A 72,089-nucleotide genomic window follows, 5' to 3' on the forward strand; every position below is an offset into this window, starting at 1 on the left:
ACAAAGAAGTCATAAATATTTGGACCTTTGGGATATCCCAATCAACATACCCACTAGAATGTTTGTATTGATTATATAGGGGATAGGGACTAGCAGTCGTGAGGGCCAACTTTGTTAACATGTACCCGCTACATAGGATATTGCAGGACCTTTTTTTTTTTTTTTTTTTAGAAATGTAAAATGGACATTGAATTACATGCAACTAAGGTCTGAAGGTGTGACTCATCATACAACTCATTAAAATAGCACACATAGTAAAATGTGTCCAAAAAATGATTTTCTAAATATTCGACCAAAGTTCAATCTAAAAATCTCTAATAATTGAATTTTAAAATATCATTTGTTGTTACTAGTATAAATTGTATTACTATATGAAATGTAACATACATGCAACTTAAATAGACCAAATAGTTATTACTAATCATAAATATTTGTTATATATAACTTTTATATTAAATACAAGGACAAATACTTCAACACAAAAAAATAAAAAATAAAAATAAAAATTGTTGCTATAAAATTAACACATTATTATATAAAATACATCCTATATCCAACACAAAGGGATGAGTGGTTGAACATTAATTAATTTGACAATCTCACAAATTTATAAGAAAATATGAGACATTTATTAGTATTCACCTTTTATATTTGTGATGAGACACTCTTATTAATATAATTTTCTCTATGCATATACATTGTTATCCCAATAGTTGTATACATAAGAATAATATTTGTACACTAACATATGAATGTTTATTTGAGTGAACATCTTATTTTATTAAGTGAGCATATTACTTTATAAGTGACACACATATATTAGATAGTTATGATATTTTGTTTGAGACAAAAAGTTGTTCATTTCACTTATTAATGAATTCATTTATTTATTTTTTCTGTAACATTTATAGGTTTTCACGTATTCAACTATTGGTCTATTTTTTATCATCATTTAATTTTTCTAATTTACAAACAGATCAATTAATTACAATATATAGTAAAAATGTGTTACAAGATTTGATAATATATTCACAAGAGGGTGATCAACTATTGAACCCCACTCAATTATTGATTCATTTCTCATAGAAGTTGAATCTCCATTGAATTAGTCCAATGTAAATATTGATTGGACTTGTACGATGGACAATGTAAAGAAGCTTCAAGAATCAAAATAATAGTTTAAGACTCTTAATTATTAATACTCAAAATTTAATCAAAGCCTGAACTATTAATTTGAATTCTTATTAATAGTAAACTCCTGATAACATTGATAATGATAATGATAACATTTTTCAATTATTATATTTGAAAAATTCGCATGCAAACTCTTTTCAAGTCAAAGTTGTCCATGGTTACATCGGTAATGGCTTTCAACCCTTACATGCATAAGTGAAGACAATTATAAAGTAGTTGTCGGAAGTACATGACATTAGGCTAAATCTGATAAGAACATGAGTTTAGCATGTGGTGAGGATGAAAATTTAATAGCTACATCAAGAGTCAAGTCAAGTAAATGATATTGACTAGTTAAATAATAGTTGTGTGTCAAATGGAGGAAACGATACATTAAATAAGTCGAGCAGCAAGTCAAGTAAATGATATTGACACATTAAATAAAAGTTGAGTGATATTGATAAGAACGTGAGTTTAGCATGTGGTGAGGATGAAAATTTAATTGTTACATCAAGAGTCAAGTCAAGTAAATGATATTGACTAGTTAAACAATAGTTGTGTGTCAAGTGGAGGAAACGATACATTAAATAAGTCGAGCAGCAAGTCCAGTAAATGATATTGACACATTAAATAAAAGTTGAGTGATATTGATAAGAACGTGAGTTTAGCATGTGGTGAGGATGAAAATTTAATAGTTACATCAAGAGTCAAGTCAAGTAAATGATATTGACTAGTTAAATAATAGTTGTGTCTCAAGTGGAGGAAACGATACATTAAATAAGTCGAGCAACAAGTCAAGTAAATGATATTGACACATTAAATAAAAGTTGAGTGATATTGATAAGAACGTGAGTTTAGCATGTGGTGAGGATGAAAATTTAATAGTTACATCAAGAGTCAAGTCAAGTAAATGATATTGACTAGTTAAATAATAGTTGTGTGTCAAGTGGAGGAAACAATACATTAAATAAGTCGAGCAGCAAGTCAAGTAAATGATATTGACACATTAAATAAAAGTTGAGTGATATTGATAAGAATGTGAGTTTAGCATGTGGTGAGGATGAAAATTTAATAGTTACATCAAGAGTCAAGTCAAGTAAATGATATTGACTAGTTAAATAATAGTTGTGTGTCAAGTGAAGGAAACGATAGATTAAATAAGTTGAGCAGCAAGTCAAGTAAATGATATTGACACATTAAATAAAAGTTGAGTGATATTGACACATTAAATAAATGTTGAGTTGAGCAGCAAGTCAAGTAAATGATATTGACACATTAAATAAAAGTTGAGTGATATTGACACATTAAATAAAAGTTGAGTGTTTTGACATTCACGTAATTAAATATATTATAATGGTAAAAGCTATACTAAACAAATACTTGTTCTTGCATCCGTTAGTATTCCAAAGTTGCCAGACGGATCAATAGATCGATGTTACACCGTGACACCACTAGAAAGAGAGTTTGCCCTGGAAATGAAATCGTCTGTACCGCCAGTTGAATATGGAAGTTGTATTCTTAAAGAACTGCAGAGTGAACTAACATCCAAAGAAAACGGAGAGTCAAAGCCTGGCAGTGGAGCTTCTTCTTCAAGAATTTGGAGGACTTGTCTCATCATAAGCCAGCTATCGTCCTTCTAGAGAACTGGAAAAGGCTATCGTCCTTCTAGCTGAGGATAAGAACAGATCAAACCAAGTTTTGCGCAGGCTATCGTCCTTCTAGAGAACTGGAAAAGGCAGCAGCTGTGCTACGGCTGTTCCAAATAGGAGATCTCCACGTACTGCTCAATGCTGAACTAACCTCCAAATGAAACGATGCATCGAAATCTGGATTTGTCGCTTCTTCTTCAAGTGTTTGCAGAACTTGTCTCGTCCCTGGCCTGCCTTCTGCCTGAGGATTACAACATTGCAGCCCCAGTTTCAGTACTCTCTCCATCTCACCTTCAACATACTGCCCACCAAGATTTGGGTCGGCTGCCCCCATCAGACTGTCTCTGCCATGCATATTTTATGTTTGGTTGTATCAATTGAAAGGAATTGAAATAAGCTTTGTTTTAAATTTTTAATAATCAAATTTTTTTTTAAAAACAAGATTTTTTATTTATAAAAAATGATTTTTATTAATTTTTTTAAAGTTAAATTATTTTAATTAGCTTTTTTGTTTTTTTAAATTGATTTTAAAAGTAAAAGATATATTGTAACTAGGCAAGAGCGTATAATGCATTGGTAAATTGTGAATGTCTCATCAGAGAGGTTTTGGGTTTGAATCTACTCACGATTAACACATAATAATAATTAATTTAACAATAATAATAAAATGAAAAATAAATAATCTAGGCTTCGAGGACATTATATTGTAGATTATAAATTTAATTCTAAATTAATTCAAATTATTTTAACGAGTATGAGATCAAAACTAAAATCATTTTATTTTCAAATACATTAAGGAAAATAAAAAATACAAATAAGTCGAGATCATTAATATGATATTTAAATGATCTTTCATCGTAGTTCTAAGTATAAGACTAAACTCAAGATTTATTTGGAAAGATAATTTTATGAAAGTTTAGAAAAAAATATTAAATCTGATATTAGTCTTTTTTGTCATTTAAAAAAAAATACATATTAAACATTAAATAATGTTGACCTAGTTTATATCTTATGATGAACGTAGAAAATAGTTCAAAAATGCATTTGAATGGCAAAATACAATCAAACGGAAAAGTTACGAACCTGACAACCCATCAAATTGGGTTTATTAAAAACTGGAATAAGAATAAGTTATTCTTATTCCACCTTTTTTAAGGAATTTCAGTATGCTCATTTTGGGATCAAATTAGCATAGGCGAATTCTAATTCCAATTTTGTATTTTGCAAACAAATGCCAAATTGCTGATGCGTGTATTTAGATTTTCCTATTCCTGTTCAATTCCTACAACCAAACAAGACCTAAATGCTTAATTATTATATTCTTAAAATCAAAAGATCTTTTAAGTTGAAGACTTGAGAAGATTCATTATATTATTAAGAATCAAGATGGAGTCATTTCAAGTGAAAGAATTGAGTCAACAAGATTTATTATAATGGGGAGTAGGAGACATTAGGTAGAATCCAAAAAAGGAATTGATTTTAACATGTGGGGAGGAAGAGATTTTAGTTGTTTTGGATTAAGGTCAAGTGGAGTAAATAGTAGGTACATTTGAAACAAACTATTTAGAAATTGAAAAGAAACCAGTTCCAATTAAACAAGGATGCATTGCATCTAGTTCTAGCCAATAGTAATCTAGTTTTACTTTGTATCCAGGTAGAAGTAATATTAAATTAATGATTTGTTGTCCTCATAAGGAGGACAAATGTTGTCACTTGGAAATGACCATTATTAATTGTAAATGAAATTAGAATAATGTGTATCAAAACATAACATTAGAAAATAGTCAGGAAAAATGTGTATGAAATATATGTCTTATTTTACAAGTTTTGAGCTCATAGAATTTATAAATATATTTTTAATAACAAATATATTTGAAATTTTAAGAAAAATAGAGAATATGAAAATCTTTCAAATTGCATTACAATAGATGTATCCTTAACACATGTTAGAATAAACTTTTTGAGAAAGCTATTATGTGTTAAAATGTATCATGTGGGTGAATCTTATTATAAGAGGCCTATTCTATGAATTTTTTGCCTTCAAGAATGAACTTTGACATTGAAATGAAAGATTCATGTACTTTTATATTGAAAACTAACTCGACATACTCCATGTAATATATAACATTGATGCATATAATCATCTATAATCCCTATTTATAAGATACTCCTGATGGGAACACAACCCAACAACCAGAATAGACACAATAGAAAGGGGAAATTATATTAACTAAGAAAATAAGCTGGTACAAACAGTGCAGAGAAAATAAAATCAAAACATGCCCTGCGGGCTTACAATAGCATAAATCTGGAGAATATTTCTCCTTTTAGCACCTCCTCTCAAGCTCCAATCCGAACTGCCTTTTACAATGCCATAAACCTCCTTAAATAGACCCCGGAGGGTTAAGGACTAGGAGTACATTCTAGAAAGTGCTAGTGGGCATCCACCGACAAAATAGAAGGTTCCGGAAGCTGCGTTAGAAGTCGGTGCAATTCTAGAAGAATCCAGAAACGGTAGCCGAACTTCCGGGAGGCATAACTTTTGAACCGTAACTCCGATTGACGAACCGTTTACATTTTCGGAAAGCTCTCAAAGCGCTCTATAGCCCTATGGACAAGCTTCGCTCGTCCCCCATTTTTTGACCCTTTTCGAGGCCATTTAATGCCCCAAACTTGACTCTGAAGCATTCTTAGGGGGTCTCCAAAACCCAAAAAATTGCAATAACTTTCAAACCGTGGGGCCTTTTGACCTGATTCTTTTTCTGGAATGCTCTAAATCTTGATTACATTCATCTGGCCAAGTCACACCTTCTAGGTCACCAAAATGATGGTCAAATTGCATGCTCCTATTTTTTCGGGATTTTTAAATGCACTGATAGTTGAACTATGAGAGTTGGAACCTTTATTTGAGCCAAATGGGTATCCAAAAATGTAAAGACATAAAATAGAAACTAAGTCTAAGTACATTTTTTTGGGTGACACAGGATTGCCCTTATACCTCTGGATGCTCCTGCATCAGACACCCAGGGTAGATTGAAAAGTGACCCTGTCACTTTATGGATGGTAGAGGAAATCCCAAATGGGAAACCTCAGCTGCTGAAATCCAAGTTGAGTCTTCGATCGGTCGTCCTTTCCATTTGACCAAATACTCTTCATACTGCCTGTTTCTGGTACTCCTACCCACACGATGATCTAGAATGTCTTCTATCTCCTCCTTCTTAGAAGCAGGAATTGGGCATGGCTCTAAAACCAGCTCCTCATCTGCACCATCATCATGATACTCTGTCAAATCTGCAATGTTGAAAATGGGAGAAATGTGAATACCATCTGGCAGCTCCACCTCATATGCATTTCCTGAGTTATGTTTCTTCAAAATTTTGCAGGGGCCAAATTTCTTCATTTTCAGCTTGTTGTAGGTACCAACTGGAAATCTTTCTTTTCGTAAGTGCACCATGACAAGATCCCCTACTTGGAATTCCTTATCTCTTCTCCTTGCATCAGCCCTAGCTTTATACTCTTGATTCATCTTGATAATGTGTGCCTGAACCTCCTCATGTAGACGCTTGATGTGTTCAGCAAATTCCTCAGCTTCAGCACTTGTTCTCTCCCCTTGTTCTATCTTCCTCAATTCTGGTGCAGTCCTTGGGCTATTCCCATATACAATTTGAAATGGTGATTTTCCAGTACTCCTATTTACAGAGTTATTATAAGCAAACTCTGCCTGTGGTAGAATCAAATCCCATCCCTTGGGCTTATCTCCAACTAAACATCTCAGCAAATTGCCCAGACTTCTATTTACCACTTCTGTTTGGCCATCAGTCTGTGGGTGATGCGTGGAACTGAATTTCAAGTCTGTTCTCAACTTCTTCCACAATGTCCTCCAGAAATACCCCACAAATTTAGTATCTCGGTCAGAAACTATACTCCTTGGAAGACCATGTAGTCTCACCACCTCTTTGAAAAACAAGTCTGCAATATGGACAGCATCATGAGTTTTATGGCATGGAATGAAATGTGCCATTTTGGAGAACCTATCAACCACCACGAATACTGAGTCATTACCCCTTTGTGTCCTTGGCAATCCAAGAACAAAATCCATACTTATGTCCTCCCATGGCCTTGATGGAACAGGCAATGGCTGATATAGGCCAATATTTTGACTAAACCCCTTGGCAACTTGACAAACCTGGCAACTCTGTACAAACTTCTTCACATCCTGTGTAATTTGAGGCCAAAAATAATGTTCTCTAAGAATGGCAATGGTCTTATCCCGACCAAAATGTCCTGCCATCCCTCCACTGTGTTTCTCCTTAATCAGATTTTCCCTCATGGAACTCCTTGGAATGCACAATTGACTGCCTTTGAACAACATGCCATCCTGAATCAAATAGTCTAACCACTTGGTTCTATCTACAGCAACAGGTTCTTTACAAGCTTTCCATGCTTCAGCAAAATCAGGATCCTCAGGGTACAAATTCTTGAGTTCATCAAACCCAACTACTTCAACCTGCATTGTTGTCAGCAACAGTTGTCTCCTACTTAATGCATCTGCAACCCTGTTAGATTTTCCACTTCTATGCTTCAACACAAATGTATAACTCTGCAAGAATTCTACCCACTTCATATGCCTTTGATTCAATTTACCTTGGCTATTTAGGTACTATAATGCCTGATGATCAGTATACAAAACAAATTCCTTTGGCAATAAATAATGCCTCCATTTCTTTAAGGCCTGAACTATCGCATAGAACTCTTGATCATAAACAGAATACTTCTTCTTTGCATCATTCAATTTTTCACTAAAATATGCAATAGGCTTACCTTCTTGGCTTAATACAGCCCCAATAGCGCTACCACTAGCATCACAGTCCACCTGGAATACTTTTCTGAAATCTGGAAGTGCCAACACAGGCTGTTCAGTCACCTTCTTCTTCAGCAATTCAAAACTTCTCGCAGCTGCTGTAGTCCATTTGAACTCTTTTCTATCCCCTCTTATTGTATCAGTTAGGGGTGCACATATGCCACTAAAATTCTTAATAAACTTCCTGTAAAAACTAACCAGACCATGAAATGATCTTACCTCAGTAGCAGACCTTGGAGTAGGCCATTCCAAGATGGCTTTTACCTTTTCTGGATCCATTTTGAGACCTTCAGGTGATATAACAAATCCCAAATAGACTAACTCCCTTTTTGCAAAGACACACTTCTTTAGATTAATTAACAGTTTCTCTTCCCTTAGCCTTTCAAAGACACTACGAATATGCAGTAAATGTTCTTCCAAAGTCTTGCTGAAAATTAAAATATCATCCAAATAGACAATAACAAATTTTCCCAAGAACTTCTTAAGTACCTCATTCATGAGCCGCATGAAGGTGCTTGGGGCATTCGTCAATCCAAAAGGCATGACTAACCACTCATAAAGACCCTCCTTGGTCTTGAAGGCTGTTTTCCACTCATCTCCTTCACAAATCCGTATTTGATGATAGCCACTCTTTAGATCTATCTTTGTGAAGTACTGAGCTCCACTCAAGCAGTCCATAAGATCATCCATCCTTGGTAAAGGAAACCGGTACTTGATGGTTATCCTATTTATAGCTCGAGAATCTGTACACATCCGCCACTCTCCATCCTTCTTTGGTGCAAGTACTGCAGGTACTGCACATGGACTCAGGCTCTCTCGAATCAAGCCCTTCCTCAACAGCTCCTGAACCTGTCTATTTAGCTCCTCTGTTTCAGTAGGAGTCATCCTGTGAGCAGCCTTGTTAGGCAAACTAGCTCCTGGAATCAGATCTATTTGATGACTGATTTGCCTTACTGGTGGCAATCCATCTGGAACATTATCAGAGATAATATCTCCAAATTCTCCTAGTAAATCTGAAACTTCAAATGGTATTTCACTACTACCTTCTTTATCTTTCCTAGGAATCAAAGCATAGCACATGCGCTGATGTTTCATGCCATCTAAAAACTTCCTTCCATCCACAAGACAAATCCTAGCACTGCTACATACCTTTTCACCTTCCTTTTTCATGGGCTTCAATTTGTGGCGAACTCCATCCTTTGTCAGAGAGTATGTGTTCGCATGTCCATCATGTATTGCATGTCTATCAAACTGCCATGGTCTACCCAACAATAGATGGCAAACATCCATCGAAATAACATCACAGAGAACTTCATCATGGTAACTCCCAATTTTGAATTTTACTAAACATTGTTCACTTACCAGGACCTTATGATCATCTTTTACCCAAGAAATCCGATAGGGCTGGGGATGTTTCTCTCTCTTGAGCTTCAGCTTAGAGACCATCTCTTCTGATACCAGGTTATCAGTGCTACCACCATCAATGATCACATCACAACATTTATCCTCACACTTGCATCTGGTACGGAACAAGCTCCTCCGTTGTCCTGGTTCATTTTCACCACTTAGTAGGACTCTTTCATTTACCAAGGTCTCTCCTCTTTCTGCATCCTCTGAATGTGATGATTGTGCATCCTCGTCCACATGAGCAACCCTAGCTTGGCCCTCAGCTCTCCTATCTGTCCTTCCTTGTCGTTGAGGGCATTCAAAGGCACGATGACCTTCTTCATTGCAATGGAAACAGGTACCACGGAAGCCTCCTCTTCCTTGCCCACGTCCTCTACCTCTTCCTCTTTGATTTCCGAAGTCTTGATCACGGGAGCGGTTGAAACCCTCATTCCTCTGGTTCCTGCTAGTACCCTCATCTTCATTTTTCTTTTGAGTTTCACTGCGGCCTCCAGATGATCTACCGCTTCCCCTTCCTCCTTGACCGCGCCCTCTTTGTCTTCCTTCAAACCTTTTACTCAGCTTCTCTTCAACTCGTAGGGCAAACTGGTATGCTTCTTCAACGCTGGTCATTCTTACCAGACTTAATTCCTCTTGGATGCTAGGTCGTAACCCACTGATATAACGAGCAACCTTCTCCTTATTTGCTTCTGCATGCCCCGCTCTAATCAGGACTCGGTAAAACTCCTCTGTATATTCTTGGACTGATCTTCCTGCTTGCTTTAACCCATGCATCTTCTTAAATAGATCAAGCTCGTAGTCCACAGGAATGAACTGCTTCTTCAATTTGTCCACCATGCGATCCCATCTTGTGATCTTCTCCTTTCCTCTTCTAAGTCTTTCTAGTTGAATCTCTTGCCACCAGATTTTGGCATGGCCTTTTAGTTTGGCCTTTGCAAACTTAACCCTATCTGGGTCCCTTATATCCTCATACTCAAAGTATTCGTCCAGTTCATTGATCCAATCGATCAACTCATCTGGTTTCAAATTTCCCGAAAATATACCCACTTCAATTGTAGGTCTTTTCCCAAACCTAGAAATGGCCCTAAAAAGCCTTTCCTCTACAGGATTCAGAACTTCCCCGTCAACTTCCATTACTTCCTCTTCATTGTCATCCTCACTATTATCATCTGCGGCAATATTTGCTCCTCTACGAAGCTCTTCTTGCAATGCTTGTACCTGTCTCTGGAGGGCTCTAACCTCCTCAGGATCAACAACTCTGGCCCTTCCACCACGCTCTCTTCGTGGAGGCATCTTCTAACTCGAACCCACAACCACACAGTCCTGGTGCAAACTGCCTCACAGTCGGCGCTCTGTCTACACACTCAGGAAAACCCGCTCTGATACCACTTGATGGAAACACAACCCAACAACCAGAATAGACACAATAGAAAGGGGAAATTATATTAACTGAGAAAATAAGCTGGTACAAACAGTGCAGAGAAAATAAAATCAAAACATGCCCTGCGGGCTTACAATAGCATAAATCTGGAGAATATTTCTCCTTTTAGCACCTCCTCTCAAGCTCCAATCCGAACTGCCTTTTACAATGCCATAAACCTCCTTAAATAGACCCCGGAGGGTTAAGGACTAGGAGTACATTCTAGAAAGTGCTAGTGGGCATCCACCGACAAAATAGAAGGTTCCGGAAGCTGCGTTAGAAGTCGGTGCAATTCTAGAAGAATCCAGAAATGGTAGCCGAACTTCCGGGAGGCATAACTTTTGAACCGTAACTCCGATTGACGAACCGTTTACATTTTCGGAAAGCTCTCGAAGCGCTCTATAGCCCTATGGACAAGCTTCGCTCGTCCCCCATTTTTGACCCTTTTCGAGGCCATTTAATGCCCCAAACTTGACTCTGAAGCATTCTTAGGGGGTCTCCAAAACCCAAAAAATTGCAATAACTTTCAAACCGTGGGGCCTTTTGACCTGATTCTTTTTCTGGAATGCTCTAAATCTTGATTACATTCATCTGGCCAAGTCACACCTTCTAGGTCACCAAAATGATAGTTGAACTATGAGAGTTGGAACCTTTATTTGAGCCAAATGGGTATCCAAAAATGTAAAGACATAAAATAGAAACTAAGTCTAAGTACATTTTTTTGGGTGACACAGGATTGCCCTTATACCTCTGGATGCTCCTGCATCAACTCCCTTTACTATACATATAGGTTTCTCAAATACTAAGACTAAACCATTATGTAGTGCTACAAGAAAAATAATTCTTGTTGAAGAAGTTTGTACACCTCAGGTTAGTCTTAGCTCTCTACCTACACCTACGGTCCTCTGCATCAAGTATATAATGCTAGGAAATATTTGGCACTTTAGCCTAGCCAGCAGTCGGAGATGAGGATCCAAAAGATTAAGATAGTGCTTTGTCATTTCTTCTAAATGTTGCTTCCTTCAACACTTGTTCTGGCTAGGTTTTTCAGTATTGGATGAGGTTTGCTCCTCAGATAGATACACCTATTGATCTCCACTACTTCATTCATTCCAAATGTTAGCCCTCACCAATGCACAATAATCTGCCTGGTAAAGAGAGCATCCAGATCAAGCTTTCAAAAGGGAACCCCTTATATAGTATGATCTCACCAAATGCTTATGCACACAACTAGACAAAGAGTTCTTATTTTTTAGGCAAAATCAGAAAAATTGTAACAAGGACTTCTATGACCCTCCCATAGCCATTACTACAACACCTATTGATATAGAATATGTAATGGGTACCCCCACAAGATGGCAATAAACGGCTCTGATACCATTGTAATAGACACTCAGCGATTATACTTTGCAAGCAAGCTTTGATACCACTGTAATGGGCACCCTGCGAATGCCCAAAAATTGAACCAACTACTGAAATAGATTTTTTATGCTAACCGAGAATTGAACCAATGCTAAAATTATATTTTTTTCTCAAAATGATAAAAGAAAGTACATAGCAATGTATTCCAAAGGCCAAACCCCAAGGGAATGACATCTAGAATGTTACAAGAGAGGATGAACATCCTCTAATGCCAAGAATAGATATGTCAGTCACACATCCAAGTTCTTATCAAATGTCATTCACAAATATCCCATGCTAAACAATAAGACTCTTACCCCTATTTATCCTTTTCCTTCACCCTTCTAGAAGGAACTAAAACATTAATTAATTGCAAGTGCTAGAAGCTTCCCCCTTCCAATAATTAATGCACTCTCTAGAAACTCCTCCCTTGTAATACAATAATTAATTGTGCTTCTAGAAAATTAAATTACTAGAGGCTTCCACCTTTCCAATAATTAATAAACAATCTAGAAGCTTCTCTCTTGTAATACAATAATTAATTAAATTAATTAAATATAAAGTCACTTTTTTTTTTCTTTTTTTTTTAAAATTTATTTAATGAATTTATAAGAAATTAATTTAATTTTCTTCTTATGCTCCACTTAGTTTTCAGAGAACATGAAGCTAAAAGATGAGGTCATTATAGTCTGCCCTCTTTGAAATTGCTTGTCCTCAAGCAATCTAAGTCTCATTTACTAAAGCACCTGCTCACTCTCCTAAGTAGCATCTTCCTCTAGCAGATATCTCCATTTGACTAAATATTCTTTAATCAACCTACTTTGTAGAGTCCTTTCCCTAGTATCCAAAATAGCCTCAGGAATTAATATGAGCTTTCCCTCCTCATCTAATGGTGGTAATTCTACTGAAGCCACAACTCTTTGATTGATGGCTTTCTTAAGCCTTGACACATGAAACACATTATGCACTTGACTGCCCTTTGGAAGCTTAATGTCATAAGCAACCTTGAACACCTTGCAAATCACTATGTAGGGGCCATAAAACCTAGGCTTCAACTTCTCTGCTCTTCTTTTCTTGAGTGATGACTGTCTATATGGTTGTAGCCTTAGGTAAACCATATCCCCAACCTCAAAACTACACTCTATCTAGTGCTGGTTAACATACAATTTTTGCTGATTTTGGGCTTGCTGTATATTCTCCTTGAGCACCCTCAAAATATCTTGACTATCTTGCAAGAAGTTTTTTTCTTTGGGCACTCTACTATCCCCCAAAACTAGATCCATGAAACTAGGCGCTTCATAATTGTACAGTGCCATGAATGGAGTCATCTTGATGGACATATGATAAGTGGTGTTATAACAATACTCTTCCATATGTAGCCACTTGACCCAAGCCCTCTATTGTGCAGTCATATAATTCCTCAGATGCCCTTCCACCCATTTATTCACAATATTTGTCTACCCATCTATCTGTGAATAATAACTAGTGCTAGGTGTAAGATCTATACCACACAACCTAAATAGTTTCGGCCAAAAAGTACTCATGAATTTACTATCTTGATCATTGACAATGAAACTAGGTAACCCATGTAACCTGAATATCTCTTTGAAGAAAAGATCGGCCACCTATGATACTATGTAAGTGGATGGAATAGTAAAGAAGTGAGAAAACTTTGTCAGCAGGTCAACTATCACATGGATGCAATCTTTCCCCTGTACTCATGGTAACTTGATGATGAAGTCCATAGAAATACTTTCCCATTTCCTATCCGAAATGGGAAAAGGTTGTAACAACCCTGCAGGATATGTGTGCTCTCCCTTATTCTACTGGAAAATTGCAAACTCTCTAACATGCTTCTGAACATCATCCTTGAGCCCTTTCCATGTGAACCACTCACGAATCTTCCTGTAGGTCTTAAAGGCCCTTGGATATCCAGTTGTAGGTGCATCATGAAATGCCTTTAGTATTACCTCCCTAAACTATGATGAAGGAATCAAATATATCCTACCTTGAAACTTTATCAATCAATCCATCACCATGTAATGATCATCATGTATGGTGCCTACAATTACTCTAGAAGTCCAAGTGTCCCTTGCATACTCTTATGTGATCTTATTTCTCCAATCTCCTATAATCTTAGCTAGAGCACAAATATGAGGTCTCTTAGATAAAGCATCTGCCACCACATTCTTCTCACCTTTGAAAAACTCAATGTCAAAGTCACAGGCCTGTAACTTCATAATCCACTTATGTTGTTTATCATTAAAATCATGTTGGCTCATGAAGTATTTGATGTTGTTGTGATCAATTTTGATAACAAACTTTCCCCCAACTTGGTAGGACTGAAACTTATCAAATGCATGCATTATGGCTAACATCTCCCGATCATAGATGGAATAGCTCCTCTCCACTCCATGGAGCTTCCTACTCTAAAAAATAATGGGATACTTCTCCTTTACCAAGACTACCCCTATCTCATCTCCTGATGCATCACAATGAAGCTCAAATGGCTTTGTGAAATATAGTAGAGCTAGTACCAGACATGATGATATCACCTTCTTGAAATGATCAAAGCTTCTTTAATCTACCTCTATCCATGTGAAGGCCCCTTTCCTGGTAAGGTCTATCAAGGGTGCAATGATCTATGAAAATCTCTTAAGAAATCTCCTATACAATTCATAGAGACCAAGGAATCTCTTAAGTTGTGTAAGATTTGTAGGAGTAGGCCAATCAAAAATAGCCCTAATCTTTTTAGGATACACCTTAACTCCATTTGTGCTAATGATATGCCCAAGGTATAGTAGCACAGTCATCCCAAACTCAGACTTAGATTCCTTGGCATACAGTGACACTTTCTCCAAAGTGGATAGCACCATCTCAAGATGTTGTAAATGCTCCTCCCAAGTCTTACTAAAGACTAACATTTCATCAAAGAAAATCAAGACAAATCTCCTAAGCTGCTCCCTAAATACCTGTTTCATGCAACTCTGGAACATAGTAGGGGCATTGGTTAGCCCAAATGGCATAACCAAAAACTCGAACTGGCCATAGTGACACCAAAAAGTTGTCTTCTCAATGTCCTACTCCCTCATCCTAATCTGATGATACCCTGATCGTAGATCAATATTTGTAAAAAAAATACACCATGTAACTCATCAATCAACTCATCTATTCATGGGATGAGATATCTATTCTTAATGGTCTTCTTATTTAATGCCCTGTAATCGATGGACACGCACATCGTCCCATCCTTCTTCTTTACCAACACTACTGCTGAAGCAAAGAGGCTCTTACTAGGCCTAATATGCCCTATTTCCAACAACTCCTTAATTGCCTTCTCTATCTCATCATTATGTTTCTTAGGATGATGATAAGGAGTAATCATGACTAGTTTGGCTTCCTCGTCAAGCTCAATAACATGTTCTATCCCCCAGTTAGGAGGAACCTAATGTGGAATCTTACCAAATACCTTAGTGTGTCTGTCAAGTATTTCCTGGATATCTAGTGGATGACTCTTCACCTGTGGCTCTTGTGAAGTTGGCATAGTGAAACATTCTATTGCCCACTCTATGTTATTATGCCAAAAAAGTCTCTACATTCTCCCATCTAAAAGTCCTCTAAGTACAACAATTCTTCCCTCATGCTAAAACTTCATCTCCAATTTTTCTAGGTTAAGTGTGAACTCTACTAGCAAGGCCATCCATACCATACTGAAGATGACATCATAGTGTCCCATGTCTACCACATAGAACTCATCTTCCAACTGGGTGATCCCACAATAATGGGATCCACTTTTTGACCAATTTTAACACTCCAATCAATATTTTTGAAACAAACCTCACGTTCGAGTGACTATATGTTTGAAAATATGAATAATTTTAAGATGACATAAACTAGTAATTTGTAGTGCTCTGTTCCTACTTTATAACCATATTTTTTAATTTTAAAAAAAAGTTATTTATGTCAATTTTTTCTTCTCCTCCAAAAAGTGGTACATGTTAAAATTCAATATTTTTAAAGAGTGACAGTTGGTTTGATACACATAACTTTTCTTTTAGAAAAGATAATGAGGTAATTCTTTTGGCATTGGATTTATAACATCAATATCTAGAGGATGCATTTGGTTGAATATTGTATAGTTTATGAAGTGACACCAAACATTATTCAGACATACATTCATTTTGACATAGATTACTTGAACTCAATTTATAATAAATCTATTTTTTTTTCTTGAATAGAAACCTATCTCAATAACCTATTTCCTAGAATTTTCTCAAAAAAAATTGACCTAATTTACTAATTTTCTTGAAGTGTCAAAGTCAATTGATGTTCAGTCGGTAATGAACCTAGAATGAGTTAAACTCATATTTGAAAGTCTTAATGAATATAATATGTATTACAATTATAATAATTGGAAAGCTTCCTTCGAGTAGCACAAATTGAAATTTTTTATTTTATAGTAGGAGATCAATCATTTTCAATCTTGGATGTCAAAAGAGCCAATTTTATTTTATTTTTTAGAAAAGAGAGTCAAAAATTTGTAATTTGACATGTTCACTATGAACATGGTGTTCACAGCGAACATGTTTTATGAGTTTTCCTGAAATAGATGTTCACAATGAATGTACATATATAAGTTTTTTAGCTTCCTATACCTAATAAATATACAATATGTTCATTGTGAACATACCTAATAAATGTACAATATGTTCATAGTGAACACTGTTATAATACATGTTCACTGTGAACATGCTTAATATGTTAGCGTGAACAAATGATAAATGTGATTAGTGCATTCTGGAAAGTTTTTGGATTTTCTTTGTCCCACAAAAGTGGAACCCATTATTGTGGGTTCACCCAACTCATAGCCATCTCCAAACCTTATTTGAATATTAGATATCTTCCAAGTGCATAATAGTTTGTTACCATTAGCTTCCATAACTCTAAATTCGATGTGCTTCTTAGTCTATAGACCCCTCTTGGCTACCAAATATGCATCTATAAAATTATGTGTAGCCCTAGTTTCAATGAGTGAGATCACTTTTTGCCATTGGATAGTACCTCTGACCTTAAATGTGATTGCCTTTTGAGCCCCCATTAATCATGCTAATGACTTCTCATCCTTAGGAATGTTGCTATCCTCATCTAAATTAGAGCGCCAATCCTCCCTCTCTCACTATGACTCTTCTACTGAGAAATACTCCATTTGAATTTCCTTAGCCTTGAGAGGACACTTATGAGATAAATCCCAAGGCTCTTTGCACTGAAAAAACAATTTCTTCCTTCTTAAATCATTCAAGGTGTCATTATCCAACTTATATCTTTTTGGCTGAGCAACCTTGTGAAAAGCTTTTTTGTCCTTCTCCTTGTCCTTTTTCATATAAGAATCCCTATGCTAAAATCTACTCCTTAATGAAGAAGGTGCTAAGTCACAAGCCCTTTTAGTGGCCTCCTGCAATATAGTTGAGTCATGCCCCTTGACCCATCCTCTCAAGGGTTCTGAGAGTCCATCCATAAACAACACTACCAAACTCCTCTCCAAAATATCTATGACCAACATGGTTAACCTCTGAAATTGACTGATATATGTCTCAATCGATCCCCACTACTTGAGTTGTACTAACTCTTTAAATTGTAATTCAGGATCTCTAGTATCAAATCCCTCTATGAGCTTCTTAGTGAACTCCTTCTAATATGTGATCTGATTATGTCCCAAGGCTATCATGCCATGGTGCCAATACTCATGTGCTGGTCCATCCAAGTGAATAGCCGCATACTTTATATCTTCCTCTTTTGACATAAGATTCAACTACAGGTATGTATCCATCTTCTGCACCCAACCTCGTGCAGTCATCTTCCCTAAAGAATCATAATAAGGTAAAGAAAGTTTTCCAACTTTCTTTCTCAGCTCAAGGTTTTGACTTCTTCCTCCTGATATGGGCACGTGTCTCATCCTCAAGTCCAAGTAATCTCTAAGAGAAATGTTTTCCTAAATTTTTGGTCCACTAGCCTCCCAATCCCTCCTAAACTGATCCTATAACTCTGTAATCTATGGTTCATTAACTAGTTGAACTAGATCTCTAGGTGGAAACATGGGTACAAGAGGTCCCGAGCTTACTGTTTGAGCTGGACGTGCAACATGTCTAAAGTTATCAACCTCCTTCCCATTGTTGTCATGTCCATTATTACCATTAATGTTGCCTTGGCTTTCATTATCATTGCCTCTATTGTTGTTGTTTCCATTGTTGGCATCACTTGGGTTAATGTTGATGCCCATCTATCTAGCCATAACCTATAACATCATATCCATTTGCCTATTTTTCTCTTGTTGCATATGTTGCCCCTCCTGCAATGTATCCAATAACCTAAACATTACATTTTTTTGATCTGGACCGGTATTCCTATCATCTCGATCACCCATACTATTGTCTTGTTCAAAAAATATCTCCTCTGTGTTTGTATGACTAGATTGTATGTCCCTCTACACGGATGAACTACCTTGTTCATTTTGCATATCTAAACTCCTACTTTTTCTTGCTCTGGTATTGTGAAAATTATAAAACCCTTGTCACATGCTCAAACATAGATGTTGAAGATCTCCATAAGATGGCAGAACTTATAGCTCTGATACCACTATAATGGGCACCCCCATAGGATGGCAATAAATTGCTTTGATACCACTGTAATGGACACCCAACGGTTATACTTTGCAAGCAAGCTTAGATACCACTGTAATGGGAACCCTAGAAATGCCCAAAAACTAAACCAACTACTGAAATAGATTTTTTATGCAAACTGAAGCTTGAACCAATGCTGAAATTATATTACTTCTCAAAATGATAAAAGAAAGTACATAGCAATTTATTCCAAAGGCCAAACCCCAAGGGAATGACATCTAGAATGTTACAAAAGAGGATGAATGTCCTCTAATGCTAAGAAAAGATATGTGAGTTACACATCCAAGTTCTTATCAAATGTCATTCACAAAATTCTCATGCTAAACAATGAGACTCTCACCCCTATTTATCCTTTTCCTTCACCCTTCTAGAAGAAACTAAAACATTAATTAATTGCAAGTGCTAGAAGCTTCCCCCTTCCAATAATTAATGCACTCTCTAGAAATGTAGTGCCTACTCCTAGTTCGCATTTTGTTATCATTGCTGAACTCTTTTAGGGTTAGTTTTATGTGGATGGTTAGTGGTATTGTTTTGAGACTTTTAGATATTATGTTATGAATTCTATGTGATGAGATCACTTAGACTTTACATTTCATGTATGCACGATGATTATTCTCAGCGTTTGCAGTTATTAATGATGATTAGTAAGATGATTTATTATCATATATGTTTTCTTATGGATACTTACTCCAGACTTGCATGTGTATGGTGTGCATGTTTGCTCTTATGTATGGCGTGTCTGATGTGGTTAAGGAAGGGAGTCGTAGTCACCTGCTAGTCGGGATCTACACGATGCACCACTTCCTGCCATTGCCTGTTTAGTTTAGTATATATTGTGTTTATACATGCATGGATTTTATTCAGGTTGTAGGTACCGAGTATCGACTTCCCTGAATTGCCAGGATGAGCGTACCCTATCACATTATCTCAATGATAGGAGAGGGGAGATAAATTCTCAAGTGCAAATCCCAACCCTTTAAGCCATTTGTCCTAATTGAAAAATTAGGACAAGTATTTGAAGTCGAGTACCCTCTGAATACGTTGGATAAAGTAATTCTTGATATAAACCCTTGGTTTGATTTTGTATGTATTTTGGCTATGATGGGTTTTCGTATTTTTACCTTGTGAGTCTTTGGAGTATTTTCTATTAATTAGGCCTAATTAAAAGATTTAATTAATGGTTTAATTTAATGGAAAATTAATATGATATTTTAATATTTATTTTATTTAATTAATTAAAAAATTAATTAAATAAAATAATTAAATTTGAAAATAAAAGTTATAAGTTTAAATTTGGAATGTGACAATATTTATTTTAATAATAATATATATTGGAGTCCATTTTTAAATAAATGGCTAAATAATATTATTATTAAAGCTAATAAATATTTTAACAATTAAGTTTTAAAAATGAAATTTAAAAGAGGAAAATATATTAAAATTATTAAAAGATTCTAGATTTCATGTGATTAAAATATAAATATATTAAGATAAGAATAAGTGGAATTATTAAAGTTAGTGCATGAGATTTAATAAATAAATTAATTAAATTGGAAAGAGTAAAGTAAATATTATATTAATTATTGTTCATTATTTTAATATTTGCTCACATAGGAGTTTGCAAATTCTCAAGAGTTGTCATGTAGACAACACAGGAGTTTGCACTCTAAGAATGCACGAGTTGTGTACACTTAGGAGTTAGCATATTATTTGAGCACATGGTGTCTACAACCTTATGACTCATCTAGAAGGTTGGAGTAGACTCATGCTTAGTTGTCATGCTTATCTTCTAGTTGTCTCTAGACACATTCTAGATGCATCTTAGAGGCCTTTAAATAGAGGCTCTCCTAGTGTGTTTGGACAAGCTAAAATGGAAGCTTCAAAGCTTACATGCATTGAGAAGCTCATATGCTTCTACATGATCATATGTTTCTACATGCTCTTATACTTCTTCTAGCACCTCTAGTCTCTTGGAGGATTCGGTTGGCTTGGATCTTAGAGGAATTGCGAATGTTGGAGAAGGAAGGGATTTTCTATGGACTTATGAGGCATGGTGAATTAGCATCAGTGTCCAGGTGCACTCATGATATTCACATATTCTCTTTCCAATATTTCTCTTCCTATCTTCATCGTGTCTAAATACTCTCTGTGATTGAATCTACAACTTGAAATTGGAATTTAGATATGCTATTTGGTTGAGAAGAAAACAATAAAAAACCCTAGATCCAATTAAGGAAGAAATTAGATTTGAAATGGGTTTGGGTTCGAATTAGAATCAAATTGAAATAAATTTAAAAATGGTTTCTAAAACAATAGTCAAGCCTAATAGAGAAATTATTGGATAAAATTTAGAAAACAAATATTTTATAGAAAATCTTTAAATTGAAAGCCTCTATTTTAAAATTATGTATATGAAGAAATATACATGTTTTTTCAGATTTGCACACACACACACACACACACACACACACACACACACACATATATATATGTATGTATGTATATATATGTATGTATATATATATATATATATATATATATATATATATATATATATATATATATATATATATATATATATATATATATATATATATATATATATGTTATGTTCTGCATGTATACACACACACACACACACACACACACATATATATATATATATACATATATATATATATATGAAAGAAATCGAATTAATAAAATTTAGTGAAGGATTATATCCAAATCGCGCATGAGAAAGCGTTTTATGAAAAAAACCTTTTTTTTAAAAATTATATAATTTAATATGTATTGGGGGGGGTGGGCAGTCACATCCTACCCCACTCCCGGCGGTCACTGTCCACAACAGTGGATGCGCCGGCAGTCCTTTGTGACTGCCCGGTGGCTACTATTGTGGCAGAGCCGCGACAGGCCTCCTGTATGAGATGGCGCTACAACCGCGGCTGATGCAGGCTTCCATAGACACTGTCATGTGTCCATTAAAGCAGCGGCGATATTGTTTGTAACCTGTGCCAATGTTAAGAAAGGCATATAGTATATTATGTTATTTTATTTTTAAAAAAACTCATATGTTATGTTTTGAATTCGATATTTATATATGTGAAGTTAATAAATATTATTATATGTATATATATATATGTGTGTGTGTGTGTGTGTGTGTGTGTGTGTATAAATGAGAATATATATATATATATATATATATATATATATATATATTGTAATTCAATTTTTTTAGTATAATGAAGTATTAATTATATATATATCTGTGTGTGTGTGTGTGTGTGTATAATATTAACAGAATTTTATTTAAGTAATGAATTAGTGTAAATAAGATTAATAAAAAAGTGTTGCAATTGAAATAGGGTAGTTGCCCAAATAGTTTTGGAATTCTCACGAATGGAGAATTGAGAAAATTATATATGATTTTAAAAGAACAATTCTTCCTAGTGATATTAATGTTTACTTGATATTCATTGAATGATTGAATGAACGATGAATTTGATTTAAATATTGATCATTATAATAATGAAATTATTAATGAGATTATTATTTATTAATAATTGTTGAGCTTAGCAATTATTGATGAATGATATGTATAGTTAGTATAACTATTAAGTAATTTAATTAAATTCAATTTGAGATTAGTAATAATTGAAGTATAGCAATAAGCTATAATAATTGGTTGAGATAATATCAAGGGATAGGAAACAAAAGGTTAAAGTAATTATTAGATAATGATAGTTATCCTTATATTATTGGGAATATAAATGCATCAAAATATAGGTTATGGAACTATGGTTAATTATTAATTGAGAGACATTCTTTGAGATTGTCGTGTGAAATATTAAATTGCACCTATCATTTAAATATAAAATGGGTGAAATCAGGAATCTCTTCTACCTAGAAAATACCTTAAATTTAATAGTAGTTGACTTTTAACTTACAAAATTATAGTTAGTTATTAGTCAACTGATATTAATTGGAACGTTGCCTTGGATATGTAATTATTAATTAAATTAATTAATTAGAGTTAATTGCATTTAATTAATAATCAAGTTATGTAACAAAGTTTTAATCGATATGATAATAACGATTCTTTTAGTGGAGTTGTTAAGTATCAAAGTTGATAAGTCTTATTTAAAGGACTTGAATAAAGACTTTAGGTATTTCATGGTTACTAGTGATGATTTAATTATTACAACGACTGAATTAGGAGGCTTAAATCTTAGTAATATTTAATTAAGTTTTAATTAAGTATTATTAGCATGATAAAATTCATGGATTGTGTACCTAGGTTAATTGATCATTTTAATAAAGTTATAATCTTCTTATTCGAAGATTGATAATTGGCTCTCTTATATTTTAACGAATAATGTTCCTTGGTCTATGTTGAAAAGTTGAAGTAACATTAAAGAAGAGTTAATCAATTAGAATATGGATCGTAGTTAAATAAAGAGAACAATTTAATTAAAGGTCAATGATGATCAATTTAATGAGTAAAGTATTTTACCCTTAAGCTATTCTTAGAAGAATAATGCTATTGGGGAACAAACGGGTTGACTTGTAGGTCAAATGATTACTCTTCGTATACTTGAAACAAAAACTGGAAACCTCTACACTTAATTTAGTAAACCAAAACATGTGTTTGCATCGTGTATTCTCTATGCTTTTTGTTTTGGGTTTTTGGGTTGACTAGTGCTGACCACTCCTAGGTTGTTACCGGAGGCTCGGGGGTTATGAGATGTGATGGCATGTTGATCTTATTTGGTCTCGATCTTTATAAGCCCAACCATGGTAATGTGATCATATTCTCTATGAAATGTTTGTATTTATTGATTATTATTGTTCATCAGTCTTCATGTGTGAAGCTGAGATGTATGTGTATGAGACACTTGAGCTAATCATTTTTGAGTCATCGATCAGTTATCCCTAGATTACTTTCTAGTTGCCATGATGGGACTGAAATGTGAATTTATTTCTTGATGATGTCATGTTGTAACATGTTTTGACTTAACCATTTTGGAGTCTTCCATCAGTATGATTTTGAGATATTCTTGGTTGCTTGTTGAAGAACCAACGGGTGTGGTGATTTATTTTGAGATATATTTTGGTTATTGAGAACCAATGGATACTTATGATTATCAGTGATGCTTTCAGTTGCCAATAGAGAACCATTGTGGTCATGATTTTCTATGGATTCTTTTTTTAGATGCTCATGGAGATTTGATGATTCTTATTGTGGATATTTGATGCTTTTATTGTGGATATTTAATGATACTTTTTATGGATTATCTTTTGGTATTTTTACAGTCGCTTGTAAAGGACTGTGGTGATTTATGATTCCATGAGCTTAGTGTAGGTTATCTACTTGTAGTGTCGGGAAGTGGCTTGCAATGGGGGTTGGGGCCCTAAGTGGCTACTAGGGTAACTCATTGTAAGTTTGGTTAATAAGTGATAACATTTACACACTAAATGCAGATTAAATGAACCTAAAAAGATAATTGTTTTGATGTTCTCGCCCATGCCTTGAGTGCTTGTACAGACTAGGATGGGAGTAGAGAGAACGTAGGGTTGTGACCTTGCATTAAATAGTATGCCTCGTCAGTATGAGAGGATACTAGTGGCCGCATGAGATCAGTATGGACCCGTGTAGTTTAGCTAACTGCCAGGGTAACTTGTATGTGATAAATGCGATGACACTTTCCCACTTGCAGAGTAGGTTTCCTACATGTCATTGTGTGCCTCTGAGAATTAGATGTCAGTTTTGTGTGATGGGACCTTTGAGTTAGTATACTTTTAAGATTCCTGGACTTAGAGAGTACTTTTGATATGTGATTTGATAGCCTATTTGGGACTTGAGATTATCTCCTCAGCACAGTGGGAGTGGACCACTTAGGTTCCATGTGGTTAGGTGGTAGTGTATTTCCACTCTTATCATTTGAGATCCGTTCGAGACACCGTGGCTGAAGTATTCTTGGTTGGTATTTATCTTCATTCTGCTCTTGGATCATTATGATAGATGATATACCCTATGATGGATGTATTTACCGGTATGTTTCTTATATTGATGATTTGCATATGTTAAATGATGTTATCTTATGCTTTACTTTGTATGTTAGTAGGATGTTTTAGGAGTGACATTCCTACTATGATAATACTGATGATCTCTTCGGTGCTTTGGGATGTTACGCATGGAGGGATGGCTAGGATCCACAATGGTCTAATGATGCTATTTACGGTTGGGAGGAACGATGCACTTAGTTATTTATGTTTGTGATATATGGTTATCTTTTATGATGATGTATCATGTATGATATGTGGTTTCATTTACTTTAATTGCATCATGGATTAATATTGGAAGATGATGTACTTTATTTACATGGATGTTTATTCTTTTAAGCTTTTCATACCTTGTGACATGTATAGTGGATGATTGAGCAATCTAAAATGTAATTACTAAAAAGACACTTGTATATGGTTAAGAATGTTGGATGTAACATTGCTAAGGATGTGATGTTAGATGAATAGCTAATTTAGATGTGATACAATGTTAAGGGATCTTTAAAGAATGTAACTGTTATGTATGTTATGTTTACTTTCATTTGAATTGTTGCTATTGCTTTCGTTACTATGTATAAATTGTGAATGGTTTATATTTCATGTTTAAAAAAAAAATTGTTTGGGAAACTTAGTGGAATTCTTTGGATCCCTTGGCAGGGCATTACAAGAAACTCCTACCTTGCAATACAATAATTAATTGTACTTCTAGAAAATTAAATTACTAGAGGCTTCCACCTTTCTAATAATTAATACACACCCTAGAAGCTTCTCCCTTGTAATATAATAATTAATTAAATTAATTAAATATAAAGTCACTTTTTAATTTTTTAATTTTAATTTATTTAATGACTTTATAAGAAATTAATTTAATTTCCTCTTGTGCTCCACTTAGTCTTTGGAGAACGTAAAAGCTAAAAAATGGAGTCATTATAGAATAAATTTGGAATAAGAATAAGCATTTGATACTTATTACAATTTCAGGTATATATTAAATTCTTGTATAAAATTTTCAAATTATATAAAACAAAAATCATTTATCAATGTGAATTTATTGAGATAACAAGATTGTGTTTTAGTGCTTGAATATGTCAATGAGAAATCATTCTTTTGTCCAAAATAATTTGAGAAAAGCTTAACAAAATTGTTAATGCAGAAATGAAATAGATCACATTTTTTACTCATAATTTAGACAACACCCACTAAACTCACCAATGCAACCATTGTGTGCTGAATATTCTCTAAAAAGGATTTATATATTTTATCAAAACAATATGTTTCAGTTCCACAATCCATATTTCACACAAATTTCTAACTGCTACTTCATATACAAAACAAAGCAATTCTTAAGGACAAAAGTCATCAATCCTTATTGTTATTGGAACAAATAAGGTATCAATATAGATGGTAACAAGAGCAAAGTACCAAAAGGCAACTTGCAGTGATTTGCAAGCTTGAAAGAAAAACTTGCAAATAGTTCAAACCCAAGTTGCATAGGCCAAGCAAGTTTTTAAATGAATAACATAGGTAATGAATTAGTCTGACAAAGTCTTAAGATACCCATATGCCTAGTCTAATGGTAAGGGTCTATTGTGCATTGGTAGGTAGAAAAACTAGGTCTCATAGCTAAGGAACTTAATTTTCTTAATTTTCTTTGAGTCTCTACCTCAATCTGAGATAAAATTTAAGATCTTTTATATAGATTTTAGAGTTGTAAATAACTGCCCTTGACCTTGCTACATTTGTTAGGACTGATCTTTGTCTCCCTATCCTTGTCACTATTGCTTGTCCTCCACATCATATTCTCCATATTTAGTTCACACCTCACTTACCATTGTTTTACCTTGGTTTTGGTAGTATACTTATCTTTTCTCCTTGTAGATTGATTGAAAAAAGAGCTGCTTTAAATAAGTAGTAAATGCACCACTGAGCATACTCAAAAATGTTGATGTTATTAAATTTGGTTCAAAGGCCAATACAAAAGCTTTTTGAAAAATATTAAATACATTTTCCTTTTATTCTTACTCTAAATGGTTAAACTATATAATTTCTTTGACATTGTCATAAATAAGAAATGGCAAAAAAAGAAATCTAAAAGTTGTTCAAGGCTTCAAGCTACAAGATGATATTTTTTCAATTTAGCAATAGATTTTGGCTTCCTGAAATAGATATATAGAAAAAACTTAACAACAAATAAATGCTCATACAAACCAAATTAGACATATTTCAACAACTTAGAAAACCTCATTTCAACACTTACTTTGTTAGAAAATAACCAACTGAATATTGGCAAAAAAATTGATGGTCAAAAAATTAATTTAATACAAGATTTGACTATTGATTTGTTAATCACTCACTTTGAAGAGTTGCAAGAAAAAAATCAAATCATGATATAAAGAGCCTCATAAACACAAATATGATCTTTTCGAGAAGATATCCACCACAAATAAGAAGAAACATCAAAAATGATGATAGAAAAAATATATACACCTGCAAAATTGTATGGTATCCATTAAAAATTGGAAAGATGTGTCTAGTATGATCTAGGTCCTCCTAATTTAAACATTTAATTTCTTTGTCATAACAAATGTGTCCAATCCCACTCATATTTGCACCAATAGGAAAGAAGAGTTGCAATGTGCCATCTTTGCATTGCCATTGAGAATTAAATATTAAATACCAAAGCAACAAGCACATAATGTTAGAAAGGTGAGGCAACAATCTAAGCATTCCTCAAACAAAAGTGATGTACATGTTACCAAAAGAAATAACTTTATAGTTTTCACATTATGGAAAGAAAAATGATAGCTAAAAAACATGTCACAACTTTTTATTGAAATGCCCATGAAATTCACCTTCAAACCCTGAAGAAGATCCCCATAGAAATTTTTTGAATTGATAGAGACCAGTTGCTGATCATTCATGTCTTTAGCCACACATTCATAGGGAGGGCAACAAGATTGTATAAAATCAGTGTAGCTTACAAAATTATTTCAATTCAGAAAAATATGATATGAAAAAAATTAGAAACTTAAATTAAAAGCTAAGTAATATGAATTTTATAATATAGAAAATAAAGCTAAAAATTGAAAAAAAACATATCTACATCTCCAACGCTAGTACTTGGGCTTGCATTGTACATGCACATCACCATGATTTATGTTGGCTTAATTAAATGATAAATTTAAACTCTATAGCAAGAAATGGTGCTCTACCACCTTTGCAACTTGCCTCATAAACACTGTGATGCACCGATGATTTCTGGCAAAGACGTCGACTAGAAAAAAGTACCAGTACAAACAAAATGATATTTTTCTTATAATTATACATTCAAAATGAATAGTTTGATTGTCTCATACTATTTTAAATCAATCAGATGCTTAAGAAAGAAATGAACACAGACACAAGTTCCATGGTGTCTGATTATATAGTACACATATATGTAAGATGTGAATTCTAACAATATTTTCTTAGCTTGAAAATATGATTGTGAATGTTCTCTAGACTGTCTTGGAAGGGAAGATAACATGCGGATAGATTTTATTGGGCAAAAATAAATGTTTCCAGAATGTGTTGGAAGGAAAAAAAAACATGTGGACAAATTGTTTTTGACAAAGATTAGATGTTTGTAGAAATTGCATTAAAATAGATGTTTCCAAAATGTGTTGGAAGGAAAAAACATGTGGACAGATTTTTTTGACAAAGATTAGATGTTTGTAGAAATTGCATTAAAATAGATGTTTCCAAAATGTGTTGAAAGGAAAAAACATGAGCACAATTGTTTTTTGACAAAGATAGATGTTTGTAGAAATTGCATTAAAATAGATGTTTCCAAAATGTGTTGGAAGGAAAAAAATATGTCGATAGATTTTTTTTGACAAAGATTAGATGTTTGTAGAAATTGCATAAATTACAACCACCCACCAATCCTAGAATTTTTTGAATTTTTTTTTTAAAAGTTAATGTTGATGGAAAAATATTTCAATTTGATATCAAGTGAATATTAGAACTGTTCCACTATGACTGTTCATTGTACTAGCCAATAGGAAGATAATTTTTTTTAAAAAAAAAATTTCATTATATAAAATAAAATTAAAAACATTACAACTGTAAAAACATTTGTAAAAATTCTACGCTTTGATTGGTTGAGGGAAAAAAACAAAATAACATATGCTATTGTATAATGCAGGAACTAATAAATGTTAACGTTAAAAGCTATGTTAATGTTAAAAGCTACTGCGTTTTGTAGAAATACTTGCGTCAGTGAATATTAGAAACTAAACAAGATGTTCACAATAAGAATGGCACAAATAGAGATCTTAACTTATACAGTGACACCACAAGAAAGATCGCTTGACTTGGAAGTGGAAGCGTCTGTGCCGCGGCTGTAATATGGTGGAGACTTCCACGTACTGATGAGTGCAGTCGTCTCCATGTAAAATGGAGCACTGAAATCTGGTACTGGAGCTTGTTCTTCCAGTATTTTCAAAACATGTCTCATTCCAAGCCTGCCTTCTGGCTGAGGATTGGAACAGATTAGACCCAGTTTCAGCACTCTCTCCATCTCATCTTCAGCGTACTGCCCACCAAGATTTGGGTCGACCGCGTCCATCAGACTGCTTGCAGAGAATAGTTCTCTCACCCAGTCCACCAAAACTATTTTATCAGATTGGACGGAGAGATCCACGGGTCTTCTTCCGCATGCAACTTCCAACATAAAAATACCAAAACTGAACACATCTGTGGCAGGGGTCGCCTTTCCTGTTTCTACGAACTCCGGTGCGATGTACCCCAGCGTTCCTACCACACGAGTGGTTTGTAAGCTTTTGTTATGATCGTACAGACGGGCAAGCCCAAAATCCCCTAGCTTCCCATTGAACTCCGAGTCCAGCAAAACGTTGCTTGACTTGATGTCTCTGTGTACTACCCATTTCTCCCACTCTTCGTGAAGATACAGCAGCCCTGCAGCAACATCTCTGACGACTCTGTACCTGTGATCCCAGTCGAGCAACTTCTTTGGGCTATCAAATATCATCTTTTCCAGGCTCCCATTTGGCATGTAGTCATACACTATGAATAGCTGCTTTTCTCGCCTGCAGTAACCTCTGATCTGCACAAGGTTTCGATGTTGAAGGCGACCAAGACTCGAGATTTCTGCAATGAATTCCTTCACCCCCTCGTCGGTTTCTCTAAGAATACATTTCACCGCTACTTGGACGCCACTTGTGGGAAGTAATCCTCTGTATATCCGACCGAAGCCTCCAGATCCCAAAAGTTGTTTTTCTCGGAAGCCCTTGGTTGCAATATATAGCTCTTTGTAATGGAACCTGTGAGGCCAATACTCTATCTCCCATTCTTCCATTACTTCTCCGTACTGGTTTTTTTTCAACCGCACAAGTGATGCTGCCACTGCCACTAGGATGAGAAAAACGTAAGCTGTGCTAATGCCAGCAATCAGTCTGGAATTTGAGGTCTTGGACTTTCTGTGTGAGAAGGATGGAAGATTAGATGAATTCAGGGACGTGGCGTGTCCATTTATAGTAAAGCTCCAGGCGAGTATGTAATTCTCTTCAACAAGAGCTCCTGTAGCCGCCGAGAAACCGACGTACATTTCTTCTTCAAAAATGTTGGACAGGGATAAATTTTTCATATGTAAGAGTGGTTTCCGCGGGCGATCAAGACCAGCCTTCACTATGGTGACTTTGAGCTCCTTGCGCAGATCGTCATAATCAACCCAAGCTTGAATATTTTCTCCGCTTTTGAGATCCAAATCCTGGAATCGGCTGCTATTAATCCAGTAGCCTGCAGGAGTAGAGTTTACAGACGTGATGTCATTGATATCCACACCAACATGATTGTCGTCGATAACCGCAACTTGCAAGTTCATTGATGTGTCGAACTCGACTGCAAATAGACGATTAGAGGAATCTCCCATAACTGACAAATTGCTAATCAAAGCAAGGTACGGACCTGGTAAGTATCCGTCTACAGACCTGTGGGGGGTCATTAAAAATGCCAGTCCGTGCCCGCTGGATGTTTTTGAAGAAGCGACAATGGAAAACACGAAAGTTGTTGTGAAAGAGAAGATAGAATTGAGAGAGGCAGGATCTCTCATACGCACTGGATGGGGATAGAAAGCTCGCCCCATACTATATTGGGATGGTTGATTAAGGGAGACGGCATTGGACCGCACTGAAGCATTTCCAAACAATTGGAGGGTCGACGTATTGAATTGGTTGAATATAAAATTTGTCTTGGCTTGGACAACATACGAGACGGGAGAAGATAAAGAAGGACCACGCTCAAGCTTTGTACTGTCGAACTCCAGCTGAACTTCGCTATCCTGTTCGAATTTAAAATATAATAAGCAACATAAATCAAAATGGAAAAGAAAAATTCGAGGCAGTCGACTAACAGGTTGCAATGATTCTTTCTGAACTAGGAATACATCTATCAAATGGAAAAGTTAAAAATAACTGAATTTGGCTTACAAAATGGTACAGATTTACCTTTCTGTGTACTGCGAAAATTCCATTCCTTGTAGTGTTAATACAGAAAGCTCTCCTGTAATTCGAATTCCGAAAGCTATCTGATTATTCGAATACGAACGGAATGCAGAAAGTGGAACTAAAATAAATCGAAAACTGAAGAACCATTTATCAAGAACTTTCCGCGAAGCCAAACCAGTTGTGGGAAAGACCATAGCTGGTCCAATGGTAGCGGCCTTTACGTGAAAGGGACCTACATCTCGCTACCGTAGAATATCCGCATATTCTGAAGCCAGATTTGACCGTTCCCGGTGTGAACATGTTGGCAGCATACGCGGAAGTGGGAGAAGCGGCCTCGCCCTACATATTTCTATCAGGGACGTTTATGTCATGACCTCACGTCGGTGGCATTGAAGCACTCATTAAGTCCGCCCTCATGACTTCTTCTTACATTGTTGACAACACAGAGCGCGACATCAGGGATTTGTTTTGTATATTTGAATCCCATCCCTAACATTTAATGTGTAGGCTCCAAAAAGATCTATCAACATGATGACATGTTGTAGACTCCGCTCACTTATTTTACTCTTTTCAAATTGGCAAAAGTTTGAAAGTTTCGTGTCGCAGTTTCATTGCGTGACGCTCGAGTACTCCGTTGCGTTCTTATCTTTTCCTGGAATGGTTGCCCTTTCACACGCCGCGGTCTGAGGTTAAACGTTCAAACGCGTGGACAACTTCGCAACACATAAATCTTTCTTTCTGGCTTTATTTCTCCACTTTGTTTATATATATATTAAAAAGCCAGAGAGCTAGAGACGTGAGAAGGGACAACATACAGAAGCAATGGAACCTTTGCAATACGGTAAAAGGTAAATATGCACCATTTTGTAAGCTTGGAATAATCAAATTTGTTTTCTCATTCTCAGGTGTATTTCTATTTCAATTTTAGCTCCCACAGAAAGAATTATTTTCAGCCTGTTGGCCGTCTACTTCGAATTTTTCTCTTTATTTTTATATATTGTTCGGTCATTATGTTCCAACAGGAGATCGTTGTCGAAGTCGAGCTTGAGCTTGACAGACGAGGAAAGTTTGAGCGCGGTCCTTGTAATTCTCTTCCTACCCACCTTGCTTGTTGTCCAAGCCCACACAAATTTTATCTTCAATCAATTCAACATGTCGACCCTGGAATTGTATGGGAATGCTTCAGTGCAGTCCAATGCCATCTCCCTTAATGGTCGCATCCAATATAGTATCGGCCGTGCTTTCTATCCACATCCTGTGCGCATGAAAGATCTGAATTCGACTTTCTCGTTTAGCACAACTTTTGTGTTCAGTATCATTCCTTCTCCTGCTTCACAATCTGGGTTTGGACTGGCGTTTATGATGACGCCTCACAGATCTCTAAACGGTTTTCTCCCTTGTCCGTATCTTGGCTTGATCAGCAATTTATCAGTTATGGGAGAGGCCTCTAATCATCTGTTTGCAATCGAGTTCGACACAGTAAATAACTTTGAATTCCACGACATCGACGGCAATCACGTTGCTGTGGATCTCAACGACCTCACGTCTGTAAACGCTACACCTGCAGGCTACTGGACTAACAGCAGCCGATTCCAGGATTTGGATCTCAAAAGCGGAGAAAATATTCAAGCTTGGGTTGATTATGACGATCTTTGCAAGGAGCTCAAAGTCAGCATTGTGGAGGTTGGTCTTGATCGCCCACAAAAACCACTCTTGCATATGAAAAATCTATCCCTGACTAATATTTTAGAAGAAGAAATGTACGTCGGTTTCTCGGCAGCTACGGGAGTCATGTATGAAGAGAATTACATCCTCGCCTGGAGCTTTGCTACAAACGGAACTGTTTTCCCCCTGATTACATCTAATCTTCCATCCTTCTCACACAGAAAGTCCAAGACCTCATACTCCAAATTGATAGCTGGTGTTAGCACAGCTTGCATCGTCCTGTTGGTGGTAGGTGCAGCATACCTTGTGCAGTTGAAGAGAAACCAGTACAGAGAAGTTGTTGAAGAATGGGAGGAGGAATACTGGCCTCACAGGTTTAACTACGAAGACCTGCATACAGCAACCAAGGGCTTCCGAGAGGAAGAACTTATAGGATCTGGAGGCTTCGGTCGGGTATATAGAGGAATCCTTCCCACAAACGGAATCCAAGTAGCGGTGAAATGTATTATTAGAGAAACAGATGATGGGATGAAGGAATTCATAGCAGAAATCTCGAGTCTCGGTCGCCTTCAACATCGAAATCTTGTGCAGATCAGAGGCTTCTGCAGTCGGGAAAAGCAGCTATTCATAGTCTATGACTACATGCCAAATGGTAGCCTGGATAAGATGATATTTGGAAACCGAGAGAAGGTGCTCGACTGGGATCAGAGGTACAGAATAATCAGAGATGTGGCTGCGGGTTTGTTGTATCTTCACGAAGAGTGGGAGAAATGCGTAGTACACAGAGACATCAAGTCCAGCAATGTTCTGCTAGACTCGGAGTTGAATGGGAAGTTAGGGGATTTTGGTCTAGCCCGTCTGTACGAGCACAACAAAAACTCACACACTACTCGAGTGGTTGGAACGCTGGGGTACATCGCACCAGAGCTGGTTCACACAGGAAAGGCGAGCCCTGCGACAGATGTGTTCAGCTTTGGTATATTTATGTTGGAGGTTGCATGCGGAAGGAGACCCTTCGAGCCCACTCTGGAACATGGTCAGACAGTCATGGTAAAGTGGGTGAGAGAGCTGCATGCACATGGCAGTCTGATGGATGCAGCAGATCCGAATCTTGGAGGACAATATGTTGAAGGTGAGATGGAGAGAGTGCTCGCAGTAGGGCTGATATGCTCTAATCGTCAGGCAGAAGGCAGGCTTGGGATGAGACAAGTTGTGCAAATACTTGCAGAAGAAGCTCCGATTCCAGGTTTTTATGCCCCTTTTGATTTGAAGTTGAGCTCACCAAGCAGTGCTACCAAGTCTGTTCCAGATTACACTCACAGAAGCGACGCTTCCATTTCCATGTCTTTGGACGCACGATAGACTCTGCAAGTCAGGTGAAGATCGTTTCCTGATGGTGTCAATGTGTAGAAGACGGATTTTTGTATGATAAAGCTCTGGATAAGCTGTTCGAATCGTCGCCCATCATTTTATGGAAGTCTCCAAAATATTACTGTCGCGTCGCAGATGCTTCTATTTCCAAATCAAGCTCTGCTTTTGGCGGTTTCAGCTTATAAGATCGATGTTTTTGTGGCTTCGTGTTGCTATTGTTATTATGGAATATTTTCCAATGCAAGTATTTCTACAAGATACACAGACTGGTTTTTAACAATGCTATTTACTTAGAATTCCATGGTTCTACTTAGAAGTCAGTTCCAGATTATAGTCACAGCAGTGATGTTTCCTTTTCTAAGTCTTTGGACGCGTGATAGGCTTTGCAAAATCAAGTTAAGATCGTTTCCTGCCGGTGTCAATGTGTATAAGATGGATCTTTGTATGAAGAAACTATAGATAAGCTGTTCGAATCCTCAGCCAACAGTTTGTGGAAGTCTCCACCACATCACAGTTGCATCACAGATGCTTTCATTTCAACGTCAACCATGCTCCACATGTTTGTTATTTTTTTTTTGGTCTTTATAATGTGTCTATATTTTATTATTAATTTTTATAATGTATTTGGTTATTGTCATAAAAAATTTATTTTGTACTTTGTTTGTATTTAATAGATGTCTTTAGTATCTACAATTTTAAATGATAATTTAATATGAGTTGTCTCTTCATGAAGAGAAAATCTATACTCAATCTTTGGCTTTACTGTCCACATTAATAGGACGTCGTATCTATGAGGTATATGATAGCACTTTTCTAGGAATAAATGCCTTCTTAATGTACCTATGAATGTACCTATATGTCTTGCAATCAATGCTTTGGTTGTTCAAGTAAAGAAGCATAGTGGTATTCATTAAAGTGGTATGGCTACCATGTTTTAAAATTTGTTCCGAAGGGATTTTTAGTTGTACAAAAACTGTACATCTGTTCCATTGTTCCATAGTTGAAGTGGTGCATACTATTGGAAGTACAATAATTTGCATAACTTTTGCTAAGCACTTTGACTCTTGTGCTTTGTCCATTCGATTTGTCTTTTCATCCCCTTCAATTTTGTAATATTATCTTCATGAAATGTTAAAAATCTTATCTTTTGTGGATCACAATTGATTTTCCTTACTTCATTTGTGGCAGGTCACAGTGATTTTATTGGAAAAAACTAAATTCATTGCATTTGGTAATCCAGTAATAAATAAATAGGGACTGTTTCTTGATGACACCTAACATTGTAGACTATATCATATTTGTTGATTTATAGAATTCATTGTGAGCTTTCAAATTGAAAGTCATTTTGAGTGATGCACATTGTTGCATGGAAAGGCTTTTGAATAGTAATAATCTATTTTGGTTTCTTTTTTTTTTAGGGTTTTGAACTTTTTGAAAGCTTATGCCTTCAAATCTTTTTTTTTTTACAATGTTCTATAACTATTGCAACTTTTTTTGGTTTCATTGGTGATATCTACAAAGAGGAGCCTGCAAATCCTATTGAAAATCTATAGCATTACCTCAATTGTTTGAGTTGAGGTATTATCTTTTCCATGCTTGATTGCATTTTAACCATTCCTTCCCTGTAGGTATGAACGAGTTGGGCTCTGTAATTTGTTTATCTTTTTTTTGCAATCTTGAGTGTGATATTTAGTTTAGTTTGTTGGCTACAAAGGATCAAACACTTGTTGGGTCTTTGAGGTGCAGAATTATATACTTTTTGTGTACTAATAAACATACAAGATATATAACTTTGTCGAGACCTTGTGTTTGTAAATTTTGAAGTTTATGTAGTTGCAATTGTTTTTTATTTATTCATCCATAAGATGTTCTCTATTTGTAAAGTATGTTTTGTTCAAACTCCCACCCTTCTCAACATCTACAACTTCTCCCTTTCGCTTTTTGACTCCTTCTTATCCATATTGATCCTCAATTTCTAACAATCTAAGAAAATGTTAGTCAGACATAGCTATAGATGTTTTGAATCATAAACCCTCTTCTTTGAAATGTAGAATTTTCTAGGAATCTATATCATTCAATGCAAAGCCGAATCAAACTATACTTTGTGACTAGTTGAAATGTAAAGTTAAGGATTGGAAAATATGGAGCAATTTACTTTAACTTAAGATCATGAATTACCATTTATTATTTGTCCCACTTATTAACTTGGGCTATAATGGATGGGGAGTTATTTACAAATTTGTTTTTTTTGATAAATATTTCTTACTAGATTTGAGAGTTTATAATAAAAAATGGCTTGTTGTTATGTAGAATTTATTGTAAAGTTTTATCATGGGTTTTTTGATTTTTGGGCTTCCATTTTATTCTCGAATTCTGATTTTCCATGACAAATTTCCCTTCTACATATTCCTAAATTCTTGTAGTTTGACGTCCCAAGGTCCCACAGAGAGTGTGTTGCATGATAACTTATATGAGATACCATCTATTGGGGCTCAAGCCTAGGCTATTAGCATTGGAATTCTCCTATTACAACATGAGAATTTTTTTTAAAAATTCTATATTGAGGATGCTCTAAATAGTGTGTCTTTGACACCTAATTTCTGGTTTAGACCACAACAATGGCATTGCAACCCGATTACCCATTTTGTTGTTCAAAGTATTTAGAGGTCATTTTCAAAGTCCATGAAGAATATTTCAATGTGTAATCCATTGTAATATACCTCAGACCTAAATATTTGGGCTTGGTGCATCCTTGCTAAGCTAATGGAAACATCCAATTTTGTAGTTCACATATGTAGAGGTGGAACTACTAAGATATTTCCGTTTTGCATGCCTAGATTATTTTTTCCAATGGTACTCTTGGGTTCACCATAATCAGTCGGCCTCCATATGTGGTGTGTATCCTCTTTTAGATTATAACTATGTAATGTCCCATGGTATGTTCAAACCAAGTGGAGATTAAATGGATCTATATGTAGAAACTTGAATAAAATTTTTCTATTTTTATCCATGTTGATAATATATGACATTGAACTAGCTGTGTACATTTATGAATAAATATTGTAATGTTTCTGTGTATATTTATCAACATAACACAAGTCTCATAATCTCTAAAGAAGTTATAATTGAATAGTAAGTAGCACTCAATGTACAAACTATTTTGGGTTGAATGCTAAACTCATAAGAAAAATGTCATGCTCCAAAGGAAACTATGTCTGCATATGATACTACTCGAGGATAGGAAACTTCCAGTTTCTCTTTTACTTCATCAATGAATTTAAATCCTATAGAGTTGGAAAATTATAAGTGATGCTTAATTTTTGCACGATTTCCAGGTTTGAAATTTAAGACCTGACTGATCCATGATAACTTTGCCAGTCATTAAAAAATAAAATTACATTATGATACTTTACAAAACTCTTCACATATATGTAGTGAACTAAAGTGAAGTACTAACCCTAAGGAAGCAATCATGGAAATGCATTCTTATAAGTGATGCAACTAAGCTAGGCCATACATTACTTAAACATGAGTAAACCTTTCTCTCCTTACTATTATGCTATGAAATATGGTAAATAATACTATCCATAAATGCTTAATTTGCAAATTATTTTGAATTCTAGCCAGATTTTTTCCCAATCTTGACCATGAATCTATGATTTGTAGAAATTATTTTTCAAGGTTTTCATATTAACATTAACGATCCTTAAAAACTATCAACATCTATATGAAAAAACCAAACAAACTTCACTTAATGAATTGCCTTTGTCATTTTGTGCTTTCCAAAAGTGATGATGATTAGCCCTATAATTCCTTGCATGTAAGAACATGTATCCTTTATCATACATTCTGGAAAGAATAGCAATACTTCCTCTTTGTTTCATTAGTTTGTCACATTGAAGGTTGTAAATGATATGAACCTGAATAAGAATAGAAGAGAGGAACCAAACTTATAGGGTTGGAAATGATATCAAGTTGAATATTAATGGAAGGGAGGAACCAAACTTACATGTGTTATTATTATCAGTTAGATGTGTCCCTTTTGGTAAAATCTTATCATTATTTAATTTACTCAAGATAGACTAATATAAACATTTGTGCATGTGGTTGGTAGTACTCCAAACTTCTAGCAAATTAATCTTTGGTTCTTACATAGTTTAATACATATTTAAAATTGAGGTCTTGGATAAAAATACAAAATAAAAAATATTTTCTACCAATGACATGAGCTAGAGAATATTCTATTTATTGGAGCTTGTAATGTTTGGCTTCACTTGATATCATGCCTGTTACTTCGAATAGATGCAAATTTTTCTTCCCATCTTTTGTCTAATATGATATTTTATTTTATTTGGATTATGTTTGTTTTTGGGCCACAATTCATATGTGGGAACATAGCAGAACATGAGAGCCATTAAAATGTCTTAGAACTACGTTTACTTAAATTAGTTATCTGATATGTGGTAAGTTTGTTTTTAGCCTACTTTCTCATTTACACTCACTTCCACTACTCCTATTACTGTTAACTTTCAATTCATTTTACCATTTCCATTTTAATATAATAGTAATTTCTTCAAATGTTTGGAATCAAAACTTTGAAATAAATTTCATACATTAGTATAAAAAAATACAAATATTTGTGGAAAATAATTATAGTTCTTAAAAATTAATTTTAGTAAGAAAATTGTATGATTTATATTATTTTTTCAATTCTCTTTCTATATAAATGTTATTTCTTCTATTTTAATTATAGATGATAGAGGTCGAATAAAAAAATATAAAAAACATATAATTCTAATTGTATCTATGTTACTCTACAATATTATGAAGATTTTATACATTAAAAGTCATGTTAATACAAAAGGTATGATGGGGTAAGACAACAGAAGATTTATAGAGTACTATTAGTTGTCATTTTCTTGAGGACTTGTTTCTTTTACCCATGTTGTCCATTTGAGGGGAATTTCACCCCATTTAATTATTTCTCTTTCTTTCATATGATTTGAATAAGGATGATTGATGAAATTTAGATTAAACTAGATTATATATATATATATATATATAGGGAAGCAATGACTCCAGCATTTAATTTAATAATTGATTAAAAAATTGTATATTATAAAAAAAGAAAAGCCTTGATAAACATAAAAACTAAAGGCTACAATGTAACAATAAATTTTTTCATGTCCAATAACTTATTCCATATAATCTAAATACAATATATCATCTAATTAGTATTATAATTAGGTTTCAATTTTTAGAGTAGTACCATTTTTATTGTTTAATTTAGTGTTATATCTTAATTTAATTTGACTTAGCCATAGTCTCTCTCTCTCTCTCTCTCTCTCTCTCTCTCTCTCTCTCTCACACACACACACACACACACACACACACACACACACACACAATTGATATATTTCATATCATATCTCTCCTCCCCTCCTCTTCTCTCCATATCAATTAATTGTGTATTTTTTCCTTTATTCCATCTATCAAACATAAGACTATTACCGAATAGATATCATGTAGGTGTGTATATCCCTTCATAAGATACTTGTTCATAAATTACAATGTCAAATAGATTAATTCTTCTATATTAGATACTATAACTCATATATATATATATATATATATATATATATATATATATATATATATATATACATATATATATATATATATATATATATATATATTTCTACAATGGTCTCATATTGTTCATTTCTATATAAATTATGATTTGTGATATCCCTTTATCCCATGATGTGAGGTCAAGTCTCAGTGTGAGTAATTTTACATTTAACTAAGGACTTTTTGGCTATTCTTTGATGTCGCTTTACCTCTTGCATGTCGCTTATGGTTTTGATTTGAAGTTGGTGAGCCATACATTTACTGTTGGAAAAACAAATTGAAACAAGTAATAAAATATTTGTTAGTTATAGTCATATGTTTTGAAAATAGAAGGTTATGAAAAATTCATATGTTCCTTATCTCATTAGCTTTAAATTTTTATTATGTTAACTAAATTTTTAATGATATAATTGTTTTATAAATTAAATCATATTTGCCACTTTGATTTTATAATTTTATGAAATGTCTATTTATATGTAATTTTAATATATAACATTATTTTATGAAGAAAAAAATTGTTTAATTTTATCTTTTTAGTGCAAGTGAGTGTTATTCTATTTCTATTTTTACATTTAGTTTGACTATCAAATAGACTTGTATACGTAATATTGTTTACATAAAATAATATTAAAATAAGTAATTATTACATTAATTATTAATTATAATTAGAGTATAATTTAATTCCTTATCTCGTTAAAGAAACTAAAATTTAAAAAATTAAGATTTATAATTTTAATACATTGAATTCTAATTTTAAAATTACTTTATAAATGACATTAGCATTTAGATTGTTCTTATAATGTTTACATGGAATATTATTCTTATTTAAGAATGATATTCTATATTTGATTATTCATATATTTATTTTAAGAATATTGTGATGGAATAATAAATTATTATGAATATCATCTTAATCTTCTAACTGTTATGAATGATTACTTAAATATAATTTGAAGTAGATATTTTCTTAATGTCCAAATGTAGTTTTAATATTTCTAAAATTCTTTTAATAATTTAATGTTATGGATGATGAAAATAACTTTTTCCATAAATTTAATTTTCTGGTAGATCTAGGCTTTGTAGGATGTTTGATAGAATTTATATTCGAAGTTTGGGTCTTGAGTGGGACTATCCAATCATTGGTGTAATTGAAACTACAACTTTGCTATGTGTATTTGTTATAGAATGTAAAAATGTTGAAAGTGCATTGTGCAATATAATTGTTACAAAATTTTCAAAAAATAGATTTGGGACAATAGCATGTGCAGATATTGTTGCTAAATTCCTGAAAAATTACATGGACCTTTTCAAAAATTTTGAAATTGTAAAGAAATTGGCAAATGCATATTTCAACCCTTTCTTTAAACCTAATGAAGACTATGATGCATTGGAAAATGCATATGTCAACCCTTCTTTTAAAACCTAATGAAGACTATGATGCATACATTATCTCATATGTGATCGAGATGAGTAATGCACTCATAGGTGGTTTGTTCTCTCTTGAATCTCTAAGCTCATGGGATGTAATGACTTGTGTCTATTATTACTTGAAAATAGAAATAAGTAGTAGGTACAAACCTATTGTGGATCATGCATCACTTGCTCATCATTCCCACTTTTTTGACCCTAGTGCATTAAGAATATCTACTGTTTGCAAAGCAATGATATTTTTGCAATTACACATGTCTCCTTCTGTACTTCCACCTTATGTACTAGTCACATGTTCTACAAAAGTGTTGTCTACTAGGGAGGAAAAATAGGCATTTGAAGATTTGTCCACGGGGAGTTGATATAGATGAGCATATAATACATATATGTAGATAGTAACTAACATATGGAATTAATAAATGGCAGTGCGAGCAGTGGTCGGGGAGGCTTTCAAAATTTGAATTCTGGAAAGGGTGGGATACCTTTGGATCATTGGAATCAGATCCCTGGATTGGAGCATGGGTCACAGAAGGAGGAAGGTTAGGGTTTGTGTACAGGAAATCCATAAAAACATGTTGATGGGGACCCAGATGCTCCCCCCAAGGAAGTGGACAAGATTTCTTTGGGTCCCAAAGGTGGTCAGCTAGCTAAATGGTCTTCCTTTTCTTGAATCAAGCCCTTAGGTAAGTCTTCTTTCTTACCTATTAAGATTCTTCCAAAGTCAGAGAAAGGTTCGTGTGCCATTGCCATCTCAAACAAAATCGTCGATCACAGCATTTGATCTGTGGCTTCTACCTTGATTGGCAAATTTTTGGAGCCTAGGCCAAATATTGATGTTGCGAGGAATTTTATTAAGAAGAAATGGGCTCTTAAAGGTCAAGTTTCAATCGCGACCATGGCCAAGGGTTTTTTTGTCTTTTAAGTTCACCTGCATGGAAGATCTTTCTTCCATTCTTAGTCAAGGTCAATTGGCTATTGGTCACTCCACTTTGGTCCTCTAGAAGTGGTCTTCCAAGTTGAATCTCAATGAATCTTTTTTTGTTCAAGCCCCTATTTAGGTTAGATTGCTCAAATTTCCTTTAAAATATTGAAATGAAGATGTTTTTTTGGGGCTAGCAAAGTCCTTTGGAGAACTTCTATCTATTGATCCTATCATTGCCTCCAAAAGATGCCTCAACTATGCACACATTTGCATAGGGGTTAGAGAAGGAATGAACATGCTAGAAACTGTATCTTTCCACTCAAAACTTGGGGTGCATGCTCAAAAATTGATCTATGAAACTGTGCCTTTTTCCTACTTCCTTTGTTTGAAGGCTAGTCATAGAGCTAATTAGTGCCCAAAGGCTATGAAGCAGAAAAATAAAAAAAGTTAGGATCCTGTTAACTTGGTCAAAACAAAGAAGAACACCAAATCCACTAGAAACTCTATTAAGGGAAGGAAGAAATTGATCTAGAGATGCAAATCTGCTAAGAAGCTTGAGCACTAGGATGGAAAAGAGGCTAAGAGTAGCTCGGCTAGGTAGATGGAGCCCAAGGCAATAAGAGTGGTAACTGCCCTTCCCAACCTATCTCGGATTCTCAGGTTAGCCTCCATGGTAATGCTCCAAATGAGCCTTTAAAGGATGGCCCAATTGTTTTGGCCATAGCTATGGTAGAAGATAATGTGATACCTGAGATGGAGTAGATTGCTAGAAGACAAGAGATCCCCTCTATGGAGAATCCAATGATCTCTGACCCAAATCCCCTGAATGAAGCTGTTAGTAAAGGGCCTAATCAGGTGGAAATTCTTGGGACTTTGATGAACATGGCTGTATCCAAAGACTTGGGGACTAAGATCATAGAGTTTATAAACAACTCTTCCCCAGAGAAGATATCCCAATGGGAAGAGTTTATTGACAACTATTCTCAAGATAGTAACAATGACTGGAGTTTGGTTAAGAAAAAGAAGAAAAACTATGACCATCATCCTCTGTCGCCAACGACAGCTAGAAGCAGGGTTGAGGCTGATGATGGTAGTCTAATCAAATCTACAGGAAGGAAAAAAATGAATTAGTTACTGCAAGAAGAGACCAGAAGGAACTTGGTAGATGAGAGCCAGAGAACCATCAAGGAATACTCTAGTAAGAAATGAAGATCATCTCTTGGAATATAAGGGACCTAAATGGAGCTCAAAAATAGGATTTATTTAGGAATATGATCAGAGACCAAAGACCAGACTTTTAACTAATTCAAGAAACCAAAATGAGAAAAGAAGTGTAAGAAAATATTTCTTTCAACAAAAACATGAACTATGAGGCCACAGACTTAGAGGGAGCTGCAAGTGGGGTGATGATCCTCTACAACAACAAGACTTTTCAGGTTTCTACTATCTATAATGGCAGTAATGCCCTCCTATGTAAGATGTCCCACATACATAGTAATGAATCCTAGTTTATTTTAAACCTTTATGATCCCAATTCCAAAAGGGAGAGAAAGGCTTTCTATGCTAAGCTCATAGAGGTTATCAACTCTAACAACATAAACAAAGGAATTATAATGGGGGATTTCAACTCCCCCCTAACTGATGATAACAAAAGTAGAGGGATTGCCCTAGATCAGGAGAGTAAGTTAGACTTTTCAAAGTTCATTAGCAATTTTTCCTTAATGGATGTTGATCTAATGGGGGGAAGATTCACTTGGTCCAACAAGAGAGTTGGGAGGGATTGTATCTAGGTCCATCTTGATAGAGCCCTTATTTACCCTGTTTGGTTGTAAACTCACTCTTGTAGGCTTTCTCTTCTCCCTAGATTGGGACCAAACCACACCCCCATCTCTCTCTTAGTTTGTCCCCTTTCTTTGAAAAGGTCTTTCCCTTTCCGTTTTGAGAGAATGTGGATTTCTCATCTGGCACTGGAAGCCAAGATTTCTTCATGGTGGAACATCAAGGTGGAGGGTATTGCAATGTTTAGGGTTGCCCAAAAATTTAAGAATGTGAAAAGAAATATTAAAATATGGAACAAAATAGACTTCGGTCACATTTTCCAAGAAAAGGATGAGAGGACTAATCAACTTCCCACTATCCAAGAAGTGAGATAGCAAGATGGATATAATGATTAGAACTGGTTGGATGAAAGGACTATTCTCTCTGACCTTCATAAAATTTTTACCAAGGAAGAACACTTTTGGAAGCAGAGATCAAGAGTAAATTGGCTTAAGAAGGAGATCAGAACACTAGATTTTTCACTTAACCACCTTAAGACATAGGTCTGTTTACAGGATTTCTAGCATCAAGAAAGGGTAGGCTTTGTTATCTAAGGACAATAAGATAGAAAATGAAGCCGTGTCATTTTTCTCTATTCTCCTCTCTAAGGATCACACTCTCTCGAGGCCCAATCAGAAGGATATTTTGTCTACCATTCCTACTATTTTGCAAGCTGACCATAACTTAGTGCTGAAAGCTATTCCTACCCTGAAGGAAATTTTTCAATCTATCACTTCTCTTTTGAGTGATAAGGCCCTTGGCATAGATGGTTTCCCAACTTTCTTCTTCCAAGTCTACTAGGAAGTGGTCAAAGGGGACATTGTGAAGGCTGTGCAGGAATTATTCGAGGTCAAAAGCCTTCTGAAAGAACTCAATGCTACATTTTTGGTCCTCATTCTGAAATCCCAGGGGTAGATTTGATGGACAAGTTTAGGCCCATCAATCTTTGTAACTTCTTCTAAAAAATCATTTCCAAGGTTCTAACTACTAGGCTTCTCAGAGTTCTTCACCTGATTATCTCCCCTCAGCAAACTGCCTTTGTTCCAGGGAGATAGATTTTAGATTATATTATCACAATGCACGAGGTGATTCACTCTCTTGACACTGGGAAGAGGGAAGGTTTCTTGCTCAAGCTTGATATGTCCAAAGCTTATGATAGGGTGGATTGAAATTTATTGATGGCGGTCCTCGAAGCTTTTGGCTTTGACTCCCAAGTTTGTAAACTCATCTCTCAGCTCATTTCTTCCCCTTCCTTATCTTTTCTAATTAATGGCTCCCCTTCAAATTTCTTTTTCGCTTCAAGAGGGTTGAGATAGGGTGATCCCCTATCCCCTGTTATCTTCATCATTTTGGTTGACTATCTGGGAAGACTTGTTTTAAGAAAAAGATAGGACTAGAGCTTTCAAGGTCTCAAGCCTTCACCTGGTCATCTTTCTTTCACCCACCAAATTTTTTTGGATGATACTATTATGGAGGGCGAGGCTAGAGAGTTCAAGGGCTTGCTCAATACTTATACTAGGGGATCTGGCTAGGCTATCAATTGGGACAAGAGTTTTGTTTACTTCATCAACACTTTGCTAGAGAGACAAACGAAAATTGCTCGTATATTAGGAAGTGATATTGGCACTCTTCCTGCAAGTTATCTTGGCATGCCTCTGGAATATTTTTGGAATAGCATCATAGATAGATTCAACAAGAAACTTGTGGGTTGGAAAGGTGCTTCTCTTAGCCAAGTAGGAAAATTCACTTTGGTGAAATTGATTTTTCAAAACATCCCCACCTATGCCTTAAGTCTCTTTGGGATCCTGGCAAAGCAAACTGACAGAATGGAGAAGATTTAGAGGGACTTTCTCTGGACAGGGGTTGAAGAGCATAAAATATATCATTTAGTTGCCTGGGACCATGTTTTCCTTTCCAAATATTATGGAGGCCTTGGTATTAGAAAAATTGGACATCTTAACAATGCCCTTCTAGCCAAACAAATCTAGTGCATCTTTTAGAGTACAAGAGAATGGAAGGAAATCATGATTGAAAAGTATCGCAGAAGGTAGGTGCTTAACCTTTTGTGAAATGTCCCTTTTCTGATTTTTCATGATATTTCCAACCTCTAATCAGATCTTTAAGATCAAACAACTAATATCACAAAGATCCTCCAAATTTCTCAAGAAACCCCAAATCGGGTATGCCAAAAATTGTGCCAAAAGCTTCACAGCTTCACCAATTACTAATAAATCTGAAAATGAAAATTTTTACAGAACTTTCAGCAGCATAACAGCCTACAAATTGACATTTCCAGATCCGTATAGCCTTTACACAACAGCTCAAAAATGTAGGACCAAAACTATGCTCATCGGGCTCCCGAAATAGCACAAAATATGCCCGGAAACACCACAAGAACACTAATAATCTATCTCAGAAGTTTAATCACGTCCCAATATATATATTCAGATCTATTTTAATAGCTTAAAGTCTAAAATACAGCAGCAACCAAAACTGATATGAAATACTCAACCGGAAACACCAAACTCTTACAAAAATACACCCGGAAACTCACAAATCTGCACTGTTCAGCACAAAGGCAAACTCTGTATGAGCATGCACATGGAATGGCTTCAAACTCCCGTCCTTAGCCTTCCTGGAAACCTGCAAACTCCCGTTCTTGGGTCTCCCTGGAAACCTGCAAACTCCCGTTCTTGGGTCTCCTTCTCCACAGGTTTGGCAGCCTCTGAAGAATAACAAAGAATGAGCGAAAATCAAGTCTGGAATCCCCCCAAAATGCCTCCAAACCTCTTTAAAAAGGGCATAACTGTAACTCACGTCCAAGAGAGGTTAATGAAACATATTTTAATAATAATTATCATTTATTAGTCCAACGGTTTCCAAAGATTAACTCCCTTTTTCTGAAACTTCACTTTCTTGGGCCTGCCTGCCTTAGCAAAGATTTTCTTTTTTTTTAAATTATTTGAAAAGGGGACATGACAAGTCCTCCCCTCCCAATCATTGCTTGTCCTCAAGCAATGGCTGAACAATAAACCAATCAATCCACCTGGATCCCAAATGTAGTCATGAACTATACTACTACCAATTAACATAGGCTCCTGCAATATCCTTTGCAATATGACCAAGAGGAATCCATAATCAAATTGACAATTATAGCTCAACCAAACTCCGAAATCACCACTACCACAAACAAAAACCCATGAGGCACAAACTCTTAGAACATCAGAACCCAAGTAAAGTGGACAAATCAAACTACCAACACAGTAAATACCATCAACGCATCCCACTGGCCTATATGGAATGTACAATCCAACTCTGAAACAATGGTGAACCCTCTTGAATGAAACTGTACCAAGTATGGAGAATCCACACACTGTACAACTCCTGCAGTCAACACAACTCTGCAAATCATCGGCCACTATCTCATAACCATAACTCCCATACACTGCTGATGGTGAAAAGACATTACAAGATAAAGAGTAAGAAATGGAATCCAAACCAAATTTGTCTACCATCAACTCCTCAGCACAAGGATCAAATGCTAACTGATGTACATACCCTGCAATATAATGTTGATAAAAAAAACCAACCTCAGTCAACAGCTCACCATGAAGAAGTGATACAACCCACTGTGACTGATCACCAGCTAAGTCAAGAGATGTCATAGCCAAAGGAGTAGAATCAATAACAACACCTGCTGAAGCATCACTCTGAAACTCCTGCTCTAAGTCATGTATTATCAAGCTGTCAACTGTAGAACCTATCGCCATGTCATGCCCATCACAACTCTCATCTTGAGGCATCAAATTGTCCCATAACTGATGATAAGCACTAGGAACCAAAGTACATCTCTGTATCATCATCTCATCAACATGGTCATCAAAGGTAGATAGATGAGCATACCTCATAGTGTAATGCCGATAGAATGCACCAATCTCAGTCAGTGGCTCAGACTGCAATCCAGATGTAACTAACTGCAATCGATCATTAACCAAATTGGAACTGACTACTACCTCTGAAGACATTGCGAAGGGAGTAGTATTACTAGTAGGAACCATGCCAACTATCAGCTCACCAATGTCACACATGGTCTTTGATACAACATCTCTAGTCTTCGTGCCATTAGTACTAGAGGTCACCACCATGTCAGGCATACAACAATCTGCTACAACACCCAACTCAATTGAACCTAACTCTAGTGGGAATGAACCTGATATTCCAATGTTAGTATCAAGAATGGATGCATCCCCATCTCCACTGTCTCTGACAATCTCGGCCATGGACATCCTCGGATCACCAAACACCACTGCTTGTGACTGCATAGAATCAGGTGAAGACTGTAGTCGCTCTAACTCCATGGTCACCTTAGCCAAATGAAACTGTGACTCCTTGAAAGCCAACTGTGTACTCTCAAGAATCTCAGAAGTCACCACAAGCTGCTCAGTAATCTCACTCACCTCATCTTCCTTGGCCAACAATGCATCATATGCTGTACTGCCCCACTTCATAAGATAATCTCTGTCGGCTACCAACTGCATATAATCCTGTCTCAGAATCTGGATAGCCTCCCATAAAGAGTGGAACTCTGTCAAGGAAAGATAACTGCCTCCCTGCTCATCACTAGTAGGAGAACCCCATCCATAAACTGCTAACAACTGACGAGCAGCATCGAAATGCTGGCAAGTGATAGCAATGTCTTGGTCACTAACTCTCAACTGATTAGACACATGATGGCACTGGCTTGACTGTCTCCTACAAACCTCCTCTGATGCACTGTCTAAAGGAGTATCCTCAAAGTTACTAGTCTCTAGAGTATTACCATCCATATCCTGTGAATCAAATCTAAAACTCATATCAACATACAGAGTATCAAAAACATTAGCATTTCTGTCCAACTCCTCTATACCCAAGGAAACTAAGTCTTCAAAATTGCCCATTGCATCCTTCTGGATGTCATCAATGCCAATATGATCCTGGGACTCATCTATACACACTGCCAAATATGAAATATCATCAACACATTCCAACAAGTATGGCCGACTGGATATATGAACAAGGCCCAACATTGGTGTATAAAAACTAATACCAACATCAGACAAGATACTGGCACAAGAAAAGACAACACCATGTAATCTGCTAATCAAATCCATGATAGCACCCAAACAAACACTGCTACCAAAAAGTGTTAAAGATATCCAGTCAACTGAATCCCAAATGCCAATATAACAATCTCGAGTCCATATCCGTAAACTAGAATCAACTGGTAACTCAAGCAAACTCCTCACCTGAGTAATATGACCAATACCAACTAACTCCACATACCTGTCATGATGAGATAATGAAGTCACAATACTATCTTGGTTCACCTTCAGCTGGCTGGACAAATCATGTGAAGTACTACCAGCCTCAACCCCATGTGATGAAGCATCTAACTGTGCCTGGTACTCTTTCTCAGCAAAGTCATGAATGCTCAATGTCTGCTCATCTCTACCAGGTATCTCACCATCCTGCACAACAACATCCTCATAATCATCATCTGAACCCACTACACTGTTGTCACTGCCTGTTGTAACTATACCATCCTGAATACCTGTGGCATCACCCTTTGACAACCTGTAAACAATTGTCTCAATTTGAGTATCAAGTTGACCGTTACTATCAATCTGTGTAATATCCTTTCCCACCACCTCCTGTGGCAGAGTAGAATCTGAGACCTCTACCTGGCTATCAGCTAGTTTCTCAAACTCCTCATGCAAGTTCTTGGAAATTGTGTCATCTGTCCTGTGAGAAAATCTGCCAAATAGAAATCCAGTCAACTTATCCACCTTAGCTGGGTCAGATAACATGTCATTTATACGGTGGTGCTCAACCAACTGTTTAGACATGTCATGGCTTATTTTCATAAGTTTATCTCGAATGTCTAAATAACCATCCTTTCTATTATTTTGACTCTGGCTATCAATTGTCCAAGATTGTTCCCTCTGAGACTCTGTACTATACCTGTCCATTCTGGATAAAGTAGAGTGTAACCCCAATAGGATATAACTTCTTCAAACACCAAGAACTAACATGCAAATGATTAGAAGTAGCATGCAACCATAGATTTGGACATGCAACTGATTAGAAGCAACATGCAACCACCAAATTATGACATGCAAGATCTGGGTAGTTGTCAAAACTGAAATGCAAACTTCTACAACCACCAAATTCACCAAGAACTAACATGCAAATGATTATAAGTAGCATGAAACTATAGATTTGGACATGCAACTGATTAGAAGCATGCAACCACCAAATTATGACATGCAAGATCTGGGTAGTTGTCAAAACTGATATGCAAGATCTGGGTACTTGTCAAAACTGAAATGCAAACTTCTACAACCACCAAATTCACCAAGAACTAACATGAAAATGATTAGAAGTAGAATGCAACCATAAATTTTGACATGCAACTGATTAGAAGCAACATGCAATCATAAATTATGACATGCAAGATTTGGGTAGTTCTCAAAACTGAAATGCAAGATCTGGGTAGTTGTCAAAACTGACCTGCAACTTCTACAAACCCTCAGGCTGGCAAGATCATGGCTCTGATACCACTGAAATGTCCCTTTTCTGATTTTTCATGATATTTCCAACCTCTAATCAGATCTTTAAGATCAAACAACTAATATCACAAAGATCCTCCAAATTTCTCAAGAAACCCCAAATCGGGTATGCCAAAAATTGTGCCAAAAGCTTCACAGCTTCACCAATTACTAATAAATCTTAAAATGGAAATTTTTACAGAACTTTCAGCAGCATAACAGCCTACAAATTGACATTTCCAGATCCGTATAGCCTTTACACAACAGCTCAAAAATGTAGGACCAAAACTATGCTCATCGGGCTCCCGAAATAGCACAAAATATGCCCGGAAACACCACAAGAACACTAATAATCTATCTCAGAAGTTTAATCACATCCCAATATATATATTCAGATCTATTTTAATAGCTTAAAGTCTAAAATACAGCAGCAACCAAAACTGATATGAAATACTCAACCGGAAACACCAAACTCTTACAAAAATACACCCGGAAACTCACAAATCTGCACTGTTCAGCACAAAGGCAAACTCTGTATGAGCATGCACATGGAATGGCTTCAAACTCCCGTCCTTAGCCTTCCTGGAAACCTGCAAACTCCCGTTCTTGGGTCTCCCTGGAAACCTGCAAACTCCCGTTCTTGGGTCTCCTTCTCCACAGGTTTGGCAGCCTCTGAAGAATAACAAAGAATGAGCGAAAATCAAGTCTGGAATCCCCCCAAAATGCCTCCAAACCTCTTTAAAAAGGGAATAACTGTAACTCATGTCCAAGAGAGGTTAATGAAACATATTTTAATAATAATTATCATTTATTAGTCCAACGGTTTCCAAAGATTAACTCCCTTTTTCTGAAACTTCACTTTCTTGGGCCTGCCTGCCTTAGCAAAGATTTTCTTTTTTTTTTAAATTATTTGAAAAGGGGACATGACATTTTGCTTCATGAGGCTGATATCCCTCAAGGATCTTACATATGGAATGGGCTCCTAAAGGCTATGACATCGGCTAAGTCCAAGGTGAACTGGAAAGTTGGCAAAGGCGAGAAAATCTTGTTTTGGTAGGATGACTGGACTAGCTAGGGACCTCTCATTGACCACCCTAATTATGGTAGATGGGAAGAGCAATGACTAAGAATATATGGTCTAAAATTCAGTGATTATAGAATAGGTAATGGATGGTAGGACCTGTCTTTGATATCCCCAGGTCTTAATCCCCTAATGATTACTTGAACGACCATTACTCTGTCACCTTTGGATACTTTTCTTTGTGGGATAGAATGGAGAAACCCATTTGGAAAAAAGCATGGATCCCTGATCTTACCCCTAAAATAAATATATATTTTTGGCTTCTATTCCAAGACAAGATCCTTACTTTGGAGAATCTTGCTAAGCCTGGTCAAATTATGACCAACAGATATAGTTTATGCAAGTAGGCTTTGGAAATGGTCAATCATTTATTTATCCATTGTGCATATTCCTCTAATGTTTGGAACTTCCTTACCAAGGACTTTGGGATCTGCTGGTGTCCTTCGACCAACATTCAAGATTTCTTCAACCAATGGAGGAGTTCACATAATGGCTTCATCTCTCATTTAATTGGCTCCTAGTCCCTTTCACATTTCATTTGGGGTATTTGAAAGAGTGGAATAATCGAATCTTCAGAGACAAGGAAGCCCCTAAGTTTTTCATTGCCAAGAAAATTGAAGGTCTAATGAAGGAGAACTTCACCACCACCAAGGAAGGTAACATTGAGGAAGGAGCGAATAGAAAATAGAGGAAAATGGAAAGGGATAGGAAAAGACAAGAGGTTAGGTGGTCTTTTCCCCCTAAAAATTGGTTCAAGGCCAATTTCAATGGGGCTAGTAAAGGGAACCCAGGACCCGCAAGCAGTGGAGGCATCATCAGGAACAACCATGGGTGAGGAGTTGTAGCTTTTTCTTGCCCGCTTGGACATCAGATGAATCATTTCACTAAAGCCAGTGCTGCTAGTCACATTGTCAACCTAGCCTTGGATTCTAGGATTGAGAACCTATGGCTGGGGGGGACTCATTAAACATCATTAATTGTCTCAATGGTCATGCTAAGCCCTCATGGACCATTGCAAATATAATAGAGGAATTAAATTCTAACCTAAACAAGTTCAACAAGACCTTTATCATTCATGTGTATAGTGAGGCTAATTCAACTGTTGACTAGTTTGCCAATGAAGTGGTCACCAATAATGCGAGGATGATGTGGCACATCGGTGACATCTTTTTGACAATAATAAATAATTTCCTATTGTAAGATCACATTTAGGGAAGTACCAAAAATATCCAAAATAAATGATGGAAATATTTGCATGATTGCACGTAGGAGGAGGAGTTATTAAAAATCATGCAAAACTCTTTTATCATAATAGCATGTACATACGACACGTCTCATGGGCTATTTTGAATACTACCATTAATACTGGTATTTTCAAAAATAGTTTAAAGTTTTGCAATTTGAAAAAGGCTGAGGTCTGTAAGAAATCTATGAGTGGGTGCGGGCTTTCAGTATAAGATGAAACCATGGTGGAAGAGAGAAATAGGAGGGAGACATCAGGAGAGGTGGGGAACTGGAAGGAGAAACCAAAGGTTTGGTGCAAACTAGAAAAGGGCAAGATTTCTCAATTCCTAGAGAAGCTCCATGGTTTTGATGCAGGGATAACCAAGGTTATGGTTTATTCCTAGAAAAATGGGAGAGTCAAAATACCAAGTCAATGTGGAATTGATAGCTCAGGTTGCCAAAATCCCTCTAGAAGGGACCAAGTTTTTTATGTTGGATCCACAATAATGGGTAACACTTTTTAACCTACCTAAACACTAAACTTTAACTTTTTATAATAATAATAAAACTTTTAGATGCAAATTATGGTTTAATCATTACAAACTTGAAGATGAAGTAAATTAGATGCTTTTAGGATTTTTTTTGTAGATTCTAAGTATAATTTTTGTCTTATTGTTTGAATTGATTTGATTGAATTATTTTTTCTCCCATGAAAATTGGTATGTTGTCAAAAATCTAAGTTTTAAAGAGTGACTCTATTTTTGACAAACATGACTATTTTGCTATAATAGATATCAATTTTATTCTTTTGAATTTAGTTTATTAACATCTATACCAAGCTCATGGAGGTGGTTTGATGTCATTATCATTAGTATTGCATATTTTATTAGTGTTTAAAGTTGACCTAACTTTAATTTTGACATACATTGTTTTTTATTATTTTTCAAAAAAATTATTCTCTTGTTGCTTATTTTTCCATGAGTGTCCAATACAAAGGTTTATTTTGAGAGGTAAAGCTACGTTTGATTCGCACAAAAAATCATGTACATAATGAAATAGAAATATATTAGATCTATAATCATTACAAAGCTTGTTTTGAGTTCTTATTTTATACAAATTGGAAAGTATTAATTTTCCATTTGTGCCCTGTAATTGAGTCCCCAAGCCAAGATTTCTATAGAAATTATTTAATCTTTGAAAAATATGCTTGGGATTTTCTATAGAAAGTACTTTCTATCGAAAGTTGAAAGTACTTTCTATGAAAACTATTTTATCTAGTTTTTATCGGAACCATTTGAAAAACATTTAGGTGATTTCAACTAAGGACTTTTGATCAAATGTACTATAATTTTGACAGAAAGTAAAGGAATTTATATCAAAATTCCCTAAGGAGTTTCTTTCAAAACTACATAAGAAAAAAATTCTCATTTCAATTGTTTGAGAATTTCCTTCCTCCGAAAAAGTGTAACCCACTATTGTGGGTTCACCCTTTAGAGATAAGAAAATGTCAAAAAATGCTATCAAAGTTTTTGTGAAGGATGAAAAGGAGCTTAATAAGCTCATCAAGGTGGAGACATACTATGAGATGGAGTCAATAAAAAAGCTATGGAGGTATGTTCTCAAGATCATCATTGAGCATATTTCCTTGGACACCAGATTTGATAGGATAAGAATGCATGTTTTTTCTTGCTTAATCACTTCAGGCATAAAATCAAAATTTCTTTCCCTTTCTACCTTTTCACCTCCATGAGCAAGGGTATTGATGATTTCAAGAGAAAACCCACCGCTAATCCAACCCTTCATGAAGGATTACTCCTCCTAGTTTATGAGTATCTAAAGGCTCAAACCAGGGGAAAATCCCTTGGTGATGTTGGGTGTGCTTTTGAGGAAACTAGGAGCTTAGACTTCAAGGAAGTGCACAACATAAAATCAGAGGAAGAAGAGTCCAAATCCAAAGAAGAAATTAAACCCTCTACTCACATCCCCTATAGAAAGAGCCCAAGAGGTTTACCCCTCTTTCCCCCTAAGCATGAGGTGGAGGAGGATAGTGAGGATGAAGAGGAAACTAATTTAGAGGAAGAGGAGAAGGAAGAGGGTGATGAGAAGGAGGAGAGGAAGGGGAGGGATAGTGAAAAGGAGGAGGAGGATTCTACCGATATATTGGGGAATCCTAAGAAAAGGAAAGTAGAAGAGGCCTTTGACAACAAAGACTAGATTCCTGAGATTCCTAGCCCTAGCCCCACTTCTTCCCTGACTATAGACATTCTGGGAAAAGAGAATGGGGAGGTGATAAAAAAAAAATAGGAGGAGGTCTTGGAGGAATTTTAATTCGAATAAAGCCAAATTGGAGATTGTTAGGGAGCCTTTGAATATTTAAGTGATGGAGGATATTGATGGCAAAACCCATTATGATGATCTCATTGATCGTGATTTTAGATAACGCTAGGCAAGTTGGGTTTAACCTTTTGAATAATACTAGGAACAACATGATAGACAATTTCTTGTCTATCAAGTGTTTGTTCCATGAAATTGAAGAACTCAAGGGGAGAAAAATCTAGGAAGGTGACTAAAATAGAGGTAGCGACAAGGGGAACAATGAAGAGGACAGAAGCCAAGATGGAAACCAACTGCATATATACATCCAGGATCACAAGGCCGACCAAGAGGACAGAATCATAAAGTTTGAAAAAAGAGTCCAAAGGATGGAGTTCTTCCACCAAAACTTGGTGAATCATGTGATCGCCACCTTGAATATGCTAAATGAAAATATTAATAGCCTAGGTGAATCACTATTTAGTGCTAGATTTGGTGGGGTAGTTCTGGAGAAGGCCAACCTAGACAATGGGTAGGCTAAGGATTATTCGAAAGAGACCAGGGACTAGGTGGATGCTCAGAACCAAGACCAAAAGGATGCGGACAATAGGAAGAACAGAGAAGCTACATAATCCCTATAGGTTCTTGATAAAGACAATTGATAGTTAGGTTGTTGTTCTTTCCTAGTGTGGCTGGTTCTTTTTCCATCTAGTTTTATTGGTTTTTTTTTCCTAGTTGTGGGTCGGTTTTATGTTTGGCTTTTTTTAAGCTGCTTTGTCTATGCTGGACTTTACTGAATACTTCTATTTTTGATATGTTGTAATACTTTTGGGTTTCAGGATCCCTGTAAAACCTTGTTTACTTAATAAAAAACATATGGAATTAATAAATAAAAATAATTTAGACTAGTTGCAAAATTAAAACAAGTATGAGTATGTCTATTTTCATGAAATGAGTTAATTTTGAATATAACTATAATAATGGATATATTGTAAATCAATTAAATAAATCTTATTAATTGTATTTATGTATCAAAATGCTTTTATGATTATTTTGATCTAAATTCTGTAATTTAAATAAAGAATTAATACTGAGTTTTATTTTTAAATATTGCATAGAAGATTACATATCTAAATTATGGAAAGAAGATAAATATCATATTTATATTTTCTTTAATATTTTTATGATAAATAACACTTATCAAATATTTACAAGAATAGTAAGGAATTATTATTTTTAATTATTTTTAATTTATTCTTTTTATTTATAAATTTGTATTCAACTCTCAGGTTGTTGAAGGTTGATCTAGAACTAAGAGCTTCAAATAACATTCAAAAGATAATTTACGAGTATCTAGTATGATTACTTTCTTTTGTCTAAAAAGAATGGAAAAAAATCATATTTACATTTAATCATCAATATTTTTTATGAGATGTCTTTGTATTATTTATATAGCCATAGTAATGCTGGTCTACACTTGAGAGTCATAGAGAAATAGTTGATTTTGAAATAAAGTTATGAAAATAGTGAGGAAATACAAATAAGTCCACAAATAGTATTTGATTTTAAAAAATATTTCTCTATTATTCCTATGCCATGATATAATACTATTAGAAGTAACTAGTATATCTAAATTCAAACAATGTATATAAATGAGTAATATGTAACATTCCACCTCCTATGTTGGACTTCCAATCATATATAAAATTAAAGACACATGATTGCTGCATATGCTGAGACAAAGTTGTCAAGTATTTTCAATTTTTTTATTTATGAATTTGGTATGACATAGTTTGAAAGCTTTGCTTACATGCATTTTCCAACTCTAAAGAAATTGACAAAAAAACTCGCTCTTTGAAGCATACAGGAAGTGAACACGCAAAGGAATGGTCATACCCTTCTTAGATCTTGGTCTATAAATTAAAAATTGTAAATGTCAATTAGAAGACATAAGGTCATTTTCATGACCCTTTCTATACAATTGTGTTAGAAGATGTTGAGTGAAACCTATCTTATAATTTTCTTTGTATATAGAGGTATACAAAGACCCAAAATCTGATAATACATATGCATTCACGAATGTGTACATCGTCTCTTTCTATGATATATGTACATACATGATCTTTTTGAAGGTAGATATTGAAGGTTGTCATGAAGATTCTTTTTAGACACATGACAACATTAACCATGTGATGGATACTAGTTTCTAAATCCTTAAAAAAATGTCTACATAATGTGATATGTAATTAGGAAGTTTGGTGATGTCAGTTTTCATAGAGATGTGGAAGGCAATGGAATTTTTTTATGAAAAAAAATGCTAGTAACCTAAATTGCTCTTTGCATTGTGTCTTCAATCATTTTGTGATATTGCACCTCAACTTACATGAAAATTATTTTATGAAGGTTTAGTGAAAGTGAAGACATACAAAACTAGAAGTTCTTGATATAATGTTTAAATAAATATGATGTAGGATGGCATTCGTAAACAACCATAAAAGTGATATTGCAATTTGAAGTTGGCCTCAAAGCACAATTGTGATCATTGGAAGTGTTTATCTAATTCTGTGATGAAAAGATAGATTTATTGGAGTTAATAATGCTTCTAGAGATTTGTATTCTCTTAGCACTTTATGTATAGTGAATCAAATGTCTAATTTCATATTGTTGTTGGGATGTAATGTAATAATCTTATATATAGTTTTGAATGCAATTGAGTTAGCAACATAGTCTATTTAAAATGAGGTAAACTAGGTTACGAAGGAACTAATGAATACTTTGAGACTATGTATTCTCATAAAATACATTTCATACCTATATTACTTTGTTGGTTTTAATTTCAAAATTGATTAGATCATCATTCTATAATTTGTAGTTGCTTATAGTAATTTGCACTACTCTCTTGAATGTTTGAATGGATTGACAAATTTGATTTGAAGAATGAGTAATAATATTTATAGATCATCATGCAAACTCTGCAATGAGCACAATTGCAACTATGATTTAAAATATTTTTTTCCTAGAAAGCCAGACGAAAAATTGATGTACAAACAATATAAAGGTGTGATATGATATCCATGGGGCCACTTTGTTGCAGAAATAAGAGACCCTAGAATGAAACATAGATGTATTGGGGATTTTTGCAACTGTTGAAGAAGCTGCTCTTGCATATAGGAAGGTTACATTTTTTATGTTTGGAACCAAAGAAACTTCTTTCTCAGGGAGTGATAATTTCCAAGCAAACAACTTTTCTCATAAAATGGAAAAAAAATTTGAAGAAAGAAACCTAGATAATTAGAACTAGTTAAATTTTAGTACTAGTCCATCATGTTTTACACAAGTAGACCATGGAAATTCAAACGTACCAAAATTTCTCTTAAAAGAGACTATTGTTCCTAAGTCTGTTATAGAAGATGGTGATAAATATTCTAAGCCAAACTCTTGTTCCACTACACTATATAGCCTTATTAGTCAATGCATATCTACTCCAATCTATATTGTCAATGATAATAAACAACATGACAATAAAAATAGATTTGAGTCAAATACTCGTACACTAGATAATGCCTTTAGAGACCCTAGTCTATTAGACAATGTTGTAGAAAGATACCTACCAAAGAAACATCTTCAAAACTACAAAAATGATGAATGTGAAGGGAATAGTAGTGTTGGTTCATATGCATTTGTTTAGAGTAAACAAGATTATTATGGCAACTATGATTTGTTAAAAAGTAACAACATTGTGTCAAATATAGGCATATTGAAGTATTCTAATATTATCATTATTTGAACTAACAAAATATCATGTATACGAATATTCTATTATATTTGCACTTAGCCATAGGAAAAAGAGAAAATATTGAAAGTCTTCCACAGTCATGTCCCTCTTTGAGAATGATAGAAATGAAAAATACATGTGTTTTAGCAATTGATAGTGAATGTAAAAAGAAACATTTTATAGAAAATAAAAAATTGATGTTGCATCTCTGCTATCCAAAAATTGCAAAAATAAAGAAGGCTTTTTTATGAAAGGTCAAAGTTTATGTAGAAAAGAGTCAGAGAAATGCAAGGAATGCCAAGTACTTCTTAATGAGGTTGTTCGTTTGAAAAAATAAATTTGGAGGTGGAGGAAAGAGTCAATGTCATTGAAAACCAAACATCTAGATTGATGTGTACAAGTGGCTAGTGAAAGATAAAGAATTTGTAAACATGGCATAATCTTTACATAGATTCTGTAAAAACCCTTTTCTATATGAAACATTACTGCTCATTTTATCTTACTTTTATATCATATATTTGAGTTCAATTACTTGAAGATTGTTTTCATTTTTATAGTATTTAACTATTTATACAAAAAACATTGTAAGGGATTACTATTGCCAGTTATATTAATTGATCTCATCAATTAAACACTTGGAATAATGATCACAAAGCATATACATTTTTAGTATATTCAGCTTAAACACCTTCAAACAATGTCATAGTCTAGACACAATGACAATGAGAATGGATAGTGAAATGTACATGTTTGAAATAGTCATAAGTCTAATGAAATCACACATAACAAACATTTGTTTTCAAATATTTTTACAACTCTTGCATATTCATTTCATAACTTAGTTTTTGGAAAAAAAGAAAATCTAGGGCAACATATTTTGTTGAATTTGATTTCAAAATCCACATGAATTTATATAACCTTATAGTTCACGTGATTGTACTCTTTTAAATTCCAATAGAAACTCATGCCTTTCTATAATTATCTATAATACATAATCTTATTCTTCAATTAAAGCATTAATATTTAGATTTTAGAAAAATTAATGTAATAAAAGTATTGTATTGTAGTACAAATTAGTTAAGTCTAAATAAACAACTAATCGTAAATTAAATTCCTATTAATGTAGTGTGCAACAAAATTGGAACTCATTTATATTCCTTACTTCTCCATCTACTCTATCTACATTTATGAAATTCAAATATCTAACTTAGATATCTACATAATCAACTAGAGACAATAGAAAACTAAAAGTTACAATACACCAAACCACTAAGTTTATTTATTAAACTAACAAATACTCTAGTAAACTGTATCTAGAAATTGGCGATCCCCATCTCAAAAAGTAATGGAAGCGAATCCAAAAAAATGAAAATCTTATTCACAAGCATGTGACTTTCAAAAAACTCTTAATCAGCATTAATATATAGGGTGAATGACTTCAAACACAATGTTGGAGATTGTTTATTTGATAAATTTGAATACTTACTCAAATTTGAATATATATCAATTCAAATTCGTATTGGAATAATAGATTTCATCATTATTTGCCTTTAAAATGGTGATGAAGAAGCTAAAAATGTATAGAACCATTAACTGCATACATAAAGTTTAAAAGAGGTTCACAATGTACAAGACATAACTACTTATTTATGAAGAATGTGCATATCTAAAATTAGAAGAACAAGTTTGTAAAAGAGGATTTATAGGGAGATATATTCTACATACATTGGGTGTCAAAGTGGTTTAATGTCCATATTTTTGTTTGGTCAACAACTTGTGGAAAATAATATAGAGATTTTAACCACGTGCTTGATTTTGTTGCATACAATATTCTATTTCATGATGCAAATCATTTCTATGGTCATTTCAAACTCTTGATAACTACTTTGACCCTAAAATGAAAAATATAGCATAAACTTGCATGAGCTGAAAAGAATCATTAGAGAGAACAAGAAACCACAATTTAGCCAAAAAAAAAATGGAAACATGAATTTGCAATCGAGAATTTCACTCTCAATGTTGCAAGAAGTATTGTTGAAAATCAACATAATTTAAACTTGCATGCAATAAAGAGACTAATTAGAAGTTAATATAATAACTTGCCTCACAAAATAAATGCCAATGATAGCAACCATGTTGTCCAATTTGTGAAAGAAAATATCATAGAAGTGCATACAAAATCATTTGTAACAATGAATAATAAGAAAAGGTTTTCGAAAAAAATCTTTGTTAACAATAGATAAATATTTTCTAGCAATAGAGACACACCCAAACATCTTTGCTCATTTTGTAAACTATGATTCAAGAAAGATATAAAACAAGTTAAAGAGAGACATAAAGTTGCATACTATAATTTAATAAAATCTAATCCATCATTATCGTTTGGCAGCATATGTAAATTATGTAATGGTAACTTGAAAAAGAAACATAATACCAAAATATGTTGTTACATACAACATAGAGAAAAAATAACCCACTAGACACTGTGTAATGTCCCCTTTCGGGACATTTATGTATTTTTTCATTTTATCCATGATATGAACTTGATAATCTTTCTATCTCCTCCTGCTTCTCCATAATTGATTCAATATATGTAATTTTATTCTAAGAGTCACATCCTTTCATTATATTAATAATAATAATATAGTTATATTATATTAATTATATATTAATATTAATAAGTTTTGATTAATTAATATAACTATATTAATAAGTATATCATAACATATATTATTTTAATAACTATATTATATTATATTATAATACTTTACTAATATAGTATTGCTATATTAAACATATCTTTATCATTATTTATTATTTCATTTGTATTACTATTATAATACGACATACATAATATAATTATAATATTACTTATAGTATAATATTATTATTTTAATATTATTTATTAATATTTTTTTATATAAAGTATTTATAATTATTTAAATTAATGACCAAAATGGGGACATCACAGTCCTCCCCTCTCGAATTTGCTTGTCCTTGAGAAAAATCATTCATATGCAAAATTTTTCATAGACAAGAAACATATTTTCATATAAAGGCCTAGAAGATTTTATAAAACATAAATCTCTAATGAATGAAAACATGGAGCAAACATCATGCAAACACATTATACATTATTTTTCACAATGAAGTAGAGCAAAGGGAATGATTTATAAAATATACTTCCCCAGTATGCTTTTTGATCATAGATCCTGCAACACACAATTATTAGCATGTACATGTATGTAATAGCTTCAAAGAAAAGATTAGTCATGATAAATTAGTTCTAAACCAATATCCTACCAAGCCCAAGAGTGAAACTTTGGCCCTCTTAGCCTTGATGGCAGCCATTGACATCCATCAAGGTGGTCTACTTGGTAGATTCTTAACTGAATTAAGTTGACATGATGTCAAATCTTAACTTAACCAAATATTAGCCTAGGAGTGGAACTTTGGCCCTCCTGGCCTTGATGGTAGCCATTGACATCCACCAAGGTGTTCTACTTAGATGGTAATCGTATTCTTCATACCTGAGCCCAAGAGTGGAACTTTTTCCCTCTTGGCCCTGATGGCAGCCTTTGACATCCATCAAGGTGGTCTACTTAGGAGGTAATCTTATTTTCCTTAAATATCCTACCTAAGTCCAAGAGTGGAACTTTGGCCCTCTTGGTCTTGATGGTAGCCGACATCCATCAAGGTGGTCTACTTAGGAGGTAATTTCCTCTTTTCCTTAAGATTGGATCTTGTCATCCTTCAATTTTGATGGCAAGATGACTCCTTCCAACCAAGATCTTCATGAAGAGATATACTTATCAACATGCTCTCTGAACACTAAGCCTCGAAAGTTACCAAGGAAAACATCAAAGCCTTGATCATATGTCACAAATTCTTGGGAACCAACTACTCCTTTTGATACCCAACCCAAAGATGAGTACAACAACCTATGTTGCAAGAAAAGGACCTTCCATGATTCATTCCTTGGAATTCTTTCCAGAAGGAGGACATAACCATCAGCTGTAGTGACTTGAGTAGCCTCATAAGGATACCCTAATTCTATTATAATATCTCCACATGTCCATGCATTTGTATTCAAAGATTGTGAAAATTTTGTTTGTCACACATTAGGTGTTGGGTCACAATCACAAAGAGTTGATGTCTGGACAAGGACAGTATTTTGGCTAGCCATTATGTCACTTTCTCTACTTGTTCGCTAGTAAAGAGCCTTCAGAATACCAATTGACATGTTTCAAGAGGAGACAGAAGGAAGCGAACCATTTTGGTCACAATATCAAATACATATTCTATAATAATCTGCATAAGCAGCTACAACTCCTCAATCAAGCCATACCTTTGATCAGTTGTTCATTGAACTACACAACCTTCAATCATGTTCATTCTTTTTCTTGCAAAGCCATATACATGCCTATAGATGTTCTGTTCTCTTTATACATGATTTCTTTCAGTTTAAATACTTAGAGAAAAACTATTTCATCTGTCTTATTCTTGAGATGCTTCAATTTGAATGACCTACTATGGTTAAGATAAATCTTGTTTTCTCTAGTATAAAGCCTTTCAAATTCAACCAGAATCTGTGTTCTTTTGTTAGAGGATTAAATATGGTGGGCTGATAATTAGGACCAAGAAAGAAGAAAAAGCCACCCATTGCCGCACAAAGATGAAGCTTGGTGGGGTGAGAACGATAGAACTTATTGGGGTGATAATAATAGTGTGTGTTTTTATTCAATGGTACATCTATTGGGAACCACTGATTCAAAGTGGGTCACAAAATGATGTGTCTCATTTGTCACATTGAAATGGGTAGCAGATATCAACATATTACAAGCTTCACAAACCATCTTTTCCCTCATTAATGATGGCACTAGAAGCCTTATTAATATCACCCCCACTGCATCATCATCTAGATCTAGATTATTTTCATTATTATCCTCCTCCATTTATAGTCCAATATTGCACATGGATTGAATTACTATTGTTTTTTTGAGTTGAAAAATTGGTTCAAGGCGCGGGCTTCTCACAAGCTTCTGTAAAGGCACCATATCTAACTTTGAAGGCCTGTTGTAAGGTTGAAAATAGAATATTGAATGAACATAAGAAAGATGTAGGAGTGCACCAAAGATAGTTGAATTTCTCGTGTAGCCACAACTATGAAAATATCTCATATCTTCTTTATGACTATATTCCTCCTCACATCTCAAATCATAGTTTTTATTCTCCATGGTTTTTATTCTTTTTACTCTCTTCATCACTCTCTTGCCTCCATTTCTTTTTAACATAATTCAATATTCTTGTAGCCCTCTCTTGTTTGACGTTTACATATTTTTACCTTGCAAGATGGTAGGATCATGCTCTGATACCACTTGTAATGTCCCCTTTCGGGACATTTATGTATTTCTTCATTTTATCTGTAAGAACTTGATAATCTTCCTATCTCCCCCTACTTCTCCATAGTTGATTCAATATATATATATAATTTTATTATAAGAGTCACATCTTTTCATTATATTAATAATAATAATATTGCTATATTATATTAATTATATATTTATATTAATAAGATTTGATTAATTAATATAACTATATTAATAAGTATATCATAAGATATATTATTTTAATAACTATATATATTATATTAGAATACTTTACTAATATAGTATTGCTATATTAAACATATCTTTATCATTTTTTATTATTTCATTTGTATTGCTATTATAATATGACATACATAATATAATTATAATATTACTTATAGCATAATATTATTATTTTAATATTATTTATTAATATTTTTTTATATAAATTATTTATTATTATTTAAATTAATGACCAAAATAGGGACATCAGAGGCTCTCTTGCAAGAGGGGAGGACTGTGATGTCCCCATTTTGGTCATTAATTTAAATAATAATAAATACTTTATATAAAATAATATTAATAAATAATATTAAAATAATAATATTATGCTATAAGTAATATTATAATTATATTATGTATGTTGTATTATAATAGTAATACAAATGAAATAATAAATAATGATAAAGATATGTTTAATATAGCAATACTATATTAGTAAAGTATTATAATATAATATATATAGTTATTAAAATAATATATGTTATGATATACTTATTAATATAGATATATTAATTAATTAAAAATTATTAATATAAATATATAATTAATATAATATAACTATATTATTATTGTTAATATAATGAAAGGACTCTTATAATATATATATATATAATAAACAATGGAGAAGTGGGATGAGATAGGAAGATTATCAAGTTCATACTGATAAAATGAAGACATACATAAATGTCCTGAAAGGGGACATTACACACTGTGATAATATTGAGTCAACTAGGGGAATGTTTGGTGTCATTAAGAATTTCATTTGCACAAATTTGGGAACTAGGATACAATAAATCTCAACTTGGGCTAAAAGTTTCCATCATAAATGTTCCTATAAACATCTACAATATTCAAAATGCTCTCCCACTATCAGTGCCAAACACTGCAACAATTATTGTGTCTCTAAAAAGACACTTGCAGTATACATATGCTTTTCAAAAAGGGATGATAAAACTTGGTGTTATAATGCAAACTTTACTCAATTTGAGAAACACAACACTTTACAAAATGTAAAATATAAAAATAAATCATAACTGGATAGAAATATTACACATCAACAATGATGATGATAACCATGAAGACAAGAAATTTTTTTATTCTAAACCTCAAAGTGGTAATGAAGTTGAAAATCCATGTGATTCTCTAATATATGGGTACTCAGACTCAAGGTGTATTAATAATATGGTGGGAAAAATCATTGAAATTTCTCCTACCGAAGATTATTATCCTATTGGAATTTTCAAAGACAAATATGTAGAAGAGATGAATTTTCCAACACTCTTTTTGGATAGCCACAAAATCTTGACATAGTGAAAAGTTTACTTATCAAAAATTGACACAATGGGAACTACTTCATTATCATCAAGATTTTGCATTGCATGCAACAAATATTTTCTTCAAAATAATAAAAATAATAATTCAATAAGTGTTATCAACAATGTGGGTATGAATAAGAAAATGACAATTGAAAAGAAGAAAGTTTCTCGTAAAAGATGTAAAACAAAAACCAAATTTAGAGAAAATATTAAAATCTGACATTAGATATGTAGATTTCAAAAGAATTTGAATATCCCCTGATTATATGAACTAATTAAAAATAATATATTTTCTATGATATGACAACTTGAACCACCTATGTTTTTTCTTACTTTTATTAGTCTAAAAGAGAACTGAGATCCTCTCATGACTACTCTTAAACATTTTCACAATTTGTAATAGCAAAGAACCCATTGAAAGAAAAAAAATGAATACAATGACATTGACAATGTATTACTCATCAGGGTGTATTCATAATATGGTCAACAAAATTATTGAAATTTCTCCTACTAAAGATTATTATCCTATTGGAATTTTCAAAGACAAATATGCAGAAGAGATGAATTTTCCAACACTCTTTTTTGGAGAGCCACGGAATCTTGACATAGCGAAAAAAATTACTTATCAAAAATTGGCACAATGGAAACTACTTCATTATCATCAAGATTTTGCATTACATACAACAAATCTTTTCTTGAAAACAATAAAAATGCTGATTCAACAAGTGTTATTGACAATGTGGGTATGAATAAGAAAAGGATAATTGAAAGGAAGAAAGTTTCTTACAAAAGATGTAAAACCAAAAAAAAATTAGAGAAAATATTAAAATTTGACATTGGATATGTAGATTTCAAAATAATTTGAATATTCCCTAATTATATAAACCAATTAAAAAATAATATTTACTATGATATGACAACTTGGACAACTTGTTTTTTTTCTCACTTTTATTAGTGTGGAAGAGAACTACGATCCTCTCATGACTACTCTTAAACATTTGCGCAATTTGCAACAACAAAAAGCCCATTGAAAGAAAAAGAAAAAAGATAATGACATTGACAATGTATTATTAATCAAGAAAAATCTAATTACATGTGTTAGGTATTATTGACATAGAATTAATGCTTTGTAAAAACTCATATTTGTTCAAACTTCACAATTTGGAAAAGTAACAGATTAATTTTTAGTAATAAAATTTCAAAATAAGGGAAATGAACATGATCACTTTCTTATTTGGTTTGAAAAAGTACCAATATATGGAAAAGGAATGAACAATGAAATTATAAAATTTGTCAATACGCACCTAGCATGCAATACTGACCACTTACACTCTCATTTGGCTAATTTTCACAAACACCATCACACTAGACAATGTAGGAAAAATTGGAATACAAAATGAAGATATAATTTTTAAACTCCTTCACCTTCATATACAATAATTTTGGATCCCTTGTTTGATGAGGAATTCTCGATTGAGACAATGCCTTCTACAATTACTACAACTTTGGAAAGTCAGCAATACAACAACACGTTCACATGTGAAAACTTCTTAGATGAATTACAAATAATAGAGACTAAATACATTATTTCATTACGATCAACAATAGAAAAACCCATGCTATTCCTTCAGAGGAAATCCTCTAAAATATGGAACAACAATTTTTGTAGACAAATGTTAAAATTATGGAAAGCGAATATAGATGCACAATTTGTTTTAAATGCACATGTTGCAACCATGTACATTGTAGCTCATACATAGAAAAAGTTCACAAGTCAATGACATGTGCATTCAAAAGAATACAAGATGACCATCAAAGTGAAAATATAGATGCAATAAGGATGATAAGTAAACTGGGTAATGCTTTACTAAATTTACAACAAATGTCAGCACAACAGGATGCTCATTTAGTTCTATCACTTTCCCTCAATCAAATTTCATGGAGATGTATATTTATTGATAGAAGAGTAGACAATGATAGGATATTTGTATTGAAATAAATGACAAAATTGAACTAAGAACTAGATGAATCAAAAAATGTAATAGAAAAATCCCTAATAGACTACTATAAAAATTGTCTAGAAAGTATGCATCACCTATGCTTAGTCATGTTTGTCTCAAAATATAGCATAAGAGAAAATAAAAGAAAGAAAAAAGAAATGAAAAGTATTATACGTTTCATTAACTATAATAAACATATGATTTGGAAAACTTTTGTAGAGAGCAATTACTTCTTTTCATACCTTTCATAGAAAATGAAACTAGTTTAAAAAATAATTTCAAAACTTTGGAATCGACATTTTTCTTTCATGAGGTTATAATAAGATAAAATAAATCTAAATTCTACTATAAAATGAATTGTGCATGGGGTGATATTGATAAAAAGTCAATGAAATAAATATCTGAATAACAATAAAAGAAAAAGAACAACAATGATAGACAATGTATATGACATCCATAGTGATATTGAAGCAACAACATGTAAGAAAATGTTAAACACAACATATTTAGGATTTCAAATAGTGAAGCACCCACAAATACTAGATAATGTTGAATACTTTAAAATTAGATAGATGTTAAATAATGAGGAGTAAGCAATAGTCAAAGATATCATCATGAAAAAAATGAAAGATAATAAAACTCCAATTTTCCTATTTCTAACTGGTGGAGCAGGAATGAGTAAAACATTTACAATAGATGTGATTTATCACGCAATTTTTCTCACATATAATAACACTATCGACAATGACCCTAATAAAAAAAGAGAATACTTACAACATATTCATGAAAAATAACATATAACATTGGTGGTGTCACAATACATTCAACATTCTATATCCTTTTCAATAAATCAAAATTCCTACCATTAAACAGTGACACAACAGACAAAATGTCAAAACATTATGACTAACTTAGAGTTTTATTGATAGATGAAACTTCTTTAGTGGGTTCAACTTTCTTGTGCTACATAGATAAATGTCTGAGAGAAATTATGTATGCACCAACTTCTTCTTTTGGAAATTTGGACACACTCTTTTGTGGAGACCTATATCAAGCCCAACTAGTACTAGACTATTATATTTGAAAATAGGACTATAGAAAAAGAATTGATGCCTTACAACTTTTGGAAAGAAAACGTCAAATGTTACACATTATATATGACAATGCGTAAAAAAGATGAACACTTTATTCAAATTTTAAATAGAGTTTGCATGAAAAACCAAACTATGGACAACATAAAATTTCTCAACCAACAATGTTCGTGACCAATACCAAATGATCCAACACTCCCTTTCCTTTTCTATAGGAAAAATTATGTAGAAGCACACAACACAAAAATGCTCACAATAATATTTGGAGAATTAATTATTCTAAATGCCATAGATGAATATGAGGACAACATAGAAAACATAAGATTACCCCATACAACAAGTCTTCTAGTTTAGTACAAGTCAAATGAAACATAATGATAGAGTTATACTTTGAAAACTATAATACTAGTGATGGTTTAGTGAATGGTTTTGATGGTATCTTCAAAGATTACACAAAGCATGACAATTTTGACATTATATGGATCAAATTTAGTGATCTTAATGTTGGTTAAGAACTAGAAAAATAAAATATGCAATATACTACAACCAATACATCAATAAAGAATGGATCTGAATTGTACGAATTACTAGACCAATCCAAAAGATCACAATGAGAAAACAAATAACAATTAAAAAATAATTTCTCATACAACTAACACGTGCATGCACAATTCACAGATCCCAAGGACTAATGGTGGAAGCTTTAGCATTTGATCCAACAGCTATAAGATAACATGGAATAGCATATACAACATTATCACATACAAAATCAATGCACAAATATTTCTTGTAAATCTTCTAACCTCTAAAATTTTTCAAGTTAAAGCAAAAAATAAATATTGAAATGGAATGTTTGTAATCTGCAACATGTTAGCAACTTGATAGTGAAGGTACATGCACAAATTGTACACCACATTTATTCATCTGCACATTAAACACATGGAGTCTATATGCTCATGCAAATGATCTACTTAATGACATTCAAATTATGTCCTTAGACATATTATTCTTGTAAGAACTTCACATGAGTTTATGCTCTGAAAAATTCCATTTTGTAGAGTTTAGTGTTCACTTCATCCATGAAATACATGGAATAGTTACAATAATAAAAAAATATCATCGAAGTGATTAAAAATATATATCACACATCAGAATATATAGAGGGACTGACACTGACAATACAAAAAATGAACAATATATTCAACATTTGTAATCTATATACAAGGCCAAATACTCCCTTGATAGAGATCAAAAGCACATTAGACACTCTAAGAACCCAAATGGACCCAAATGCAATCAATTATATTGCAGGAGATTTCAACATAGACATGACATCTACTAGCAAAAACAAAAAAATATTAACATCTAATATGCAACATCTTCACTTCAATTTCTTGTTAGATGATATGCATAACATGAATAAGCCTCTGATTGATCACATTTGGTCAAATACAACATCAAATGTATGCTTTATCCATAGAACTGAAACTTATTGGTCAAACCATTACTCTACATTTCTTTGAAAACTTATACCACCAACAACTAGATATTTCAAATAATCACATTAAGTTCACATAAGCACATAACATAATAACTCTTTTTTCCATTTGTTGTTGCCAAAAAAATAATGTACTACAACAAACAAAATACACATGTAGTGCCCGCCCCTAAGTCACATTCCTGATATCATTTCCAAAATCTTTTAGGCCAATTTATGTTTGATGATTAGTATTATTATTTTAGAGATTATCAGATGTTGTTTTACACTCAGTTTATTATATGATGAGACTACTTGGTACTCTATATTTCATGCATGTATGATGATTATTCAATGTTTTCAGTTATCAATGATGATTAGTTAGATGGTTTATTATTCCATGTGCTTCTTATGGATACTTACCCCATACTGCATGTGTATGGTGTGCGTGTTTGTTTTATTTATGTATGGTGTTTCTGATGTGGTTAAGGAAGGGAGTCGTAGTCACCTGCTAGTCAGGATCTACACGATGCACCACTTCCTGCCATTGTCTGTTTAGCTTAGAATATTGTGTTTGTACATGCGTGGATTTTATGCAAGTTGCAGGTACCGGGTATCGACTTCCTTGAATTGCTAGGATGAGCGTACCCTATCGCATTGTCTCAATGGTAAGAGAGGGGAGATAAACTCTTAAGTCCAAATCCTAAACCCTTTAGCCAATTGTCCTAATTGAAAATTAGGACAAGTATCTGAGTTAAGTACCCTCTGAATGCATTAAAGGATGTAATTTCGTGATTATAACCCTTTTTGTTTGATTTAGTATGTATTTTTCTATGATGGGTTTTCATATGTTGTTATATGAGTCATTGATGTGTTTTCTAGTAATTAAGTCTAATCAAAAAGATTAATTAATGATTTAATTTAAAGGAGAATTAATATGATATCTTTAATATTTAATTAATTGAGAAATTAATTAAATAAAAGAATTAAATTTAGAGGTTAAAGTTCAAAGATAAATTTAGAACAGGAGAATATTTATTTAATTTAATAATAATATATTTGGAGTTCATTTTTAAATAAATGCTAAATATTATTGTTATTTAAATTAATTAAATATGTTATCAATTAAGTTTCTAAAAGAAATTAAAAGTTGAAAGATATAAAATTATTAAGAATTCTAGATCGCATGATCTAAGCATGAGTTTAAATATGAGAAATAAATTAAAAGATTAAATAATAGAAATTAATAATGTTATTTTAATTTCACAAAGTGCACATGAGATTAAAGTAATAAAATAATTTAAAATAGAAGTCAAGTAGAATATTAAATAAAGTTATTTAATAAATCAACTTAATGTGCATGAAAGTTGAATGCAAAAGAAAAGAAAAGATAATAAAGGTTAATTTGGAGTTAACTGAGTGGTGCAAAGAGTCTTCTTGGGTGAACGCACAATTAGTGCCCCGATTTGAGGAGAAAACTTCTTATCACAAATTTGGGGGTTCATTTTTGGAGACACACGAATTTGGACGGGAATTTTTGGGAGACAACTTTTGGAAGCGAATTTCAGAAGACTGATACCAA

At 34.0% G+C, this 72,089-nt stretch overlaps 1 protein-coding gene and 1 pseudogene across 1 annotated transcript; one reads left to right on the forward strand and one right to left on the reverse strand.

Moving 5' to 3' along the window:
• Positions 1–28,972: 28,972 nt before the first annotated feature.
• LOC149549361 (L-type lectin-domain containing receptor kinase SIT2 pseudogene) lies at positions 28,973–30,927 on the reverse strand (annotated as a pseudogene).
• Positions 30,928–31,768: 841 nt separating this feature from the next.
• On the forward strand, positions 31,769–34,899 carry LOC149549362 (L-type lectin-domain containing receptor kinase SIT2-like). Its single transcript, XM_089794901.1, has 2 exons — positions 31,769–32,005; positions 32,180–34,899. Exons 1-2 carry the CDS (start codon positions 31,980–31,982, stop codon positions 34,182–34,184), a joined length of 2,031 nt encoding a protein of 676 aa, XP_089651027.1. The 5' UTR covers positions 31,769–31,979; the 3' UTR covers positions 34,185–34,899.
• Positions 34,900–72,089: the final 37,190 nt, after the last annotated feature.

This window comes from Cupressus sempervirens, chromosome 7, assembly GCF_028749045.1.
Source record: "Cupressus sempervirens isolate cs-2001-9-10 chromosome 7, ASM2874904v1, whole genome shotgun sequence".
NCBI classification, from domain to species: Eukaryota; Viridiplantae; Streptophyta; class Pinopsida; order Cupressales; family Cupressaceae; genus Cupressus; species Cupressus sempervirens.

Excerpts from the sequence above, each read along its gene's own strand:
- LOC149549362 (XM_089794901.1), top strand. The coding sequence starts at position 31,980 with ATGGAACCTTTGCAATACGGTAAAAG. Across the intron at positions 32,006-32,179 it reads CCTTTGCAATACGGTAAAAG|GAGATCGTTGTCGAAGTCGA; the intron begins GTAAATATGCAC and ends ATGTTCCAACAG.